This window comes from Adiantum capillus-veneris, chromosome 27 (genome assembly GCF_014529385.1).
Source record: "Adiantum capillus-veneris isolate H3 chromosome 27, ASM1452938v2, whole genome shotgun sequence".
Classification (NCBI taxonomy): domain Eukaryota; kingdom Viridiplantae; phylum Streptophyta; class Polypodiopsida; order Polypodiales; family Pteridaceae; genus Adiantum; species Adiantum capillus-veneris.
In genome coordinates, this window is record NC_140957.1 from 137,274,377 (window position 1) to 137,346,465 (window position 72,089).

The 72,089-nt window shown below is 42.4% G+C and overlaps 1 protein-coding gene across 1 annotated transcript; it reads left to right on the forward strand.

Annotated features, from left to right (window-relative positions):
- The first annotated feature begins 21,821 nt into the window (after positions 1–21,821).
- Positions 21,822–48,676, forward strand: LOC147422815 (UDP-N-acetylglucosamine transporter UGNT1-like). Its single transcript, XM_086503256.1, has 11 exons — positions 21,822–22,178; positions 22,628–22,704; positions 22,784–22,939; positions 23,030–23,163; positions 45,004–45,134; positions 45,212–45,256; positions 45,345–45,442; positions 45,539–45,646; positions 45,862–45,918; positions 45,992–46,074; positions 48,124–48,676. Exons 1-10 carry the CDS (start codon positions 22,061–22,063, stop codon positions 46,064–46,066), a joined length of 999 nt encoding a protein of 332 aa, XP_086359382.1. The 5' UTR covers positions 21,822–22,060; the 3' UTR covers positions 46,067–46,074; positions 48,124–48,676.
- Positions 48,677–72,089: the final 23,413 nt, after the last annotated feature.

A 72,089-nucleotide genomic window follows, 5' to 3' on the forward strand; every position in this document is an offset into this window, starting at 1 on the left:
ATATGGAGTAATAGACTGCAAAGCTTTCGTAGGACACCTGTTAAGTACATAAGTGGCACACATGATGGCCTCAAGCCAAAAAGAATGCGGCAAAGCTTGACTTTTGACCATACATCGTGCCATTTCCGTTAGTGACCTGTTTTTCCTCTCAGCAACACCATTTTGCTGAGGTGTATAAGGCACTGTACATTGGTGTTTTATCCCACGACTAGCCAGAAATGCATTAAATTCATGAGACATATACTCCCCCCCTCGATCGGAACGGAGGGTGCCCATAGTACATTTTGAGACATTTTCAGCCATAGCCAAAAATTGTTTGAAGCACATAAAAACTTCGGACTTCGCTTTAAGCGGAAATACCCACGCATGCCTGGAGTAATCATCAATGAAAGTCACGAAGTACAGGTAATTGCCCAAGGACGGAGTTTGCATGGGCCCACAAACGTCACTATGCACAAGCTGCAACCTGCATGTGGCCCTAACTGAACCATCCTTTGGAAACTTAGAACGCTGCATTTTACCCAGAATACAGCCTTCACAAACATGTTTGATAGGTGCTTCAAGAGGCGGCAAAGAAGCAACCATATCAGATTTCTGCAAACGCAGCAAACTGGCAAAATTCAGATGACCAAAACGTGCATGCCAAAGTTTTGCATCTGAAATAGCCCTTGAATCTGCAACAGCATTTGCAAAATTTTGTCCACACTTGTCATACAAAGTGAGCTTATACAGCCCACGGCACAAAAGCCCAGATGCAACAATTTCATCACCAAAACTGAGATCATGAACTGTACATCTGTCATCCACAAATTTGACTACAAGTCCAAGTCTAGCAAGTGCGGATACAGACAAGAGATTCTTCTTGATCCCAGGTACATAAAGTGCATCAACAAGTGTGAAGGAACTGCCATTAGCAGCAGTGAGCACAATCTTTCCAACTCCCTGAACTGGATAAGAGGCGTTGTTGGCACAAGTGACTGAATTCCCATGAGGGACAGACTCGAGAGAGGTAAACGATTCACGATGTGAGGTAATGTGCTTTGTAGCACCACTGTCGAAATACCACACATGTGAATCTGCAGCAACTGACAAGCATGCATCATGGACAACAGGATTGTAAGTGCACTCTGCGCTAAAAGCCCATTCTGCATCAACATCAGCATCACAATCTCCTTTCACAGAAGACTCAACAATGGCTGCATTTGTAGTGGAACCAGCATTTGCAGTGGAACCACCCTCTTTCTTCTTAGCCTCTTTGGCCTTCAACTTAGGACACGACTTGATCAAGTGATCATTGGCTTTACAATAATGGCAACGCATCTTCTTTTTGCCCTTATCACCAGAATTGCCAGACGAAGTGCTGCCAGCAGAAAGCATTAGGAACAGAATTTTTGCCACTCGCAGCAGAACCATAAGAAGTGGCTGCATTACTGTTACCACCCTTTCTTTGAGAAGCAATAAAAGCCTGTTCAACTGCACGCTGCCTAGTCCTGCTTTTTCTAGAAAGTGACTCTTGCAACAGCAATGTGCATAATGCATCAAACTTGACAACTTCAGGATTTCCTTGGGTCATCAGTCTCCAAGTACTAGCAAAAGTCTGGTAGGAATCTGGTAAGGCATCAAGAACAGTCTGCACAAGGGAACTGTCAGAAATGACTTCACCTGCAGAAATGAGTTGCTCATTGATATCCTTGACACTAGCAAGGAAAGTGTCCATATCATCTTCCTCATGCATAATCTTCGACTCTAGCTCTTTACGCAGCAAAGCAATTTTAGCCTCATTGCGGCTTGCATAAAGACCTGCTAGAATATCCCAAGCCTGTTTTGCAGATTTTGCTGAACGGATGTGAGGAATAATGGTGCGCTTCACAGACAACGCAATCAATGCATGAGCCTGCGCATCCTTAACATCCCAACGAGCTTGTTCTGCTGTAGGCAAAACAACTCTAACAGCTGCAATCCTTGCAGCAAGACCTGCAACATCCTCAATATCGCCTACATCTTCAGAACCAGGACGTACATTAATGCCCTGCACAATGTTCCAGACACCTTTTGACACAAGAACGTGTTGCATCATATAAGCCCACATAGGGTAGTTGTCCCCATCCAACCTGTCCTCAGCAGCAAACATCTTGAACACATCTGTGTTGTTGTTGTCAGCCATGGTAAATGCTGCACCTGATGTGAAAACTGCCCGAAAATAGGAGAAATGGAGCGGGAACAACTTGTGCTATATAGCACAAACCGTAGAAGACTATAAGGCACCTGTTATGCAGAAAACGGCACTGACAGAAAATCTGCACAAAATGACGAAATAACCTGTGCAGTACTGCCCGTAGTGGAAACGGAGGCCGAAATGAGCCCAAATCAAAATTCTGAGCAGACCGAGCTCTTCCAGCTCTCCCAAAATATTTGTCGACCTGCGAACGCTTGCCAAAGCTCACTGAAATCGGAGAAAGTGAGCAGGCGTGTGCTGGAGCAGCTGGCGACTAAGCCCGGGAGGACGTGACCTGCTCTGATACCAATTGTTGGAATTAGGGTTGCAGAGAAACACACACAGCTTGGAGAAGACGAAGGAAGCTCAAGGTACACAATAGAGAGTGTATTCCTTAGTGTGCAATGGAAAGATAGATAGCCCTAGAGTGATGGGCGTATATACAATGCACGGGGGAAAAAACCTCCTAAAGAGGGAAAAAATGCCCCGGCGGTCCTAGTGTGTTCACACACATCACTACCACATGTATATGGTAACACCAAGCATGAGGAAACTGCTTCAACCCATACAAGGCTTTTTTATGTTTGCACACTTTATCCTCTTGTCCTTTCTTGACAAAACCGTGAGGCTGCGTTACATAAACTTCTCAAATATGTCACCATTCAAGAAAGCAATAACAATGTTTGATTAATGTACATCATAACCAAAATGAGCTACCAATGCACATAGAAAACAAAAAATAGTCATATGACAAGTGGGAGCAAAAGTCTCTTCTTAATCTATGCCTTTTGATTGTGCATAGCCTTTTGCAACAACAAGTCGAGCCTTATAGCGATCAATCTCACCATCCAGCTTGCATTTCAACTCGTAAACCCACTTTGTACCAATGGCCTTTTTGCCAGGAGGCAAATCACATAAAGTCCATGTGTCATTTTCTATAAGTGCATCATATTCTGATTACATGGTAGCCATCCAATTTTTAGAATTTTGTGCTTCATCAAAAGATAGAAGTTACTCTACATCACATAAGCTAGAAACATCCAAAGCATAACAATCTGATGCATAAGACGCATGGCGAGAACCTGAATGAGTACGACTAGACAAAGGTGCATCCAAGTTATTGTCATGCAAAGTATGCACTAGCCATTTTGGCATACCTCTAGCCTGCTCATTCTCAACCCTTTCCACATCAAGTACATAATGTATATTTGCATCAGTAATGGGCTAATTCATAGAATTTTTTGAAACCCCCATAGGTTGTACATTTGCCTCATTTGAATTCACATATGAACTTCCACCACTAAAAAGAGGCAAAATTGTCATAAATGTCTTATGAGCTTACATTATTGTTTGATGCTCACTAAAGCTCACTGAAATCTGAGAAAGTGAGCAAGCGTGTGTTGGCGATGGTGACGACTAAGCCCGGAGGAAGCAACCTGCTTTGATACCAATTGCTGGAAATAGGGTTGCAGGGAAACACACAGCTTGGAGAAAAGGAAGATCAAGGCACACAACAGAATGTAGTATTACTTAGTGTGCAATGAAAGATAAGTTAACCCTAGAATGTGTTAAGTATGGAGCCTGATTTACCCTTGTAATTTTCTGTGGTAAAAGCGCACATTTGTAAGGCCCCCATTATGAGAAGAAGCCATCGTGCGTGAAGGAAAATCACTCATCGGAAACCAAAATTTTCACGGACAAGAATCAGGGGCAACTTTAGAGGCCTCGGGGGCGGAGGCCCTCTGAGACTTTTTTTTTCTGCCGGAATATTATGGCCGGACGGCGGCCGGAAAGTGGACGGAAAACAACCGGTCGGTTGGCCGGTGGCCGGTAGTCAATGGCCGATGGCCGGTGGTCGGAAGTCAATGGCCGGTGGCCGGTGGTCGGAAGTCAATGGCCGGTGGCCGGTGGCTAAATTCAATGGCCGGTGGCCGAATTCAAAAGCGGACTTGTCTTCTCAAGGGCGGCCACACATGGGCGGATTGGAGGGTCCAATTTGGACTTATTCGCACAAGGGCGGCTACACATGGCTGTCTCTCATAAGAGAGGGCAGCCCTTTTGGCCTATCAAGGAAAGGATTCCTTGAATTGAGTGGGAGTTATGGCGGAGGAAGGGAAGCTCAAGATTGAGAAGTTCAATGGCAAAAACTACCAACATTGGAAGATGCAGATTGAAAACTATCTCTACCAGAAGGACCTCTATTTTCCACTAGGCGGTCTTGCGAAGAAGCCCGCAACAATGGCAGATGAACCATGGATTGTCCTTGATCGAAAGGCACTGGGAACAATCCGGTTAAGCTTGGCGTAAACGGTGGCCTTCAATGTTTCGGAGACGAAGACCACGGAGGACTTGATGAAGTCACTTGACGACTTCTACGAGAAACCATCAGCATCCAATAAGGTATTTCTTATGAAGCGCTTGTTCAATCTAAAGATGGCAGAGAATGGTTCAGTTGCAGAACACCTAAATGACTTTAACACAAACATAAGTCAACTTCAATCAGTGAAAATCAATTTCGATGACGAAGTGCGAGCTCTCCTTATACTATCATCTCTACCGGATAGTTGGGACAGCCTTGTGATGGCTGTAAGTAATTCTATCTCTGGCACAAATACTCTTAAGTTTGATGATGTTGTGGGTGTTCTCCTAAGCGAGGAAATGCGAAGGAGAAGCACAGGAGAATCATCAAGTGCTGCACTATCAGTGGAAACAAAAGGAAGGCCTAAGGAGAGGTTCAAAAACCAAAAGGGTCGTGATCGCTCAAGGCGGAGCAAGTCACCCACAAAGTCAGTTCTTGAATGTTGGAACTGCGGCAAGAAGGTCCACGTCAAGAAGGATTGCTGGTCCAAGAAGAACAAGGAGACAGAGTCTCAAGACAACAAGCCAACATCGGAGGCCAATGTGGCAGGTAAAGTAGAGCAAGATGCTCTAATTCTCTCATTAGACAATGTGTCTAATTCTTGGATAGTAGATTCCGGGGCTTCATTCCATGCGACACCACACAAGCAACATTTCCAAGACTACACCAAAGGTAATTTTGGGTATGTATACTTGGGAGATGATGAAGCTTGTGAGATTGTCGGCAAAGGTACAGTTTCTGTCAAAACTGCTAACAAAAATGAATGGAAGCTTAAAGATGTTAGGCATGTTCCTTCTCTTCGCAAAAATTTGATCTCTACAGGACAATTGGACGATGAAGGTCACAACATTGCATTCGGAAACAAACGGTGGAAGATCTCAAAGGGATCTTTGGTGGTTGCCAAGGGAGAAAAAGTCGGTACACTTTACTTGTGTACTGTTAGCACGCAACCTTCAGCTTGTGTAGCAACTACAGAAGTTGACAGTGCGGTGTGGCACTACCGACTTGGGCATATGAGTGCCAAAGGAATGCAAATCCTTCAAACAAAGAAGCTTCTACCAGGTTTGAAAGAAGTGGACTTAGAGTTCTGTGAAGATTGTGTTTATGGTAAACAAAAGAGGGTAAAATTTCAAAAATCAAGAAATGAAAGAAAAAATAAAAAACTTGAGTTGGTTCATTCTGATGTTTGGGGTCCTGCAAGTACACCATCACTTGGTGGCTCATTGTATTATGTAACATTCATAGACGATGCGACTAGAAAAACATCGGTTTATGTCATGAAGAATAAATCCGATGTATTTTCCATATTTCAAAGGTGGAAAGCCTTTGTGGAGAATGAAACAGGTACCAAGGTTAAATGCCTCAGATCCACAATGGAGGCAAGATTTTGAAAGCTTTTGTGCTAGCAATGGCATTCAGAGGAAAAGGACAACCCCAAGGACACCTCAACAAAATGGGATTTCGGAAAGGATGAACAGGACAATCATGGAACGAGCACGAAGCATGCGGCTACATGCAGGCCTACCGCTTGAGCTTTGGACGGAAGTTGTAAGTACGTCTGTGTACTTAATCAATCGGTCACCCTCAACGGCATTGGATGGGGGAGTTCCAGAAGAGGCATGGACGGGTAAACCGGTGAATTATGCATTTCTCAAAGTGTTTGGGTGTGAGGCTTTCATGCACATAGATAGAAGCCTAAGATCAAAGCTAGATGCAAAGTCCAAAAAGTGTTTCTTCATTGGCTATGGAGAAGGAGACTTTGGGTATCGCCTATGGAATCCTGAAGATGGTAAAATCTTAAGGAGTAGGGATGTAATTTTTAACGAACAACATATGTACAAAGATTACTTGGAAAGAAAACAAACAAAAGAAATAGGTGATGAGTACATGGAGCTTGAGGACGGTGAAGACTCAAGGACTGCAAACGGTGACAATGTGCAACAACGTCAACCAAATGAGGAGCCTCAACCAATTCCCCGAAGATCTACAAGAGCAAGTAGACCTCAAGAAAGGTTTGTTCCTTCCTTCAACCATCTCTTGATCTCGGATTCTGGAGAGCCGGAATCATACGAAGAAGCTATGCAACATGAATCCAAAGAAGAATGGACGAAGAGCATGCAAGTGGAGATGGACTCACTACATTGCAACCAAACATGGGAGTTGGTTGAGTTGCCTAAAGGTAAGCGGGCACTTCAAAACAAATGGGTGTACAAGCTGAAGGAAGAAGAAGGTGGGAAGAAAAGGTACAAGTCTAGGCTTGTGGTAAAAGGTTTTTCTCAAAAGAAAGGTATTGACTTCAATGAATATTTTCTCCTGTTGTAAAAATGAACTCAATTAGGCTTGTCTTAAGCCTTGTGGCTGCTCATGATCTAAATCTCGAGCAAATGGATGTAAATACGGCATTCCCTCACGGTGACTTAGAGGAGGAAATCTGCATGCTTCAGCCAAAGGGGTATGAAGTAAAAGGTAAGGAGAAAATGGTTTGCAGATTAAAGAAGAGCTTGTATGGTTTAAAGCAAGCATCAAGACAATGGTACTTGAAGTTTGATCGATGGATGTTGGATCATGGATTCACAAGATGCAAATCGGATCACTGCGTCTACATGAAGAATTTGGAAGATGGGAAATTCATCATCCTAATGTTGTATGTTGATGACATGTTGATTGCAAGTGCTAACATGCAGGACATCAAAGACCTCAAAGAGGAGCTGTCCAAATCTTTTTCAATGAAAGATTTAGGTGCTGCAAAGAGGATACTTGGTATGAAAATATCAAGGGACGGAACGAAGAAGACAATAAAGCTATCTCAAGAAGATTACATCAAGAAGGTACTAGAAAGGTTTGCAATGCAAAATGCAAAACCAGTTTCTACACCTTTGGCTGGTCATTTTAAACTAACGAAGGATATGTGTCCAAAGACACAAGAGGAGATACTCTATATGTCTAAAGTTCCATATGTTGCAGCGGTAGGTTCTCTAATGTATGCTATGGTCTGGACAAGGCCAGACATTGCACATGCAGTGGGAGTTGTGAGTAGGTTCATGGAAAACCCAGGTAAAGAGCATTGGCAAGCTGTGAAGTGGATACTTAGGTATCTAAAAGGTACAACAACAAATGCTTTGTATTTTGGAGGAACTAATATTTTTCTAGAAGGGTGTGCTGATGCAGATATGGCAGGTGACAAAGATACTCGAAGGAGCACTACTGGCTATGTGTTCACGGTTGGAGGCACAGCAGTAAGCTGGGCTTCAAAGCTGCAGAAAGTGGTTTCACTTTCTACCACGGAAGCAGAGTATGTAGCAATGACGGAGGCAAGCAAAGAAATTATGTGGCTTCACAGATTCTTAGAAGAGCTTGGATTCAAACAAGACAATTGTGTCTTGTACAGTGATAGCCAAAGCGCTATGCATCTTGCGAAGAACTCAGCCTTTCATTCAAGGACAAAGCACATTGAGGTGAGATATCACTTCATACGCACTCTTTTGGAAGAGAGACAACTAAAGCTAGGAAAGGTGCATACAAGTGAAAATCCTGCAGACATGTTTACAAAGGTGGTCAACAAGGAGAAGTTGAGCTTTTGCTCATCTTCAATCGGCATTCAAGGATAAGAAGCCAGAATGGAAAGCAGTCACAGGTTTGGTTTGGAGATCGTCTCCAAGTGGGAGATTGTTAAGTATGGAGCCTGATTTACCCTTGTAATTTTCTGTGGTAAAAGCGCACATTTGTAAGGCCCCCATTATGAGGAGAAGCCATCGTGCGTGAAGGAAAATCACTCACCGGAAACCAAAATTTTCACGGACAAGAATCAGGGGCAACTTTAGAGGCCTCGGGGGCGGAGGCCCCCGAGACTTTTTTTTTCGCCGGAATATTATGGCCGGACGGCGGCCGGAAAGTGGTCGGAAAACAACCAGTCGGTTGGCCGGTGGCCGGTAGTCAATGGCCGGTGGCCGGTGGCCGAATTCAAAAGCGGACTTGTCTTCTCAAGGGCGGCCACACATGGGCGGATTGGAGGGTCCGATTTGGACTTATTCGCACAAGGGCGGCTACACATGGCTGTCTCTCATAAGAGAGGGCAGCCCTTTTGGCCTATAAAAGGAGGCCATTTCTACACACATTTCATAGTGTGAAGTTGATGCAACAAGGTGAGTGTGAGGTGGTGAGAGTGAAGCAAGGCGGGAGCTCTATCAAGGGTTTAATCCCTTTGTAAACTACTTCTTCTTTTGAAGTGCTAAAGCCATTGAGTGGCTGCTTTCCCGTGGACGTAGCCCACATTGGGTGAACCACGTATATCGTGTGTACTCTCTCTCTCTCTCTCTACTCTATAATCTCTTGTGTGTGAAATCTATCTCTCTCCATTAAGTAATCTACTCAAAAATCTATTTAGCTACGTCTTATTTTCTAACAGAATGATGGGCGTATATACGATGCATGGGGGAAAATACCTCCTAGTGAGGGAAAAAATGCCCCGACGGTCACACATCACTACCACATATGTATGGTAACAACATAGACACTGGGTGCAATCTCACCTCGTGCAAGATTGAGCATTTCCCTCTTGCACATATTTTATCCGCATGGACATAAAGTGACCATAGCTCATAAAGAGAACTTTAATATTTAAATATCCATACTCTTGCTATCCCTTATCGTCCATAGATTTTGCCACTTGTCATTGTAATAAATAAATATATTTCCATTTCCATTGCTCTCTCTCTCTCTCTCTCTCTCTCTCTCTCTCTCTCTCTCTCTCTCTCTCTCTCTCTCTCTCTCTCTCTCCATGGCCCACCTACTTGCGTGGGAAGAGTGCGGCAAGGTTTGCCATTGCCTCAAGCCAGTTTAAATTCAAATCGGAAAATTTCAAATGGCATAGAGATGTTAAATAATACAAGGAAACAGCTCAAACATTTTGCAAATGAAAAAACTCTTTCATTACTTTCAATTTATAGCTTACGTGGAGAAACAATGGCTGATTATGAATGAGGACTTTCTTGCACATTTTGCTTGGCCGCCACTATCACAATAGCCCCATGTGTCCCCATTGTTTACAGCTCACCTACTGCAAACAAAAGCATATGCAATGTGCTACCAGATAAAAATTTCCACTTTAGTCATATTTTTAAGAGAGGAAATGAAGGAAGAATTTCACAAAATTTCAATATTAAAGCAAATTGGGAAAATTTTCCCACAACACCATTCCAAAGAAGTTGTCCAAAAGGGGAACACCCTCGACAAGACATGTACAAAAGTAAATAAGAGATGTCATTCCACTCACTAAGATTGCTTGACCTTGTAGCCATTGAGAGCACAACCTTAGTCCCATAAGTTTGAATTACTTGAGGATGAGTTGAGAGAGCTTACATACACATGCAAAGCTACAACCTCATAAATTACTATGCAAGCATGCCTAGCCAAGTCTCTAGAATATGACATCCCTCTGAAGACTTTGACATGCCATTTTGGCATAGGCTCTATTGTTACACACGATCATATATGTTGAAAACAGACGGAAAGCTGGAGTGAGAGTCCACCTTGCATCATGTTGACCTGCATAGATGATTGATAACAAAGACTATATGGGAAGCTTGCATTCATCTTCAAGGTTATGAGAAGCAATCAATCCGCATATTTTTATTTGGATTTTGGATTAAACACCATGTTCAAGGCAAAGCTATCCCGATCTTGGATTTTTGGACAAGCTAGTGGGAGGTACGCATGTACAAGAAAGTGGCAAGATACTATCTCAATCTACACCCACCACTGGCTTGCTCAATTGATCTAGATGCAATCGTATCAGCTCTAGTGATAGGCGAGCATGCAAATCCACGCTAAATTATGTATACAAAACCCGCAGACATCTCGACATGGTCTACATAAATCATGCTAGTGTCGGTCATCATACAATTGGCAATACCTACTGCAAATGCTGATGAAATCTATGCAATCCTAGTTGTACTAGTCTTCTCAATGCTATCTGCATACATTGCATCATCAAGACTACTCATCACATATATCATTGAAACCGGGGTGTCCAAGTCCCTGTCATCCATAGGTGGAACCATGTGACCTTGCATCACCTCATCAGCCTTTAGCATGAGCATATCAAAGAACTCCATGTTGTGTCTCTAGGGAGTAGACTCGCTCTACCTCTGTCTTGACAAGAGCTGTTGTGTTTCACTGGAGCAATCTTGGTCCAGCTCTGCCTCTGTAAATTCCACTCACATGCCTTGCACAGCTACATGCTATGTCTCTTGAGTATATTGGAGCTCACTCGCGACGAGACACGTCTCATCTCTCGCATATCATATGTCTTGCACAGCTACATGCTATGTCTCTTGAGTATATTGGAGCTCACTCGTGATGAGATACGTATCATCTCTTGCATACCACATGTCTTGCACAGCTACATGCTATGTCTCTTGAGTATATTGGATCTCACTCATGATGAGACATGTCTCGCCTCTTGCATACCACATGTCAATGATGCAATCAAGGCAAAACCATCTCAAATCTCATATACATCCAATGGAGCAAAAAGGCCATATCTAGATCCTCTCGCAATCATAAGCGATGTGAAATGCATCTAGAAAGACTACTCTCCAAGCAATACATTGTTACCATCATACATGTGGTAGTGATGTGTGTGAACACACTTAGGACCTCTAAGGCATTTTTTTCTCTCACTATGAGGTTTTTTCCCCGTGCATTGTATATACACCCATCACTCTAGGGCTAACTTATCTTTCCATTGCACACTAAGTAATACTAATCCTTGTTGTGTGCATTGAGCTTCCTTCAACTTCTCCAAGCTGTGTCCGTTCCCCTACAACCCTATTTCCAACAATTGATATCAGAGCAGGTTGTGTCCTCCTGGGCATATTTGCCAGGATCGCCAGCACATGCCTGCTCACTTTCTCTGATTTCAATGAACTTTGGTGAGCGCCAGTAGGATCAAAAATACTTCAGGAAAGCTCTAAGAGCTTGGTCTACTCAAAATTTCCATTTGGGCTCATTTCGGCCTCCATTTTCACTATGACAATATTAAGCAGACAATTTTGTCCTTTTGTGCAAAATTTTTGTCAGTGTTGTTTCCTACACAATAGGTCCCTTACAATCTTCTTTGGGTTGTGCTATATAGCATGTGTTAGTCCCACTTCATTTCTCCTCTTTCCGGGCAATTTTCACATCAGGTGCATACATTCGCCATGGCTGACAAACACAAAAAGTGTTCAAGATGTTTGCTGATGAGGATAGATTGGATGGGGAAAATTACCCAATGTGGGCTTACATGATGCAACATGTTCTTGTGTCAAAGGGTGTCTTGAAATCTTGTAAAGGGCCTTGATGTATGTCGTGGTTCTATGGATACAGGCGATGTTGAGGATGTTGCAGGTTTTGGTGGCAGAATTGTTGTTTCTAGAGTTGTTTTTCCTATGACTGAGTAGGCTTGTTGGGATGTAAGAGATGCACAGGCTTATGCATCGATTGTATTATCTATGAATCGCCTATTACTCCTCACATTTGTTTAGCTAAGTCTGCAAAATAGGCTTGGGATATTCTGGTTGGTCTTTATGCGTTGCAATGAGGCTAAAATTGCATTGCTACATAAAGAGTTGGAGTCAAAGATTAATGGAGACTTTCCTTGTTGGTGTTAAGGATATCAATGAGAAACTTATTTTTGCAGTTGAAGTCATTTTTGACAGTTCCCTTGTGCATACTATTCTTGATGCTTTGCCACATTCTTACCAGACTTTTGCTAGTACTTGGAGACTTATGACCCAAGGAAATCCTGAAGTTGTCAAGTTTGATGCATTATGCACATTGATGTTGCAAGAGTCACTTTCAAGAAAAGACAAGGCTAAATATCATGCAGTTGAATAGGCTTTTGTTGTTGCTCAAAGAAAAAGTGGTATCAACAATGTAGCCACTTCTCATGGTTCTTCTACAAGTGGTAAATCACCTCTTTCTAATGCTTCTATTGGTAGCACTTTGTCTGAGTATTCTGGCAAAAAGGGCAAGAAGAAGATCCGTTGCCATTATTGTAAAGCTAATGATCATTTGATCAAGCAGTGTCTGAAATTGAAGGCAAAAGAGGCTAAGAACAAAGTGGCTCGTTCCACTACAAGTGTAGCTATTGTAAAGTCTTCAGTGAAAGGTGATTGTGATGTTGATGTAGATGCAGAATGGGCTTTTAGTGTAGAGTGTACTTATGATCCTTCTATCTATGATGCATGTACGTCAGTTGCTGCAAGTGCTCATGCGTGGTACTTTGATAGTGGTGCTACAAAGCACATTAGCTCTCATTGTGACTTGTTTACCTCTCTCTCAAGGATGTCCCTCATGGAAATACAATCATTTGTACCAACAATGCCTCTTATCCAGTCAAGGGAGTTGGAAAGATTGTGTTGACTGCTACAAATGGTAGTTCTTTCACACTTGTTGATGCAATGCATGTACCTCGGATAAAAAAGAACCTTTTGTATGTATCTGCACTTTCTAGACTTGGTCTTGTTGTCAAATTTGTGGATGACAAATGTACAGTTCATGATCTCAGTTTTGGTGATGAAATTGTTGCATCTGGCATTTTATGCCATTGGCTATATAAGCTCACTTTGCATGACAAGTGTGGACAGAATTTTGCAAATGCAATAGTGGATTCAAAGACTGTTTCAAATGCAAAACTTTGGCATGCATGTTTTGCGCATTTGAATTTTGCTAGTTTGATGCGTTTGCAGAAGTCTGATATGGTTGCTTCTTTGCCGCCTCTTGAAGCACCTGTGAAGCATGTTTGTGAAGGTTGTATTTTGGGTAAGATGTGACGATTGAAGTTTCCAAAGGATTGTTCAGTTAGGGCGACATGGAGATTGCAGCTTATGCATAGTGATGTTTGTGGGCCCATGCAAACCATGTCCTTGGGCAATTACCTTTACTTCGTGAATTTCTTTGATGGTTACTCCAGGCATGCATGGATGTATCCGCTTAAAGAAAAGTCCAAAGTGTTTATGTGCTTCAAGAAATTTATGGCTATGGCTGAAAATGTCTCTACATGTGCTATGGGCACCCTCCGTTCAGATCAAGGGGGGGAGTATATGTCTCATGAATTTAATGCATTTTTGGCTAGTCTTGGGATTAAACACCAATGTATAGTGTCGTATACACGTCAAAAAAATGGTGTTGCTGAGAGGAAAAGCAGGCCACTTACAGAAATGGCACAATGTATGGTCAAAAGTCAACCTTTGCCACATGTTTTTTTGGCTTGAGGCCATCTTGTGTGCCACTTATGTACTTAACAGGTGTCCTACAAAAGCTTTGTAGTCTATGACTCCCTATGAAGCATGGGATGATAGAAAGCCTTCTATTGATCACATGTACACTTTTGGCTATTTGGCTTATGCTTTGGTCCCACAAACGCAACGCAAAAAATTTGATGATAAGGCTATGAAATGCATTATGATGGTAACAAATCCCCCTTGAGCATGATGCGGTGAACGAGATTTGGCACATAGAGTATAGGGAACTTCCGCGCCCTAAGGACATGATCAGTTCACAAAAGGGAGTAAGCCCAAATCTTTGTAGAAAGCTTCGAACTTCTCACGAGATAATGCCTTTGTGAAAAGATCTGCAAGGTTGTACTGTGCTGGCACATAAGCCAAACTGATCTCTCCTGCTGAGAGTCTCTCCCTGACATAGTGGTAATGCACCTTAATGTGCTTTGTGTGAGCATGAAAAATTGGGTTCCTCGCAACTGCCTGACTGGTAGTGTAGATGATGTTGGTAGTGTCCTGCCCAACGCCCAAATCAACCATAAGGTGTATGAGCCATACACACTCAATCATAGCTGCTGTGAAGACTACCGAGTACTCATCCTCACAACTGGAAGTGGCCACAACAGGTTTCTTCTTGCTCAACCATGATATGCATGAATTGCCAAGCATGAAACAAAAACTACTTATGGACACTTGCGTGTCAAAACAACCAGCAAAAATTGAGCCCGAAAAAGCATGTAAATCTGGTGGCAATGATTCTCCCCTTGGATAAAACAACGCAAGATGTAAAGTGCCACTCAAGTAACGAAAGATTCACTTGACAACCTACCAATGCTTAGACCCTGGGATATGTGTAAATCTGCTGACTTGTGAGATTGCAAACTGAATATCCGGCCTCGTATTGCATACATAAATAAGGCATCCAACAACAATTTGGTAAAGAGTGACATCGACAGGATCACCATCATCATGAAGACTCAATTCAAATCTGTTTCCATGGGAGTGGAAATAGGTTTGCAATCCTCAAGTCTAAACTTACATAGTGTGTCTCTATGTAACTTGTTCGACACAAGGCAATACCACCATTACACTACTTAAACTATATGCCCAAGTAATGATGCAATAGCCCTCATGCTTTACATACAAAGTGCTTTCTGTTGGATTGCTACAAAAGCCTCATTTGACCAAATGACTGTCAGCTCTTTCATACCAAGCACGAGAAGGCTACTTCACCCATACAAAGCTTTCTTACATTTGCACACTTTATCCTCTTGTCCTTTCTTGACAAAATTATGAGGCTGCGTTACATAAACTTCCTCAAATATGTCAATATTCAAGAAAGCAGTAATAATTTATGATTGATGTACATCCCATCCAAAATGAGCTGCCAATGCACATAGAAAATGCACATTAGTCATACGACAAGTGGGAGCTAAAGTCTCTTCATAATCTATGCATTTTTTTTGGGCATAACCCTTTGCACTTATAGAGATCAATCTCATCATCCGGCTTACGTTTCAACTTGTAAGCCCACTTTGTACCAATGGCCTTTTTTCCAGGAGGCAAATCACATAAAGTCCATGTGTCATTCTCCATAAGTGCATCACATTCCAATTGCATGACAGCCATCCAATTTTTTGTGGTAGTGATGTGTGTGAACACATTTAGGACCACAGAGGCATTTTTCCCCTCACTAAGAGGTTTTTTCTCTTGTGCATTGTATATACGCCTATCACTCTAGGGCTAACTTATCTTTCCATTGCACACTAAAATACTACCCTCTGTGTTGTGTGCCTTGATCTTCCTCCGTCTTCTCCAAGCTGTGTGCGTTCCCCTGCAACCCTATTTTCAACATACATGACAACCACAATCTGCTATCTATCTCATCGAGATCAAACTTTGCATGATCTCGGGAACGTAACGTACATGTCGTAGAGTAAAAGATGCACCACTAGGTAATGACAAGCATATATCTTTTGCTCCTGCATTGTTAAACACCGAACCATCAACTAACTGCACACTACCAAGATTCCCACTAGAGAAAGTGCTAAACCACCCACGACATGGTGTGATGTGAAGACTGCATCCTCATATAGCAACTTATGGGAAGAAATGTCACCTATGCCAAACATATAAGCAAGAGAAATACTAGAGGTAAACGTGACATCACTGCTACTTACATATTGAGCCACCTCTAAAGCATGTGTCAAAACCATTTCTACATCTCATATACATCATTGTTGCTACCTCATACGTTGAAAGAAATGACACCTAATGTGCCTAGTATGATCACAAGGTCAACGTCGCATATATTGCCAACTACGAGACCGTCATCTCCATGGCAAGAAATCTTGGGAGGAATCCGGTAAAGTCTTCCTTGCAAACTAAGAGAAATTTCAAGAAAAATCTTAACCATAAATTGCATCAAAGATGCCAAAGTGGGAGATCACCTCGGCCACTGCACACTCATAACTATGATCAATGCATTATATGCAACCTATAGCTCAACGTAGCTCTACCAAAGAAACCTGTAGAACCTGTCACTTGTGACTACTTGTAACCTATAAAATATCACTTGTGATTACCTATAACTTGTAGAGCATGTCAGTTGTGACTACTTGTAACCTGTAAGAAATAGACTCACGATCAAAATATCCATCGATCAGAAACAATATATAACCTAGAACCTGTAGTCACTATGAGTATACATTATAACTCATTCCTGCGAGAGTCAGTACAAGAACACTAAATCCATGTCCAAACTGACAAATATGTCAAAGTGAGAGTCAAACTCAATAATTGTCAACGCGAGAGTCACATTGGACTACTATAGCATCAGAGAGTAAATTGCAAAAATATAGAGACTAAGGTGAGAATCTTGGAGAAAATTTGACCGAGTTTCCCCTGGAATTTGAGCAGAATCCTAAAAAATCTCACCAAAAACCAACATACACAAAACCTGTGAAGCCGAGTAAGCTATGTACATCAACAAAGACTCAATCTCTCATCCACAAGTTGTCATACACCTGGCCAAACTTGACCATAAGGGTCTCCGAGACCTATGAACAAAGCAAGAAAGAACCTGTGGGTTAAAGAAAAACACATAAACCTATTCAAAACAAATTGTCTCATATGAAAATCCACATATAGCCATACATAAACCGCCAAAACTATGGCAACAAAGCTCATTCTTGCATGAGTAGCTCTCCAAAAAACTCCACCTATCTGTAACCTAAAATCTATATCATCTGTGAGATGTAACTAGCTCAATCTGTATCCACATATACATACATAACTGAGAAGCACTAAAATAAGTATTTCAACCTCTTTGAAATCCCACACAGTCTCAATGCATACAAAACTGCATCTAGATGTGTATCAATCTGAAAGCCACATCCCAAACCAAATAAGTGAATACAAAAATTGTAAATCATCTCTCAAATAGCACCACGGTGTAACATACATATCCAGAGATGCAAACTACATAATGCTCTATAGTGTAGGAGTCCAACTATCAAAGCGTATATACATAAAAGTTGATGCATAAAATTCAACATTCAAAATTTCAAAATTTTGAGATCATCGATGCATTCGAAAAATTGAGAAACCCTGGGGTAGACTCTTAGGTCAAGTAGATCCGAGTACGAGTGTGAGAAAATACACCAAAACCAACATTTTTTAGCCCAAAAGTGCATAACAAACTTGCTACTATTGCGCTTGCTATAACTTCAAATATATCTATTCGACTTTATGTGACAGGAATATGCCAAAAATTATGTTTCAAAGGCTGAAAATGGTAAAAATGAGCATCAAAAAGTCTTGTTCCTCCTTTTGCTATGCTCCTTGTGAGGCAATGTCAAGGTTGCCATTGCCTCTCCACTTGTTCTCTAATACTAGCTAAAGAGCATGCCAATGTGAAAGCTGTGGTGTGTGGGTGCACGTATGGTGAGTGTAGAGTGATACCACTTATTCTTTTATGTAGAAAGAATAAGGTCAATGAAGTCAGTGGGTGGTTGGACACCGGACGTCTAGCCCTGGAGCAAGGCACATGCCACCTTTACCCCAACACTTAATTTGTCAACACTACTCAATAGGGGGACACAGAGCAACGAAGATTATATGGAGGAGGAAAAAGACAATGAGGCATTGTGGGAAATTTAATGCACCTCGATCGACAACAAGGTAATATGTAGCGACACAAATAACAGGAAAAGAAGGTGTGACAAAGTCATGGCGATGAGAGTACACGAGTTGACTTTTTGTACCTTCCTTTTAGGGCTACCATGAGCATCCCAATGGCTCTTCAAATTGATATATATTGCATTATGCAATTTTTTAGACTTCTAAGGTAATTTCAAATCTTTAAAAGTATTTTAATAATAAAAATATTTAGCCTACAAAAAACAACTTACCTAGAGTGAAAAAGTGCCTCCTAGAAAATTCTCTCCTAAAGACAACCCCCCTCGTATTCCTCTTAAATACTTTGAATTATAATTTAAATACTAATTTAAAGTATTGAATTTATACAAGCAACATGAAGAGGCAAATATTAGGCACAAACAACTGAGCGTCTAATCTGATCTTAAACAACACGTGACTAGTACAACATAGTAGGTGCCACAATCACTCCCCTTTTGTAGAGTTAATAAGTGTTGGAAAGTTGCTAGTTATAGAAAGCTTTTTAGATCAGTTGCTACTAACACTTCCCCACTTGTTACTAGCTCCACTATTGCAATGTTACTATGGCTTCTTCTCATTGCATTGCTTGGTAATTGTTTATAGAGATTTAAGTTGGCTCTTCTCAATGCAATGTCAACTCAAATGACTATAATAAGTACTGAGCAATGCTTTCTAGCTTCCCATCTTGTGCCCATAGAAGCAAGTTGAAAAATCACATTGGATTACATAGAGCGAAGGAAGAATGTGTGACCCACTATTCAAAGAACTATCTCTAACATGGCCAACATAAACATCAGATGGTGCTTAGATAATGATCCTCTTACTAGAAAAGAAAGGAAAGAGATTTTCCATCATTAGCTTGCCATGTGGCACAAATGGGCAAGCTTTATCCAATGATCCACAATCGCTCCCAAGAATCCATGGTTTACTAAGCCCTTATGTAGTCCAAAAAGCCCACTTTGATTCAGAATAATTATGAGCCCTTTCTATCTGGGCCTTACAATCCTACCACATGCTTCATAATCGAAGCCATACATAGATAGCTTAATTTCTCCTTTCTTAATATCTTGCATCTAACTTACATCCTTTTCTACCCTCTTGAAAAATGCTTTTGCCAGTATCTATTCCTCTATTACACGAAGAAAGCAACATCCAATTGGTACCCATCCACCTCTCAAAAACCTTCAAGACAACCACAAACAATTTTTAGTAGTCCTCATCATTGGGCACTCAAATCATAAGGGAAGAATAGGGCAATACCTCTGTAAACAATAGTTTTTTCAACATACAACAAGAGCAAACCCTCAATTTTTTGATCTTCCCGGGACCACCACAATTGTAGATACCTAATCAATGTGCTTGACTTAAAGTGTTTTTAACAATGTGGGATTGTAGAAAACCACTTGTGCTTTTTCATGAAGTCTAACTCGATTTTTTTTTTTGTAGATGATGAGCCTTGGTGTAGTAATTAGTAGAAGCTCTTAGTGCCAGGTGTCTAAAGTATACAAAGCTGAACTCAAACCTAGGTTCTTTGAATCTTTTTTTAGTTTTGTGGAGGTTACGTGCTCCAACATCAAAGTAGAGAGTGAGAGAGCGCCTTTGCTAGCCAACTCTTGAAGTTATTCCAATCCGTAGACACTTAGAGAAGTCATTTCCAATACTGTGAAGGTTGTTTTGCTGTAATCTTCTTTTTATGTCGAGAAACACAAAAACCAAGGCACTTATAATTTTTTTGATTTCAATGTTTTTTGAAGTGTTTTTGACTACTAGTTATTTAAAGAATGGTAGGCTGGTTTAGGACATTCTAGTTTTGAGATGTTTATTTTGCCAAATGCCAAAATGTAAATTTTGGTACTCTCTATATCATAACTCTTATCATGGTTGATGGCTTGTTAGATTATTGCTAATACTTATTTCATCCACCAATTTTCATCCAATTTGGTAAGTGCGATCACAAAACGCATGTAGATGGTTGTAGACAAGTACAATGCTTTGTGTCATCTTTTAGGTTTGAGTAGGGACAATGCTAAACGTAGATTCTTTGGTTGCTTGATTATGCTCTTTCTAGAATCTGTAGTGCATGGCAAGCCTATATATGCTTTTATGCCCTTGCTGGGTGAACTCCCTTGTATTGACATGGTTGTGTTAGGTCTAGATAACTATGTTTCATTGAGCATTCCAATGACCCGATAACTCAAGTAAGCTAATGGAAAACACCACCTCCATTTCTTGCTTTATGATTATAACTTCACATAGTAATGCAAAGTCAACCTAGCAATAAGACATTCACATTGTCTCTTGGAGGTGTCAAGTTCAAGCTTGGGGATTCAAATATTGCACCTTTTGTTTACCATTTTCCACAACATATGATCAATGCATCTTCATAGGAGGAAGAGACTCCTTTGTAGCTACTGATCCCACACTCCATTTTCACATTCTAGAGGCACATGCTTTGATCATGTTGTTCACGCTGATGGATACGCATTCATGTTGGCTTTTGGTGTGCAAACATGATTTTGGGTACTCGAGATTACTGTAGTGTAAAATTAATTTGGGGTATTAGACAGCTAAGATTACCTCCCATGGCTAGATTGTTGTTGGCACCCAAGATTGATACGAGCCCTTGATTCCACACGCTCACGATATTGTTAATAATTAGGCAGCTATCACACAATGCATAATTATCAATTATTTTGAAATAATTGTGCCTCATGCATGGTCACATGTGCACCGATTATTTGACTTATATGATACTATGCCAATTTTGGCATAGTTGTATCAATAACATCTTACAGAGAGTAAGGGCCGGATTGCACCACGGGCTAGTGGGGCCAAGGTGGGCAAAGCTATGCATAAGGTCGCACCCTTATTATTACCAAAAAGAGAAAAGGTAAAGTATTATTTTCAAGGGAAACATGGGAGAGATGTGATAGGAGAGGAGAGGCCTAAAAGTGAGGAGACCCTTTCACTTCCAAAAAAAAGAAAGCTTAAACCCTTCATTTTTTTAATTTTTTATTTAGGGAGTACAAGAACTTTGAAACACATGCACACACCCTATGTACACACCCTATTTAGGGAGTACAAGAACTTTGAAACACATGCACACACCCTATGTACAACGGCTTCACAGGTAGGGAGAGAGGCATCCCATCACACGCACACACCCGCATATGGGAACAGTCCCTAAGGACTTGGAACATGTCTTCAGGTCGCCAAGGGGGGATTGAACCTAAGACCTTAGGCACAGAGGCTATGACTCTACCAACTGAGCTAGCACCCGTTGACTAACCCTTCAATTTTCAAAGTGATAGTAGAGCTAAGAATTAGCTTCGACGTTCTAAGAGAGAACCATGGATCACCTTCATTTTAGTAAATACTATCCTTACTAACCCATGGTGCGACTAAGCTCTAACTAACTAAAGCGTGACCACATCCTTGTAGCCCAAACTGCTCCTTGATTGTCAAAATAAGGTCGTCACTAACATGCCGACAACGGCATTGCCCTGTTTAGGGGGGGGGCGGGGGGAGAGAGTTGTAGCAGCACACCTTGCCGTATTTGCTTGAGGCTCTTAGCGTGGCTCCAAAGGGACGTCGAAAAGCAACATCTTATAATAGCTTCAAAAAGCTAAAAAGTTGTGTACAACATTTCATAGGCACCACGCCTATATCACTTCCCGCAAGCAAGGAGGCAGTGCCAACAATGTACGCGTACTACCTAGTATTATTTATTTCCGTCGTGATGTTAAAAATAGTAGACTTTTAAGTTTGAACCATCTACAAACTGATCTTAAAACTTGAAAGTATCGTCTTGTTTGAAAAATATAGTAGGCGCTGACGCTTCTCTGCCGTATCTCTTTTTATCTCACACAGCCCCTGCGCGAGCTCAACCTCTTCTTTGTCCCCATTCCCGATCTAATACATACCTCTCCCTTCTTCGTTGGTCCATTCCTTGTCTGAGTTGTCTTGAGCTGTTCTTAATTCTTCGTGATGGCTAGCTGATCCAGCTATTGGACATATGCTAAACGAAATTCCACAGAGGAAAACATGGAGAAAACAAACGGAACACTCCCCACTACGAGCTTCACAAAAGATGATTTACACCGGAAAGCTGCCATGTCAAGGAAAGGAATCATTGCTGCATTGGCGTATATGGGTTGTGCAGGTCTATTCTCTATCTGTTGCAGTAAATTTGGTGCCGCTGAAGCATCAATCTGTTGTATCTACTTGGAAAATGAATTTTTGGTATGTGTGTTGTGTATGTAAGGCACCATCGCTTGGTTACCCTATTGGTGCGCCTGCACGCATGAACTTAGACAATGTCTTGTTGTGAGCTCTCATCCTTTGGTGCCACATAAGCAGGTCGATTTAGCTTGTGTCATCATGAAATGATGACTGATCATCTGTTCTTATTTTTGGCTGCTATTACAGAGGCCAAACTAGAAACTTTTAAAAATTTTAATGGGTTTCATGCATGAAATATGTATAGGAAGACACTCTAGTTACAATGCTGTCTTTTTATTTGGAAAGTTCCTTTCAAACATAAAAAATTAGTTCTCTTGCTTCTTTAATGGTGTGTTCTCTTCCTAAATCACTTTGAAATATGGATTTCAGTAATGTTGGTGATGTTTAACAAGGCAGCACTTTCATCATATGGCTTTCCATGTGCAAATGTCATTACCTTGCTTCAGGTATGTTAGTTAGTTCCTTGCCGTGATAATTTTAAAAATCAATGACACAGAGGTTTAACATCAGTTTATCTCTTTGCAGATCCTCTGCTCAAACGTTCTGCTATATTGTTTAAGATCTTGGAATCTGATCAACTTTGGAAAGGATCCACGGACAGATCTTTTGTTGAAGGGCCTTGTGCCTTATCAGATGCTATTGAAGACATCTCCGCTTTCTATCGCGTATTTATTCTACATGGTAATTGTTTTGCTTAGTAATATCAATGTTATAGATAGGTTACCTTTTTTTAAAGTTTTGAACAGAACTATACCTTGCCTGGTTTTTCAGATTGTCGGTATGGCTTCAATTAGAGGAGTAAATGTGCCAATGTACACAACATTGCGTAGAACAACAGTCTTTTTTACATTGGTTATCGAATACTTGTTATTAGGGCAGAAATATTCAAGATATGTTGTCAGCAGGTGTGTTTTTCATCTAAAACCTTGGGTATTGAATGCTTAAGCATGAGTTTTGGTTGGGACTCGTGCACTACATGAATCATACATGTTTCTGTAACATGAAAGCTGAAAAATGGAATTCTTCTACATGTGCATGTGCGTGTGCAAAGGTTCCTGAGTAGATTGGTGATAATTTTTACTTTGTGGCTTCTTGTTATTTGAAGTAGAAGCATTATTAATCTTATGTTTATCAATAAACAGACTCCTTCACAACATGATATCCAATATTTGCATGGTCCACCTATCGTTATATGTTAGCAACTTTCTTCCGAAGCAATAGTTGAGAGAAATCTTGTCCAATAAAATGAATTGACTATTGGAAGATGGGTGTGCCAAAATTTGTGGGTGGAATCACTCAAGGTTAACATCCCCAATCTTGGAGCAAATTTAGGTCAAAGGAATCAATAAGAAAAGTGGTTTAAAACAGTGCTTTTGGGCATACCTTGTATTGTTTATAAGTGTCCTTTGGGCTGCTACTCTGCGGAGCGTCTGGATGTAGAGTCTTGGAGAGAGTTGGACCCTTGGGCGTTGTATTTTATGGGCATAATAATAAATAAATACTGAAAGGGGCGTCAGTCTTTGGGGCTAGTGCGTCTTGGCTCGGAGCTCCGTCGTACCGTGTGTTCTTTGTGTGTGTGTATGTGTGCGCCCTAATCACACTAAATCATCTATAGCATGTATATTGGGCATGCAATCGAGGATGTTTGGGATTTCAAGAGGGGGTATGTCACGAGGCTGTGGCAACCACTAACCTTAGCTGTTGGTTTCTTTCCCTTGATTCTTATTTGAATTTTGGGACCCTCTTTTTGAAGTCACAAATGGTCGAACATTGTGTGGCCATTGTGAAACGGCCGATGGCCGAGAGTTTCACCCATAGTGAGGAAGGCCAGGTCGGCACGAGATGGTCGGGCGAGTTGGCACTGAAATCCGAGCAGTAAAAGGATGTGTGGGCTCAGTTCAAAGTCATTTAGGCTCCACACTACAATTTATAAGCTGGTGGGTACTAGGAATTTAAACCCAAACAGGCTAAGTGGACACATGCAGACGCTAGATGAATTTGCCAGTCTTGCATGAAGAGGGGGCGCCCAAATTGAGAGAAGGGGCTGATTTTTGTTCACAAGTGAACTACTGTGTGTGTGAGTAGTGGGTGCAGGTGATCACAGCTTTAATGGAAAGCTTGCCTTCTTTCTTGTCTTATGTAGCACGATGATTCCGCTCTCGTGCACCTCTCTCCCCCTTTGAATACAGAATCATAATGCCCAGCTCAAGGGCTTTCCATCTGTATGTATAGTTGTGTGGGTTCATGCGCATATGCCGAGGCAAGAGCCTCTTGTCTAGGTACTGGATTAGCTAATTGCTAATCCCCGCAGGTTTAGGTGAACTCGGAGAGATTTCACCCGAGAAGTCTCGTCCGATTCAAAGGGCAAGTACCCCTACAGGCGTGGGAGCTCGAGGGCTTGCTACGGATGCGATTGGTACGTGAAACGGAGCCTGAAATAGTAAATCACAGCCCGCTGTGTATTTTTGTAGGTTTAGTGTTTTGTCCCTAATTGATCCTAATACCCCCCAGGAACTTCAGGGAAGCTAGGGGATTAGTGTACAGGTGTTCTGGTGCATTTTTGGGGCAGAAAAGAGAGAATTCAGCGTGCTGCAGATTCTTGCCAGGTTTGGGAAAGTGGTCGGATGTGTCGGGAAAGTCACATTTTGCACGGGGGTTTCGTCTGTGAAGCCTCCTACTGCGGTTATGCTGCCGAAATCGGGCTAGAGTAGATCATTTTCAGCCCTGCAAAAGCGGGACAGCTCGTAGGAATTTGTAGGTTTTCTCCCAAGTTCAATAGGGATAAAGAAATACCGAAAGAGGCGTCAATCTTTGGGGCCTACAAGGTGTCGTTTGCTTGTAAGCACTCTAGTTGCCAAGCTGTCACAAACTGATGACGTGGCATGCCAAAGAGACTAAACCCAAGCTTATAAGTTGTCCCAACTTATGGGTACCTGCCGAGAGGGCCCTAGGGACACTAGGAATTTACAAGGATGACTAGTGGGCAGGCAGTACGGATCACCACGAATTGCGTTGGCTGGTTGTACGGATGCCCGGGATTTGTGTTGACAGTGTTGACGTGGCATCGTACGGATTTTCGTGAATTGCACTGGCTGAAAACCAGCGCCAGCTTTTGGGAAGATTGCTTTTGAGTTTGAAGGCTTTCATGTAAGTGCTTTTCCATGACCAAGGGCCTTTAAATAAGACATCACGCTGCTCTTTGGCTCAGTTGTGTTGACGAGCCTTTGAGCAGAGAGGACCCGTGGGCCATTGTACTTTGCTCAAGCATTAATATAAAAAGAAAATACCGAAAGGGGCGCCAGTCTTTGGGGCCAATCTCTTTGGGCACGGAACTACGCCGGGCCGTGTCGACTCAATTGAACTGTGAAGTATTTTAAAGTGATTTTCTCTTGTGTGTTGTGCCAGATTCTCGACTTGGGGTGCCCAAGTCTATTACAATGGTATTACAGCGAGGACGATTTCTCTTTTACCGGAAAATCCGATCCTGTTTTTCCGCGACACACATGGATTCTAGCAATGATTCTTGCAAGAATGAGACGACCCTCCTGACACTTTTGGAACGGGAGGAAGCATTGGAAATTCAAATGGATCAGCAGATAAAGAATATGGGCCACCTCGGCCTACGGCATATCAACTAATGGAGATGCAACGTCAGCAACAGGCTGATGATTGCGCAAAGTAGATGCCCTAGTTTGTGAAGGATCCATAGTATGCCAAATTTTTGATCCGGCACCCGATCAATGAAGTGCGTACTCAGTGGTAGAAAGCCATTGATTCCCCACTAAAGTCAACCCTCAAGAAACCTCCTGTCCCAAGGATGTTTATTGAAGATGAACTTGTCACAAGACGGGCACCACGTGCCAATAGGAAAAGAAAAGACTGAATTGACTTTTAGCACTTCAATAACAATTGAATTGAGAGAGAGACGACACAGCGACACGGAGTGGCGGAATTCCACCCCAGAGAGTATTGGCCTCAAACCTTGGCGTCCCTTTTTGTATTTCTTTATATTGCATGAATGAACTGCCGGTAATAAGAACATAAGCCCAAGAAGCTTCTAACTTCATGAACATTCTTCAAATCTGGCCAGTCACGTATAGTCTCAATCTTGGCCGGGTCCATCTGTACTCCTGCTGCTGAGACGATGTGTCCCAAAAAGTGTATCTCCGGCAAGAAAAATTCACTCGTTTTGGCATGATAACTAATTTGTGATCGCGCAATGCCTGAAAGATCTGTAGCAGATGGTGTCGATGTTCTGCTTCATCCTTGAAGAAAACTATAATGTCATCAAAGAAAGTGCCAACAAAAGATCGATACTCTCGGAAAATCCTATCCATCATTCGGTTGAAAGTCGTTGGAGCATTGGTAAGGCCAAAAGGCATCACCAAAAATTCATAAAAACCGAAACTTGATCGAAAGGCTGTCTTGTAGACATCTCCCGGAACGAATCTGATTTGATGATATCCGCTTTTCAAATCAATCCTGTTGAAACAAGAGGATCCCTGAAGTCGGTCACAAATTTTATCGATCCTTGAAATCTGAAATTTATTTTTGATAGTGATTTTATTGAGAGCTCTGTAATCAATGCACATTCTCCAAGATCCGTCTTTCTTTAACACCAACAACACCGGAGAGCAGTAGGGTGAAGTACTCGGCTGGATAAGACCCTTTTCAAGAAGGTCTTTCACTTGGTTCATGATCTCTTCATTCTGGGCTCGACTAACACAATAAGGTGGCCGGTTCGGTGGTGTGCTTCTAGGAATCAGATCAATAGTGTGATCCTTAGGACGAGATGGGGGCAACTCGCTTGGTAGGCCCTCAGAGAAACAATCAACATGTGTGTGGAGAAAATCTTGGCGTTCTTTGTCAAGCTCAGACATGTTCGTTCTGTGTTCATCATTTAACTCTTTCAAATAGATCGAGTAAACAAAGAGACTGGATTTCATTAATTTGGAAATGGCCGAAGTTGATACAATGGGGACGGACTGACCCTTCAGCTTAACATCAAGTACAATTTTTTCAGCCCTTTTCATTAGTCAAAGTCGCTTTTTTAGCCCGATAGTCGACCATGGCGTTGTTCTTATGGGACCAAGGGACTCCTAGGAAGACGTCGCACCCTTCCAAAGGCATGATGTAAAAGTTCTCGTGCCCTAAATACCCCCGACAATGCAAACGAAGTTTGCCAATGATAAGTGTAATGGCTATGTCCCATCCGGGCGCCGCTAGAACTGCCTCTGTTGGATGAGGACTTCTTGATCTTTCACTTTTCCCCAAGCTCGACAAAGTTCTGTACTTTCATCTATCTGGCTTGGGTCAATATCCATGTAATCTGGTACTAGTTTTACTTTCATCTTGCCTTTTCTGCCACGTTCCTCTGTTGCTCTCGAACTCTCTGGCCTGTCTTCAGTCTGTCTTTGCTGTGCCTTTTTGGGGCACTTTGCGGAGATGTGCCCTTGTTCCCCGCAACCAAAACTGTCACAAAGTGATGACGTGGCTACGGACAGCAGAAACCCTAATTTCTGCCAAAAACCTTAAAATTCCTGTAAACCCTAATTTTTGCAGAAAACCCTAATTTCCGAAAATCGCGAAGGCTTTGTTTTTTTTTTTTTTGTGGGAAATTTTGAGCGACATAAATCTCTGCTTTTTGCTATAATTTGCGAGGAAGAGAGAGAAAAAGAGAACTTGCTTTTTACTAGCTCTCATTGAGAGAGAGAGAGAGAGAATCTGCTTTTGCTTTCAAGCTTTTGGGGCTCTGCTTTTGGGCATCCCTTCTAACCTTTAAATAAGTGGTAAGGGTCTCACTTCTCAAAGCATCTGGACGTAGAGTCTGAGAGTGAAACCCTAGCCACTCTCTTGTACTTTGATGTGATTAATATAAAAAGAAATACCGAAAGGGGCGCCAGTCTTTGGGGCCAATATCTCTAGGCACTGAACTCCGCCGAGCCAGTGTACATCTATTGTGATCTGTGACTTGTTTTGAAGTGGTTATTTGGTGCTGTCACGGTTGATTCTTGACTTGGAGTGTCCAAGTCTGTTATAGTGGTATCAGAGCACGGCCGATTTCTCTTCTACAGGAAATCCGATCCCCAAATTTTTTTCCGCGGCACCTATGGCTTCAGGCAATGATCAGTCGACTCCCTCTGCATCTGGAGATGCGGGCAGGGATCACAAAGAAGATTCCGGCACGGAGTATAGCCCGCCTAGGCCTACTCAGGTGGAGCAGCAAGAGATGGAGCGTCGTCAATTGATTGGCGATGCAACAAAGATGATGCTCAATTTTGCCAAGGACCCGAAGATGGCAAAATATATGAACCAGACCTCTTTGGAAGAGGTACAGACGGAGTGGCAGAGAACCACAACACCACTCCCGAAACCCGCTCTCAAGAAACCTTCTGCCTCCAAGAAATATACGGAGAAGGAACTGGAGAACGTGGTTGATGCACGGATTGCTCAGCTTTTCGACGTGCAAAAGAAAGACAAAAAGCACGACAATAAGCGGAAGAAAGGCATTGACTCCTGGGATATTTGGGTCGTCGGTCGACATTCGACAAGGCAAAGAAGGCTACATCTCGCCCAGAGACTGACAGTTCTACTGAGGACTCGTCTACAGACAGCTTAGATTTCGATGACGGAAACTTTTATGCGAACAAGAAGAATTTTTTTTACAAAGCTAACCAGTATGACTTTCTCAAAGATAAAAGCAAGAAAGTCCGAGAGTTTAAGGAAGGTGGCCACTCGATCAAGTTTGATACTTTTTCAGGATACTTAGGTGCTTCGAAGGCTTTGTCTTTTATATAGCAGTTTGACATTGCTTTCGCGGGAGGATGCTATTCAGAGTACTCCAAGATTCGGAGAGCTGCCTCTTATTTTAAGGGGAATGCTCGTACTTGGTGGTCCACGCTTCTTTTAAACAAGATTGCGCCAGTTAAATGGCTGAAATTTAAGAAGCATTTTATTTCTTCTTGGTTGACGCAAGAATATGAACGTGATGTACGAGTTGCTTGGAACCATCTTCGGATGACCAAGAAAGATACAATCAATGCTTATTGTGAAAGATTCTGGAGCTCTTCTCTACCCGCCTCTTCATTCAAGAAGATCTCGTTCAGAGAACAGATTGAGCGGTTTACCTTGGGTCTACCTACAGAGATCCGAGATCACTGCTTGGAACAGAAGTCAGCTTCTATTCAGGAGTTGATGAGTCATGCGAAGCGGGGCTTTGCCATTCCCTCTGGCAGTCTGACCTACCCCACAGATGAGGCCATGACACAACGAGCCGAACAGACTTCTAGGAATGAAAGTAGAAAGAAAAAGAGCAACATAGAGAAAAAGGATGCACGACCCAAGCTTACTCCTGAGGAGAGAGCTCGCTTCATTAGAGAGCGGAAGTGCTTTGGATGCGGGGAACATGGACATATCTCCGCGAAGTGCCCTAAAAAGGCACAGAAAGAACAGAATGATAAAGATGACGATAGGCTTGAGAGTTCGAGAGCAGCTGAGGAACGTGGCAGAAAAGGCAGATAGAAAAGCAGAACTGGTACCACATGGCGTGGGACCTGCACCGAATCTAATGAATGAAAGTACAAACTTTGCCGCTTTTGGGGCAAAGTGAAGGATCAGGAAGCTCTTTTGAAGGAGCTAAGGCCAACTTCCTTTCACTTGGAATTGGCGGCTCGATTTGGAATTGCGTCCGACAGACTGACGCCACAGGCGGAGGTAGTTCGACTGGCACCCGGATGGGATGTTGCCATTACACCGAGCATTGGCAAACTTCGTTTGCAATGACAGGGGTGTTCAGGGCACGCGAATGACGTTCTACTCGGAATCCCTTGGTACCACCAGAACTACGCCGTGGTTGACTACCGGGCCGAGAAAGCGACTTTGATAAATGAAGGGCTTAGAGATTGTACTTCATGAACTTCAGTTTCTTACTCATTCTTTTGGGAGAGAACTGAACGATGGATAAAGGTTGAATATGTTTTGACCCGATCAAAAGAACGCCAAGATTTTTCTCCACACTCATGCCGATTGCTTTTCAGAGGGCGTGAAGATCATACCATTGATCTGATTCTTGGAAGCACGCCACCGAACCGGCCACCTTACCGTGTGAGCCGAGTACAAAATGAAAAGATTATGAACCCAGTGAAAGACCTCTTGGAAAAGGGTCTTGTCCAGCATAGTACTTCACCGTATTGCTCTCCACTGTTGTTGGATTTAAAGAAAGATGGATCTTGGAGAATGTGCATCGATTATAGCATTCTCAACAAAATCACCATCAAGAATAGATTTCCGATTCCTAGGATCGATGATATACTTGACAGGTTACAGGGATCCTCGTGCTTTAGCAGGATTGATCTGAAGATTGGATATCATCAGATCCGAATCGCGACGGGAGACGTCTACAAGACAGACTTTCGGACTACTTTTGGATTATTTGAGTTTTTTTGGTGATGCCTTTTGGCTTAACCAATGCTCTGTGACAGTTAACCGGATGATGGACGGGATTTTTCGAGAGTACAGGCTATTTGTTGGCACTTTCTTTGATGATATCATTGGTTTCTCCAAGAATGAAGCAGAACACAGAGATCATATGCTTCAGAGATACATTTTTTTTTGGGACACTTTGTCTCAGCAACAAGAGTGCAAATGGATCCGGCCAAGATAGACACTATCCGTGATTGGCCCGATTTGAAGAATGTCCATGAAGTTGAAAGCTTCTTAGGACTGTGTTCGTACTACAGACGGTTCATTTAAAAGTTTACAAAGGTTGTTTCCCCTTTGCATATCTTGATACAGAAAGGAGTCCCTTTCTCGTGGGGATCCACAGAGGTGACTGCCTTTCACACATTGAAAGAGAAATTGACTACAAGACCAGATTTGACTTTGCCGGACTTGCAGAAGTCATTTGAAGTATTTTGTGATGCTTATGGTCGTAGTCTGGGTGCGGTCTTGATGCAAGAAGGCCATGTCATTGCTTACGAGAGCCGATTGTTCTCTAGGCCGGAGATGACAGCACAGATTTATGAGAAAGAGCTTTGGTGGTTATCCATGCTCTTACTCGGTGGCGGCATTACGTACTCGGAGCGGATTTTACTGCCTTTACAGACCATCAGAGTTTGCGCTACTTCTTGTCCTCACAGAAGCAGCTTTCGGAAAAGCAGATGCGATGGGCGAACATCTTGTCACAGTTTCACTTCCAGATTGTCCATGTGCAGGGACAAAAGAATGTGGTGGCAGATGCTTTGTCTCGGAAACCGTTGGTTCTGGCTATTTCCACGATACATCATAGGAGCTTCGAGGATATGGTCGATCAATATGCCACAGATACAGATTTTGCAGATATTTTCACACGGATACGGGATGGGGAGACAATAGCTGGATACTCCCTTCGGGAAGGCTACTTGATGAAAAAGACTATGTTGTGTGTTACACAACCGTTGAGGGAAAAGGTTATGACTGAATGCCACTGTCCACCTTTTACGGGTCACTGCGGCATTGCTACCACCATGAAGGGGGTAGAGAGATACTTCTTTGGGCCGAGACTCAAAAAGAATGTGGAAGAGTTTGTGCACAGTTGCTTAGTATGCCAGAAGGTCAATTTTGACAGGCATAAGGCACAGGGATTGTTAAAGCCTTTACCCATACCCACCCGCCCCTGGAAAAGTATTGAAATGGATTTCATTTTTGATCTCCCGAGAACACAGAATGATCACGATGATTTTCCGATTACATGGCACGTTTGAGACGATTGTCTTCGACAGAGACCACAGATTTATGAGTTTGTTTTGGAAGGCAATTTGGGAGAACATTGGCACGCGGTTGCAGTTCTCGTCATTGTTTCACTTGCAGACTGACGGGCAATCTGAGATTGCCAATTCAGTGGTTTTAGATTTATTGAAGTCTTGTATCTCGGATCAGAAGACTCAATGGGAAAAGAACTCACCTTTGGTGGAATTTACCTACAATAACACGATACACTCTTCGACGGGGAAGACGCCATGTGAGATTGTTGAAAGTGCTGCGAAGGTTCCATCCTTCCTGAGCACGAAAGATTAGATATTTGAAGTGGACGAATATTCGCGAGATTTGGATACGGCTTTTGCCAAGGTTCGCGAGACTTTGCAGGAGTCTCAAGAACGACAGAAAAAGGCAGGGGATCGCCATCGTCGCGACTTGAAATTGAAGGAGGATGATTGGGTGCTCTTATGTTTTGAGAAGGCACACCTACGAAAGAAAAAGGGAAAGGAGAGGCTTTTTTCAAAGCTTAGTATGCGATACTACGGACCTTTCCAGATCACTGACAAGATAAATCATGTCTTCTTCCATTTGAAATTGCTAGATACTTGGAGGATTCACAATGCATTGCATGTGAGTCTCTTGAAACCTGTTAAGGGTGATGTGCCTGATGACGGGGAGCCTGATGAGCAACCCGAAGTGGAAGAAAACGAGGAGATCCTTCAACCTTGTTCCTGAACAGATTTTGGCACATTACGATATGAAGAAAGGTAAAGTCCGAAGGCGGTTCTTGGTCAAGTTCAAGAACTTTCCTGCATTTGATGCGAAGTGGATGGAGGAGGAGGACCTAGCAGATACTCCTCGGATTGTGAAACTTTACCTCGATGCTTTGGTTTAGCATAGTCTACTCCAAACGGAACCCAGAATTCAGCTTGGCCGGAGATCTGGTGTAGTGGGATGCACAAGAGGGGAGTTACTCCACTCCTTTGTCAACAGATGCCTTGATTTTGATACGAAAGTCACTGATGTCTCTTTGAGCTTCAGGGATACTGAGAGCTGACAATATTCTACTGGATGACTTTATGAAATGGAATTCCTGATAATGATACTAATTTGTTCTTGAATTCTTTTGAGTGCAGGAACTGATAGACGAAATGACTGCAGCATTTTGGTCTGATTGATCTCGAATAGACATGGTTGCAATAGGGGTTAGTCAATCGGACATCGATGAGTTCCCGATTGGACCTAGATGTGATTGCTAGCTACATTGCTGATAAATCATGCTCTAAGATCCGAAGGAATGTTGAATGTCCTGTGATGTCTGGTGATGTCCTGTGATGTCGTGTGATGTGACTGTCGATTTTGTACATGTGCTAGAAGTGTGTTCCTAGTACGTAGGTACTAACAGTCAGTGTCTACTAAGGCGGTTTATGGATTTTGTCGGTTTTGCAGGCGTAATCACGGTCGATTACAATGCTTTCAAGAGAGGGGTATGTCACAAAGTGATGACGTGGCTACGGACAACAAAAACCTTTTTTTTTTTTTGGGAAATTTTGAGCGACGCAAATCTCTGCTTTTTGCTATGATTTGGGAGAAAGAGAGAGAAAAAGAGAACTTACTTTTTACTGGCTCTCATTGAGAGAGAGAGAGAATCTGCTTTTGCTTTCAAGCTTTTGGGGCTCTGCTTTTGGGCATCCCTTGTAACCTTTAAATAAGTGGTAAGGGTCTCACTTCTCAGAGCATCTGGACACAGAGTCTGAGAGTGAAACCCTAGCCACTCTCTTGTACTTTGATCTGATTAATATAAAAAGAAATACCGAAAGGGGCGCCAGTCTTTGGGGCCATTATCTCTAGGCACGGAACTCCGCCGGGCCAGTGTACGTCTATTGTGATCTGTGACTTGTTTTGAAGTGGTTATTTGGTGCTGTCGCGGTTGATTCTTGACTTGGAGTGTCCAAGTCTGTTACAAAACACTTCCCCTCTTTGATGTAGTTAGCCCTTTCTCGAAGAGTCAGTCGGGGTCGTGTATCCTTCTTTTCTTGGGAACTCTTTTTCTTTCGACTTTCATTGTTAGAGGTTTGTCTGGTTCTCTGAGTCAAGATCTCATCAGTGGGGTAAGTCAAATTCCCCGAGTGTATAAAGGATCCCCATTCGCATGACCCATTAATTCTTGGATAGAATTCGACTTTTGTTCAAGGCAGTAGTCTCGGATCTCTATAGGGAGTCCGCAGCAAAACCGCTCAATCTGTTCCTTAATAGTGACCTTAAATGAAGAGGTTGGTAGAAAAGAGTCCCAAAACCTCTCGCAATAAGCGTCCAAAGAATCTCCCTTGGTCATCCGAAGATGGTTTCAAGGGGTTCTTACATCCTGTTCGTAATCCCGGGTCAACCAAGAAGAAATAAAGAGCCTTTTGAATTTCAACCACTTAACTGGAGCTTCTTTCCTTAGAAGAAGAGTGGACCACCATGTTCGAGCATTTCCTTTGAGAAAAGATGCAGCCCTCCTAATCTTGGAGTGCTCTGAGTAGTGCCCTCCTGAGAAGGCTATGTCAAACTGCTGGATGAAGGCCAAAGCCCTCGGAGCATCTCGGAATCCAGAAAAGGATTTTGTCGACTGCCCACCTTCTTTAAATTCTTTTGCTTTCTTGCTTTTGTCTTCGAGGAAGTCATATTGGTTGGCTTTGTAGAAGTGCTTCTTCTTTGCATAAAACATATGGTCATCGGAGTCCGAATTGTCAGAGAATGACTCCTCTGTAGAGCAATCAGAAACTGGTTGAAATCTGAGTTTCTTTGCCTTTTTCTTGCTCTTTCCGAAGCTTTGCTTTTTGCTTTGCTTTTTGCCCTTTCTGTCCTCTTCCCTCGAGTCAGAAGAGCTAGAAGAACTGTCAGAAGAAGAGGAGGAAGAAGAACTCGGATGTCCTTCAAAGCATATACGCTTCTTCTACTTTCTTGCAGATGCAAAAGAAGGTTGACGACCCAAATAACCAATGTAGCGCGCTTTTTCAATTGCTTTTTGGGTTGATTCCTCGTGTCCAAAAGTTGATTGATCTGAGTCTGAACCACCTCTTGAAGTTCTTGCTCTGTAAACATCTTCGGAGGAGGTTGTTTCTTGATTGCCAGTTTGATTGGTGGTTTGGTGGCTTTCTGCCACTGAGTATGCACTTCAACGATGGATTGCTGAGACAAAAATTTTGCAAACTGAGGGTCTTTCGCAAATAATCATCTGCTTTGTGCACTCGTCAACCTGCTGTCAACGCTACATCTCTTGAAGTTCATACTGAATAGGCCGAGGTGGCCCGTACTCTTCCTCCGTTAATTCGTTTAAATCTTCTACGTGGTCTCCTCCCGCCTCAGTGGATGCAAAAGAAGTCTACTGATTCTTTTCGGAATCCATAGGTGTCGCGAAATAAGGGATCGGATTTCCTGATAGAAGAGAAATTGGCCATCCTCTGATACCACTGTAACAAACTTGGACACCCCAAGTCAAGATTCTACTGTGATACAATAGAGATTCACTTCAAATTAGTTCACAAGAGAGTTGACACGGCTTGGCGTAGTTCCGTGCCAAGAGATATTGGCCCCAAAGACTGGCGCACCTCTCAGTATTTATTTTTATATTAATATTTGAGCAAAGTACAACTGAGCTTGCGGGTGCTCGCTCTCAGACTCGGCGTCCAGATGCTCTGCAGAGTGAGCCCCTAGGGTCCTTATAACGAGTTATAAGTGTTGCTAAAAGCAGAGCCCCAAAAGCTTTTAAAAATAAAAGCCATAATCTCCAAAAGCAATTGGTCAAAAGCCGTCAGCGTAATTTGCAGGAAATCCATACACTGTCAGTGCAGAAAGCGGCAAGTCCGTAAGCTGCTGTCACGTGAGCACAATCAGCGCGTATCGCGGAAATCCGTACAGCCACGTCAGCCTATTGGTGCATTTCCCGTGTGTGTCCGGGTGGTTGTGCCCCGTCACTAGTTTGTGACAATGAGATGGCTGAATAGTGATCTAGGCGCATTAGGTGTCCTGGACAGAATGAGATTGCTAGATTGAATGATTGAAAATACGGTGTTTAGTGTGAACTAAGTGTGTGATTTTATGAACTGCATGCTATGTGGATGTACTAACTTGTGGGATGGTCATGGGCATGGTTTGCTTGGTGGAAATGTGGAATGAAAGGATATGAATCTGATAGCAATAAGATTTAGTAGATTAAGACATCCGTGAAAAGATCAGCATGGTCTGGATGTGATTGCTGATTGGTTACAATGATCAGGATTTGTATCTGAGACCCTCGACAGAATTGTGATTGATCAGTGATTGATGTCTATGTAGAAGTGCTGGATTGGTGGAGTCTGGTGCATGAGTACATAGAGTTAGTGTCTATTGAAGAAAGTTTCTGTCTTTTGGCTGTTTTTGCAGGCGTAATTGAGGGCGATTACAATTCTTTGAAGAGGGGGGAATGTAACAAAGTGATGATGTGGCATGCCCAACTGGAAGAGAAATGGCCTAGTAGACAAGAGAGATTGAACCAACCAACTTAAAGAACTTCTGACCACCGGCCGAGTGTCACAAACTACTAACATGTCAAGCGAGTGAAGAAGAGAGCCAACCTGCAGATCCCGACCGAGGGGCCTAAACCCTAAGAAGAAGCAGTAGAAGAAGAAGAAGCAAAAGTAGTTCCCATCAATTTATGGGACCCCGTCCGATGGGGCCCAAGTGACCTACAGATAAAGCAACCCCACACACACACACACACACACCACTCAATTGCATGGAGGATTGATGATGTGGCAGCAGCTGTACGGAATTGCGTTGACATGGTGATGTGGCAGATGTATGGAATTCCGTGTTTTATGCTGGTTGTGCCGACGTGGTACCTGTACGGATTTTCGTAATTTACGTTGGCTGATTTTCAGTGCCAGCTTTTGGGCTAGATGCTTTTAGAGTTCGATGCTTTTCATGTAACTGCTTTTGAGAGGCCAAGGGCCTTTAAATATGAGCGAAGGGCTCATTCTTTGGTATGCCCCTGTGTAGAGGTGCAGAGGATAGAGTACCGGTGTTGTACTGAGTTCAAGCAATATAAAGAAATGCCGGAAGGGGCACCAAGATTTGGGGCCAGTGCTCTCTTCGGGGAATTCCACCACTCCTCGTCTCGTGTGTTGTCTATCTGTTTGAGTTTAGTTGTTATTGTTGTTCAATCTGTTCTTTCCCACTGTCACGTGGTGCTTGTCCCCGCTACAACGAGGGGCCTAACCCAAAAAGAATCCCAAAGCTTGAACTCTGAGGAGGATTTTCGTAAAATGCATTGACATGCTGACATGGCAGTCAATACGGATGATGATGTGGCACGACATTATGGAGCTTCTGCGTTTTGTGTTGTTGGTGCCACATGGTAGGCTATACGGATTTCTGCAAATTACGCTGGCGGCTTTTGGGAGATTCTATCATTCTAGTGCTAGCTTTTGAGAGCAGATGCTTTTGGGAAGAAGTGCTTTGAATTGATTGCTTTTGGGGCTCTGCTTTTAGGCAACCCTTGGGGCCTCACTGTACAGAGCATTTAGATGCAGAGTCTGAGAGCAGAGGACCCTCGGGAGTTGTACTTTGATGTGAGCAATAACAAAGAAATACCGAAAGGGGCGCTAGTCTTTGGGGCCAATGCTTCTGGGCGCGGAACTCCGCCGCATCGTGTCCATGTGCCGTGCGCACATGGACTGGCCATCTTGAATGGCCTCCAGAGATTTCCATCGTCGAGTGGGTTCACTTTTTTTCCTCATAGACATGGGGCCAACACAGTGGATTATGTTTTGGCTCAAACCAGTTTCGTAGCCTCTATTAAGGACTTTACAGTTGGGCCCATGCCTATTGGGGTAGCAGTAGATCATCCCCTCCTCACGTTTACTATCTCAGTCTGGTTCAGCACAGCTCGACTAGCACAGACATCTACACATACCCGATACACTTTTACTTCGGAGACTGATTCTGTCTACATAGGTGGCATCTACAGACGCTTATGTATAGAGGATCCGGGGAGACCTCTAGGGGAGCTCACATATATATTGACAAAGACACTACATGATGCAGCAGCAAAGGCATACCCATACACTGAGCTTGGGCAGCGACGACGTTCTGGGAGTATACCCCAAAATAGATGGTATGACAAGGAGTGCAGAGAGACTAGAGCCCAACTTCAGAGGGAGGTACTTCTAGGAATCATTACTCATAGGCAGTCACGGATTGCTTCTCGGCGTTTGGTGCAACAGAAGAAGAGGGCGTTTGTAGCTCGATTAGAGGACTTATATCAAGGCGAGGCATGGCGACTCTTCCATGAGCACTCTCCCCCACCAGTCATCACTTCTATGGAGGTATGGAATCAATATGCATCATCTCTCTACATTTTTTCAAGGCAGCCACCTCTTCCAGATCTGCTTGAGCCATGCCCACACATGTGCTTTTTTTACTGCCGAGATGGTAAAGAAAGCCATTGACAGGATGAAGTCTAGGAGAGCATATGATCATGATGGCCTGGTAAAAGAGCATTTTATACATACGAAGAGCTGCTTGCAGATCTTCTAGAAGTGATGTTCAACCGTGCCATGTGCGAGGGCCTACATGATACTTGGAGTTTGTCCACTATTGTACCTAACTTCAAGTCAGGGGACCCTATGGAGCCTGGGAATTACCGCACTATCATGATTGGACACACATTGGCACGGTTGTACGCATCCATCCTTGAGCAGTTATTGAGTAGATGGGCAGAGAGAGAGGGTGTATGGGTAGCAGGACAGGTGGGTTTCAAGAGAGGTTTCTCTACTCTTGATCAAATTCTGACACTCAGAGCCATTATTGAGGAGGGGAGATCACGTGGGAGACGGCTCTATTGTTGCTTTGTGGACTTCTGCAAAGCTTTCGATACAGTGCCCAGAGCTAGATTGATGCGCAGATTGCAGGAGATGGGGATACCCAAAGAGTTGATCTGGGGAATCAATGCTCTATACAAGTCAGTAGTGGGGCATGTATGCACTCCAGAGGAGATTTTTGATTTGGTTCACTCCACTATTGGGGTGAAACAGGGTTGCACGCTATCTCCTACACTATTTGGCATGTATGTGGATGAGATTGCTCACTACATTGAGAGGGATGGTGATAGAGGAGCACAGTTGGCAGGGACATGGATCCCTTTATTGTTATATGCTATTGTCTGTTAACCTGGGGAAAACCAAGGTTATTGTGTTTTAACACCACACCACAGTGGGCCAGGACATTTGCACCCACTTTTACATATGGCCAGGAGACGGTGGAGTGTACAGATGCATACACGTGGGGTAGTCTTCAAGGACCGGTGTTTTCATTGAGGAGAGTAGCAGAGACTAGATTGACGAGAGCTTATGCAGCCTTGGGAGGCTTGGAGAAGATGTGTTCACAGGTTCAGTTTCAGGATCCTCAAACAAAGCTATGGCTTTGTGACACTCTAGTGGCTTCAGCTATGCTTTATGGGGCTCAGATTTGGGGACCCTCAGTAGACCACCATGGAAGATCTGGTAGCATTGATGGATGGAGATCTATGGAGATGCCTTTAGTCTCTATGATCTCTCGGCTGATTCGGGCTAAGGCCTAAGTGCCACATGAGATTATTCAAGCCGAGCTAGCTGCCCCCCCTCTCGGAGTTGAGGCCCTTACTAGATCAGCTTCCTTCATGCATCATTTATGGGACCTCTATGCTCGGCTAGCCCTTGAGTCATCCCGACAACTAGCGCTACAGGGGGACACAGCATGCTGGTGTGGGCAGATGACATCATGATTTCAGTCACATGGCTTTAGCATATATAGACTACTCCCATTCCAATACTCCTTGGATGCACCCTCCCTTTCTCTTACACGGACAGAGATCATTAGACTTACCCGTCAGGATTTGTTTCAGCTAGATACCAGAAGCACATGGATACAGCCGGTACAAGAGTTGGGCACGAAGATGGCTTTCTATAGAGAGCATCTTCTCCAACTAACAGAAGATGTATACTAGGCCTCTTTCAGTGTCTGTTCGGAGAGGGCTTTGGACCGTTGGCCAGAGTCATGAGATGGTAGGATCAGAGATGCCTCAGATTGTTTTTGCTAGAGCTGCGCAAACACAGGGAGAGTCTCTTGAGAAGACCAGGCAGTGGGAGACATTTACTTGTTTAGAGTAGGGACTCAACAGCCAGATGAACATACCTCACAGTAGACTTCAGAGCCCACTTATACCAAAGGTATATTAGTGGATAGAACCATTGAGCTCGGGAGAGCTAGGCGCCCACGTCTACGAGGCCATGACATTGACGGAGGCTTCACCAGAGGATCAAGACTATTCTAGCACGATATGGGAGACGCCCAGTATGACTATTTACAAAGGCAGACATTGACAAAGCTCTTCAGCGACTGATGCAATACTTTCTTGGACAACGCCCAATGCCAGGCATCATCGGGCATTGACAATGATGCTGATGATTTTAGTCTTTTAGTTTTAGTCTTTAGTCTTTCACTTTACTTCATTTTTGTACCCAGACATTGGATTAGATCCACAAGGATTGTATTAGTTTGGTCTCATAGGTCATTTTGACCTTTTGAAGACGTTTAATATGACATTTCATTTCATTTCATCTCTCTCTCTCTCTCTCTCTCTCTCTCTCTCTATCTATCTATCTATCTTATCCAGCTTGATAGCAAGAGGACTTGGATAGAGCCATTACGGGAGTTGGGTACGAAGAGGGCTTTCTATAGAGAGCATCTTCTCCAACTCACGACAGACGGATTTGTCACACGGCCCAGCTACATGGACACACATCTATCTCATGGGTTACGATGTGCCATAGGCCAGATTCGCACATCTTCACACCAGCTTGGGATTGAGACAGGTAGATTCAGAGGCATACCGGCAGACAGTAGGATATGTCAGTTATGCCATTCTGAGCCAAAGACAGAGTTTCACTCCATATGTCTCTGCACAGTCTACTATGAGATACGGGGACGCTTTCATTGTTTATTCAGAGATGGTTTTGACTCGTTAGATAGAGTCATGAGATATCAGGATCAGAGATGTCTCGGATTATTTCTACTTGAGATACAGAGACATAGAAACTCTCTATTGAGAGGGCAAAGACAGAGATAGCCCCAGAGACGCATCTCAGATTTCTTGAGTCTGAGTACCACAGAGGCAGAGGGGACACCACCATCACAGAGCTCGGTTCCCACCCATACACACACCAACGGTACTCTCATTGACCGAGCTATAGAGTTGGGGAGATCGAGACGACCGCGACTGAGGAGGGGAGCCACGTAGCACCGGCGGAGATTGCGGCAGAGGATCCACAGGATTCTAGCACGACACCCAGAGTGTCAATCAGAATAGGCTTCATGCTACTGCTATATTATATCATGGTGACACTTATCCGCACTTTGTACCTTTGTGGCATGATACCATTGCTCAGCCTACCAGCCACCCATAGGAGTTGGTAGCACTCCTATCTCAGTTCTTAGTTTGTAGTTTTCTTTGTTTGTACCCAGACTTGGTACTAGACTCATCATTGTAATCAGTTGGTCTCATAGGTCATTTTGGCCTTTTGTAGACGTTAATATATCATTTCATTTCATTTCTCTCTCTCTGTGCACACCCTCATTGATGGGGCAAAGGTGCAGAAGAAGAGGCTTTAGTGCTGCTTTGTGGATTTCCGCAAAGCGTTTGACAGTCTCCCACAGGAGAGGTTCTTTCGACGACTCCAGAGTTTGGGGATACCTCCGGAGATGATATGGGCCATCTACGCTCTCTATGAGAGAGTGACTGGGAGAGTTCGCTACCCAGGCAGTATGTTAGAGTCTATTGCTAGCACTATTGGTGTTAAACAAGGATGCCCCCTCTCCCCAACCCTCTTCGGACTCTACATCGACGAGATCTCCGACTACATCCTACGAGCAAGAGGGGCAGGAGCGGACCTCGTGCGTACCATGGTCCACATTATGCTATATGCTGATGACATTTTACTGATTTCAGAGTCACCAGAGGGCCTATAGAGCCATCTGAGAGCTTTGGATGAGTTTTGTACAAACAGGGGACTCACAGTGAACCTTGGGGAAACCAAGATCATGATCTTCCACACATCCAGAGCAGTTCGACGAGCCGCCACATTCACAGCAGCAGGAGGACCGCCAGAGGTGGTCACCTCTTACATCTACCTAGGAGTCACATTCACCAGCAGACAGGGGTCCTTCTCCATGGCACAGGCCGCCACTGACAGACTCACCAGAGGATATACAGCACTGGCCATGCTAGAGCGAAGATGCCATCAGACACACTTTCACGAGCCCCGCACAAAGGGGTGGCTATTCGACACATTAGTCACTCCAGCCCTAATGTATGCAGCAGCAGTGTGGGCAGCCGGATTGATAGATAGCCAATGGGCACGGATTGAGAGACCATAGATCTATATGATGTCTCGTGTTTTTCGAGGCAAGCACACAGTGCCACCGGACATCATCAGGGTAGAGCTTGCCACCCCCCATGGTAGTGGAGGCACTCTTCCAGACGGTCTACTTCATCCAGAGAGTGCGAGAGCTTCCGACCAATAGACTCACACGATGAGCATTTGAGTCAGCTATACAGATATCAGAGACCGGATACGACAGAGCATGGTACACACAGATTAGAGCATGGTTTAGAGCACACGGCCTTAAACTGGAGAGTTAGCCACCTTTTCAGTACGACCCCGACTCGCCCCAACTTCAGCTCTCATGTAGTGAGAGAAACATAGTGATCTGCCGACAGGATCTCTGGTAGCTCTATATCAAAAAGACTTGGATCACATCCCCCCTTCGGCGGAAGATGTCATACTACAGAGACCATTTTCTTATCAGACTGGAGGATGGGTTCATAGAGCGACCATGCTATATGGACAACTACACGCCACACAGCTCACGGGTGGCAATTGGTCAGCTTAGAGTGTCATTACACAGACTAGAGATCGAGGTGGTGCGAGCTCATGACATTCCCATGGAGGAGAGAGTGTGTAGAGTATGCAAAGAGGAAGTGGAGAGCGAAGAGTATTTTGTTTGCAGATGCAGAGCTTATGCGGTTATTAGAGGCCGATACGAGCCCCTATTCAGAGAGCAGCCTACCTTCTGAGATATCATGCACTCTTGAGATCAGAGACAATTGGGGTGCTACTTGCTAGAGATACAGAGGCACAGGGACACACTTCTACAGCCACCTACAGAGACCCCGGAGGGGGGGGGGGGGGGGAACAGCTTACAGATTTCTTTCAGAGAGCTACACCCCTTCCACTCCCAGACCCACCGAGGGGAGTGACTCTTCAACAAGCTGAGGCGAGCCAGGCCCGATGACGCCTGTGGGCTACGAGAGGCCAGCCCCACGACTCCACCGCAGACAAATCTAGGAGATCCGGACTCGAGCACATCGAGCGGTCGAGGAGAGACCAGGCTAGATGATGGCTCATCCAGAGGCGTTCATCAGGGCCGCCCTTGCTCCCGACCCTCCCATGTACTACATTTTACACCCCCCTATTAGCACAGGATGGAGCTAGCTAGATTGATGCATTTGCATGGTTGTACTACCCTCAGCATATAGACATGTACATATCCCTAGTACTAGTGCCCACCCATCCCCATAGATTTCATCACCCACCAAACATCCTTCTCTCTTTTATTTTGTACCAGTCTGAACTATTTTGTCTTTTCAGATAGACAGAAGACATACACATGTATACTTGATTTGTCTCATAGGCCGGGGACTTCGGCCTCACATAGACGTTAAAAAGCTCTCTCTCTCTCTCTCTCTCTCTCTCTCTCTCTCTCTCTCTCTCTCTCTCTCTCTCTCTCTCTCTCTCTCTCTCTCTTTGGTAGAGTTTAGTGATTTCGAAGGTTCTGATCGTGTGTTGCTATTGATTTCTCGCTTGGAATGTCCAAGCCTGTAGCAGGTGCCATCATGCCATGTCGTCACTTTGTGACATCACCATCCCCCCCCCCCTCCCCCCCCCCTCCCCCCCCCCCCCCCCCCCCCCCCCCCCCCCCTCATGCAAAATTGACATAAAACTAATTCTTGAGTAGATAGTGACTCCTTGCAGACATGCAAATGACCATACTCGATTCCCACCAGACAACACATTCACAAAGGATGCATCCGAACATATCCTAATTCTTAGTGGATTTCGGATAACAGCCTACATATAGATAGTTCACATAGAACTTTCAAGATGCAAACAGTCCATCTAGTCATCATATCCAAGCCGGAACTCTTGTTGCACTAGAATCACAGTCATCTCATCTAGATGGAACTCTTAATCACTTGAATCTGTAGAGCCACAATACTGCAGTATACTCACATACTCAAGTAAACATGCAAATTTAAAAGAGCAAACATATAAGTTCATACAATTCATAGTAGTCCCTAGGCAGAATATTGTAAGCCACTGTACTCATGATTATGGTTAAAGACAAACTGCCCTTTCCAATTCCTGTTTATCTGTTTATGGAGAGTGGAGTGGCTCCTCTTATGCAGCAGGCTGTGGGTCTCCTCCCACCATTGCAGACTTCAAGTTTAATGAGCGAGTAAGAGTAGAACAATTTAGCTGGAACGCTCCTTTATGTAGCTGTAGCATCATCTCCATGAATGTGGATGTGTGTGTTAACGTGCATGCGCTGTGTATACGGGTGGCTGGAGAGTGAGCAGTGCTAGAGGGCAGCAGGCTGCAGTAGCACGTGGGAGATGGGCTGACAAGGGGAGGGTGGGGGGACTGGCAGGCTGAGGGGCATGAGAGCTGGTGGGCTGAGATGGCGCAAGGGGGTCGGTTGTAGTACCGTGGGGGAGCAGGGCTGAAGGGCGCAGAAAGGGGGGGGGGGGGGGAGACTGGTTGGCTGAGAGTAGGTGGGTGGCTGTGTGGTGGGGGCCTGGGGGCTGGGTGTGCGTTCGACTCGTTTTCTCTTCTCTTGTTTGTGTGGCATTGTGGAACTGATGACTGATTTCTTAATGTTTTGGACAGTGTTGGAATCATAGTACTAGGTGCTCTTGTGGCTGGGTCAAGGGACCTTTCTTTCAATATGCAGGGCTACCTGATAGTGATACTATCAAATGTGACAACGGCTATTTACCTTACAACTATTGCCCATTTTGGTAAGACAGGTTTTTTCTGACTAATTATGGTTTGTTGGAAACTAACACTATGAGTGCATAACAATGGGTTTTTGTAGGAAAGACTAGTGGGCTAAACAGCTTCGGTCTTATGTGGTGCAATGGTACTGATATTTTCTAGAATCTTTACTGCTGTTGTTATGGGTTTCTACTTGTTTGACAGACAATATGAACAACCGAGGATTTTCTTAGGTATGATCTGCGGTCCTGTCCTTTTTGTGTGGACACTGCTGAGTGGAGAACTTGGCATTGCGTTGAATTTTCCTCAGTTACAAGCAGCTCAATTTCAAGTGAGCAAAGCTCACCTTTACAAGATTGTCTTTGTCATTTTCTTTGTAGAGTTCTTTTTTTTTGGGTAACAGCCAACTAATTGCCTGGTTCAATAGCTGGTAGTGATTGCTTCCTGCACCTTGGCTTTCTTCCTCAACTATACAATTTTTCTGAACACAACTCTCAACTCACCCCTCACGCAAACCATATGCGGCAACCTTAAGGTATTGCATGTTTGATATTTTCAATGTTCATGCAGGGTTTGAACATTGATCTATTTGTGTCTAGAATAATTCTTGCATGCATGTCCACTCATTAATTCTGCCGAGCTAAAAAAGGAATGGTCAAACGGGTTGGCCCTGAGATATCCTTTTGTTCAAGTGTATCTATTCATGTGCATGGTGAAGCTTGTAAAGACAGTTTATTGCTGCATTTACAGGACTTGGCGACAGTAGTGCTAGGTTGGGTATGGTTTGGAGGATTGCCCTTTGACTTGGTAAGATCTGAAACCATTCTGGTGAAGATAGGTGTAACCTTTTATCTGAAGTTTCTTTTTTGGGTTGCTGAAGGTGAATGTCTTGGGGCAATCCTTGGGTTTCTTGGGATCAGGCATATATGCGTACTGCAAATTGAAAGGAAAGTAGTTGCCAAGGTACTGATGCATCTCACATTCATAGCCCATGACTTGTAGTTAAAGATTTTTGTTGTACAATTCTTCAATTTTTAAATTTTACTCAACTGAGCTGCCTTGCTTGGCAAGTCTGTGGTGCGAGTATTTGACCATGTGGTTTACACACTTATTTCAAAGGTCAATAGGTAGAATATTACTGTATGGAAAGGTAGTAGTGTTTATGGTACAGGACATAGTGAAGGAATTAAATTAACAGTTTTTGAAGAGGGCTAACAAGTTGCAAATGAAGGTTTTCTTTTGAGGTCAAGTGGAGACATTGAGATGCATTACAAGATTGAAGGAACAAAGCATGTTTACCTGGCAGGATAAGTAGTGTTCTCTGCCTCTTGTAATCGTGCGTCTGTGCATGCACGAAAAGAAGTGAGAAAAAGTCAGTATTATCTATGGCCCTACGGTCCTTGCATTCCTGCATTAATCAAGCGACCATTCAATGTGGAGATTCTTTTAAAGCACTCACTATTTTCATGAGTCTATGCATGTACATACACACCTATTGTCAAAGATGTGGAATCCCGGGTGGCATAGAGGACGTTTTCCTTGGTGTATTGCTGCGGGTTACAGCCTTTACCCCTTGTCTCTACATATATTCGGGGGTGCATATGTCCTATGAAGTACTTTTGTTTTAGTTCTAGTTTTATTAGAGCTGAGTCTACCTTGCATCCCTAGACCTGTGTCTAAAATCATAATGCGTATGTGTGTCTTCTGCTCATACGTGTACGTGTTGGAGCATATATTTACACTTAGCTCTACATTGGCTGTTGGGCAACGAAGACATTAGTGGTGATGTCATATTATTTTAGCGAGAGCTTTGCATGATGGAGCGCATGGTTACATTGTGGTATTTGTAGATTTCAGAGCGTGAACTTTTCGTCTGAGTAATGACGTATTTGATATTGTGTTAGATCTGTGTATGCCCTATCAACTACCTTTTTGTTTTACCGATCCTTGGTATATAATATTATAATGCTTATTTCTAGCTTGGGTTTTTACTATCCCTTTTTTCCTTCTTTGAGAAGTCCTCCCTTTCTTCGGGCGTGTTTTGCTTTTCAGTCTTGTGTTGTTTTCAATCTTCTCAGTCAGATTTCTGGCCTACGGCTTTAGTAAAGCATGGAATCAGTGCCACATGGCAAGTTAATGGTGGCAAACCTTTTTTCTTCCGTTTTCTTGTAAGACCTGGGGCATTAACGAAGCATCGACTTCTTATGGGAGAATTGGTAGTCATGTTCCTATTTCTATGAAGAAGGACATGAAGTATCACACTCACTCTTTCTCATCTGATGTCACATGAAAACCTGTTTCGTCCCCTAGAAATGAACGAAACAAAACTTGATACACCTGAAATGTTTCTAAATAAGGACGAAACAAGGTGACGAAACAACTTTGTAAGGTTTTACTGAAGACTTTTGGTTCTAGTTTAGGATGTCGTAATCTCTAAGAAGGGACATTGTGTTCCTTTCCTCACATGTGAGATCTACAACACAAAGGCATCAAGACTCCCCGGGAACTCCTCTTTCGCTTACAGCTAGAGTAAACTATCGAACTTACCCTCTTACGCATATTTAAAGCTGACAAGAACTTGTGACTTGTTACAGCTTAGTTCATTGCACATTCACTGCCTGCTACCAATGGCTTGCCATTAACCTGTATGGTTCTAAAGTTGAAAGATTTTATAATGCAATGGCCTTTAAAGCTAATTTAATTAACATGTATGTAACTCCTATCAAAATGCTCATCTCTAGTCATTATGTATCCTACAAGTCCACAAAACCTATTTGTTTCTTCTTAACATCTCGGAAACGAAACAAATGGAACACGTTGAAACAACGAAATGACAAAACGCATGCATTGTTTCTTGTAACACTGATTCTCATCTTCTCGTGTAGGCCATTGTGACTTTCCACCTTATCTTTGTGCCTGGTGAAACTTTTGATATGTGACTGCTGCAGATTTAGTGGTCTTCTTAGCTTGTTCTGTAGTGTTACAGGGAGTAACTTTTTATCTTATTTGCAGCCTGCTAAATTTGTGAGACAGAGTGGAGGGCATCAGGCAGAGGACACCTGAGGTTGAGCGTGGGAACAGCACGAACAGCAGAGGGTTTTTCTTGGTGAAGCTATAAGGGTTTAGGCGCAGGGTTCCGAGCATGTGCGTGCGCACACATTTTTGTTCTGTGACCAGGCTATGCAGCAGTGGCTCACATGAGAGCCACTTCTGAGCTAGCAAATTGTGGGCATTTTGATTAATGGGTGTTTGTAAAACCATATGGTGGCACATTGATCACCCCTAGAAAATAAAGGGGAAGTGCCAATGATCCATGGTGGGCATTGTTTATTACCCAAAAAGAGTCTTTAGGATTGATTGTAAACAAGGAAGCTGAAAGCTTCCACGGACATAGCGATGCCTGCATTGTACGTGAACAAGGTGCATCAAAGCACACATCTATTTTAGAATTTATTAGTCTATGGAAAAGGGCCTTGTATTAAGGTGCCTGTGGTGATTTCTCATCAAATTTGTACCAGTAACAACAGTATTAGCAATGCAACTAAGTAGCTCATTTCCAATTCAAGTGGACTAAGGCAATTGTATATAATGTGTTACAAATTCAGTACAAAGTTGGACATATGGTAGATTCATTTCTCTTCATAGCCATTAAATGCTGTTGCATGGTATTAACTGCTTCATAAAATTAGCATTACAAAGTTGCTACGAGTTCTCTCTGTCGTTCACAGCACATGTGCATCAATTAGGTGGCCATGGTGATGCCTATGCGTGGCTCTTGCCCGATGGTACGGGTAAGCGTTCCATGCATGCTTCACTATATGTCACATTGTGTTGCAGTTGACATCAAACACGCTTTGTGACAATCTCGCTGTCCTTAAGTAGGGGGTTTTACCCTAGGGTTTGTGGACAAACGAAACTTGACTAACTAGGACATGTACAACAATTGTATAAGTTTGAAATAGAAGGCACAAGCATAGGTTCTTTTTTGACGTGTTGAAAAGCCTTAGTATCATTTGGCCAATGTTTGTTTGAATGGTCTGTAACAGTAGGCTATACTTTCCATAGACGGTCACTATGTGCTAATGGAGTGACATAAGAAGTGTCATTAACGTTGAACTTTAAGGTATCCTCTTGCCAATATGGAATTGCTTTGTAAGTCTGCATCCAGGGAACACGTAGGATGGCAGCTTCATTAAGATATGTATTTACCATGACATGAAATTGATGTAGACATTGATGTTTGTCAATTTCGATTGATAAATTGGCTTGACCTAAGTTGCCATCATGTCTCAATTTGTAGATTTAATCTCTATTTGATTTGTTATTAAAGGTACATCTATCATCTCATCGGCTCCATTTATTTTGTTTTATATTGGCCCTTCACATGGTATTTCTTTAGGCACTCTCGTTAAAATCCAGCTTCCTTGCAATTGATTTATGCTCACCTCTTTTTGTATTGGTTGGGTGTGCTCCTTTAGAAAAAATAAATAAAAAATTGGATGACTACTAAAAGAAATGTACATGGTTGAACAATTCCTCAACTATATACAAAGGCTAGAAGTCTGCTGTTGGACATGGACATCAAAAGCCCATAACCAAGATTGCAAAGCAATCATGCTAGATGATTGAGCAATCTATGTGGACACCAAGATGCCATCCTTTCAGACCTGTGCATTTTCCACTTAAATGATCTCAAAAGTGGTGAGCAAAGAAACATTCCAAAGATGCCACCTTTCAGACCTGTGCATTTGCCACATAAAAGACCCCAAAAGTGGTGAGCAAAGAAACATTCCAAATCAAAATACCTCTCAATCGAAATCCATGTTGCTCAACACGACTTCCATTATATATCTCTCTCTCAACTACTTGTTGGCAAGCTATTGTGAGATTTTACATGTTGATAGTCAAAATTCCCTAAATTTCAATACTTGCTTTTACTATTGACTCATTAAAAACGACGTCGATCCTCAAAAGTGATTGGTCTTTTTGCTTGTGCCTAAGCTAGCTTTGCAAAAAAGAGAGGATCTTGCAAGCTAGTGAGTGATCATGCCATAGTTGCTTGTGAGATGACTTGTTGCTACACATTGTTGACTTGTGATCCTTGAGGGTGGTACTTAGATTTGCATACTTGGAGAGGAACTCAGTAACATGGAAGCAACCGGAGGTGCACATCTACGAGGGTTTTTTTTCGTGGCTTTCTTGGAAGGATTCATCGACTATGTAAAGTTATTGATACTACTTATAATATAGTCACAAAAATAGGGTAGTGTTAAGTGAGCATAAAGAGCTTATTGTGTCGCGCCTTGCAACAATAGCAACAACCTTGGTGCAAATTGTGGCAAGCAATAGTTGGCCAGGGTGTCATCGATAAGAACCACACTAGTGGTGGTAGCAATATGTTAAAGACTAATTGTTGGGTAATGTAACTTGGGGAAGGGTTCAAAGAGCAAAGGATTAAGACATTAGTGAAGGTATTGTTATATTTAGGATCATTAGCATTTTCACTTTATTGCATACCTTAAGTTGGTGGTGGGGTCATATAGCAAATCATGCTTAGGATACTCATTCTTTAAATTGTGTATCTTAAGAGCATGCAACCGAGGGACTAGGGCATGGAAGCCTCTCACAAATGTGAGAGAGCTCTTTGGTTAGAATGGGAAAATTGGATGTCTCTCACCTACACAATTTTCTTGCTAATTTTGCTATCTATTCACACACACACACACACACACACACACACACACACACACACACACACACACACACACACACACACACACATGTATTGCTACTGGCTATAATTGGTTAAACCCATGACCTCACACTCTCTCCCACAAAAACACTATCTGTGACAACTTAGGGTTTTCCCTCCACCAAGTTCATGCTATAGCTACTGGTATAAACACACTCACAGTTACAACAACTTTGATTTGAACCATGCTTCTATACACATCTATGACTTTAAGAGTTAGTACCTTGAACCTTGACCATATTTTTAGTCTTTAATAACCCTATATTCCAAACCCTCTTGACCACTTCAAAAAGGGAAAATTATAAGGGATCCCCCTCCCCCCAAGGATAATATATTTCTCTCTAGCATGGAACGATCCACATGGTTGCGTATCATTGCTTATCTCCTATGGCCCTCGTGGGAGGATACCCTTAATGGGTGCATGGTAAATCATACACTCTGTCTTGATCATTGTACGTGGCATTTAAATGCTTTATGACTTCAACTCGTCGTTCTTACGAGGGCCATTCATGCCCCTGCAACCTCCCCTCTCTCTCTTCCCCTGTCGCAAAAATCCCGTCTATCACACACAGGCGACTCTGCTCACCTGTGCAAAATATACCCTATCCTTGCCTCTCTCATTGCTTAGCTTCTACTGTACAACCCGTGGCGGCTGCATTGGGTAACCTTCTGCCTAGAAACTGGCACTTGCATCATGGTGAACATACAGATCGTGGGGGGGGATTCACCACCCTGTGCAATTCAAGAGGCCTCGCCCTTGTGGTTATGTTATAAAAAGAGGTGAGGGTTGCTTTGGTCCCTCACTTAGCCTTGTTTGTGTTAGTCTGTGTATGTGAAAGAGAGAAGAGAGCGCATTGCTGCTTACGGAGTTGCTATGGAGTTAATGAAGCAACTATCTCGGGTTGGTGCTTACCTATCTGGTTCTGGTTTGCAGCTTTTACTTGGGTTTTGTTAGCATACTACTGCACTTTGCATATGCTTTGATGGTTTTTACTATCGATCGACTGTCGGTACTGGTCCTTTCTGGTTATTTAAACGGTGCCTTACCTAAGGTCGTTTCACTTATATAACCACACTCTGTTCTCACGCGGAATGGTTTTTTAATACATGTTTAGGCTGACACTTATTGGTTTATGTATCCTACTTGCATGAGAAGTGTGGTGATGGCTTGTCCTAGCTTTCGGTTTATCACATCCTGCACTAAGCCTACTGGTTTTTTCTATCACAAACCTCGAAATTAGTTTCGACCCACTATTGAGCACGTGCGTTTTTTTAAAAAGATAAAAGAAAATGGGAGAGGCATCCTACTGGTTATGTCGTTGATGATTGATCTGCTTAATAGTTCTTTTTTTAAAAGTGAGAAGGCATAAAATATGCCTATGTGTATATATTCTTTCTAAAAAAATGTGGTAAATGGTATACAGCTGGAGATTGATTGAGCAAACTTAAGCTCCTTCTCCATGCATGGTCGCACTATGACAGTTTAATACTTAGGATTTTTTGTTTAAAATATATAACGAGTTGGGTTGAATGAGCAAATTAATGCTCTATCCCTAAGCAGGTTTTTTCCTTACACAATTAGGATTTTACACGTGTTCAATTAAATGTGGCAATGGCATGGCTAATCTCTTTTGATCAAGGCATGATTTCTTTGACATAAACAATACTAATTTGACACTGGTTTTCTAAATAATCTTAGGCTATCTAGGAACGGCTATATTCATTTCAATCCTATATTTCGGCAGAGTAGCACATGTCATAAAAATTTCTCTTAAAGGTTCACAAGGATGAATTCTGCAATAACATTTATGACACCATCGATTCAAGTGTGCAAAGAGTGATTGGCATATGTAAACAAGATAAACAAAGACCTTTGGGAAAATATGGGTTTCAAAAAAACACTTGGATAAGAAGGGGTAGTGGCCTTCTCATCATAATCTTAACTATATAATTAGATATTAAAATTCTTAAAAACCGCGGTAAATAATAACCTTATCTATAACTTATAAAAAAACCTAACTTGAAGCTTAAAGGAGTGGTGACCTTTTTTATACAAGTTAAAACAAACTTAAAATGGAGCAAAAAAGAACAACAAACCTTATACTTAAAGCTAAAAACAAAAAGATTACTTTGGACAGTTGCTTTCAAGTTAAAAAAAGGTTGTAAGATGGACATGGATAACAACTGATAAAGTCCATGGACACCTGTAATACATATTCAAGGCTAACATGTATGTTGTCTTGTTTGCATGGATGCAGGTGAGGACTCCTTTTCTTTCTTAGAACACTAGAATGAGACCTCATTCTCATATCTATGCACAAAAATAATTCAAAGACTGAGTTGTTTTTGTGCTACTCTTGTCCATTGTTTAAAAACTGTCTTTTGAACTATTATGTTCTTTTGTGTTTAACTATGAATTTAAAATAGCAACACACACAATCATTTTACTTGGCTATGATGGCTTCAACCTGCTACTATCTTTTCGCAGCCATTGCATGTTTTCTTTCAAAGAACATGCATTCTTTTATCATTTTACTTTGACTAATAGCTTCTCCGGCTTGCTAACCTTTAGATGTGTATGGTTGGTGGCTTATACTATGCATGATGGAGCTGACTTTCCATGAAACTCTCTTGGGTTTACCATAGTTCATTTATTTAGTCTACACGTGTCGTGGTCTTACCTCACAAACCATGGTATGTAGTGCAATGATGAGGCTTAATGTTGTTGCTAAACCACTACTCCTCAATGTTCTCTCTCTCTCTCTCTCTCTCTCTCTCTCTCTCTCTCTCTCTCTCTCTCTCTCTCTCTCTATTATATATATATATCTCCCTTTTTCATCTCTCTCCTATTTCCCAGTTTCTCCCTCCTCCTTTGCCTGGCAAGCTCATAACCTTTAAAAACCTTGCTTTGAAATTTTCTACCTGGTGGGAACTAGCCCCTGCACTACCTACCAAAATCGGGTACCACCCCCGCTATGTAGTATGCGCCCTTCTTAAATTTGTTCTTGCAGATATCCATACCTCTCCTCCTAGGCTAAAACAATGACGGGTTCATCTATACTAATCCTTTGATTTTGCCACTTAATACTCATCACTCCTACCATAGTCTCTATACCCTATATTGGTGCATACTAAGAATACCTGGTTCTAAGTGCGCGAAAGCAGTGCATGTGCGGAGAATGAGAAGGGGAGAGAGAGCACGACACAGGGATGTGGGTGAAGCTCCCAAATCTCATTGTATGAGCACAATGGGAGAATGAGTGAGAGCTCCTTATTCGTTGTATGTATAAAGAAATAAGGAGATAAATGTGGGTGGTCCTACACTAGCCGATAGACATAGGCAAAGCACGGTGAGGCACACCGCCTTTACCTAACATTCTCCCACTAAAGGCTGTGTGCCACTAAATGGTGAGAAGACTAGCCTACAACTAGTATATACAAGAGGTGAGAGAAGATGGCTCTCAACCTCTGCCCACTGGCTCACTTTGTAACCACTCTAGTGTAGATGCAACATGCATACCACTAGGGCTAGAGCTACGATGACACTCCTGATGCAGGTATCAAGAGACGACCTGCATGGCTCCACAATGCACAATGCCAGTGTCAGTCGTCGCACAACTGACAACTCCCACTGCAAATGCACCAACCGCATAAGCAAGATCAGGTCTCAAGACCAAAATGTTAGACATGAGAGACCCGAGAGCCGACGAAACATGCACTATGTGTGCCAACCTATCCCTGTCAGCAACCTCAGTGCCATATGCATCCTCATCAGGAACCACCTGACTATGCATCACCGTGTGAGCATCGTCTGGCAAAGGCATATTTGCTGAGAGTGATTGCAAAACCAAAAAATCAGTACCATTGCAATCACACACAGGTGATTGAAGGACACTGTCGCCCTCAAACGTATCAGATGCATCGATCTCTGGCTCAACGGATGTCACCTCAACTGATGACTAACCAAGCTGTACATCCCTAGAGATACCATTGTCTGCGTGAACGTCACCACAAGAAAAATGCACAACCTGCTCTCTATGCAGCACATCCGCAAAAGAGACATGCCTCATCTCTTGCTCCAAACATGGCTGCAAATATACAGAGACTACACCGCCTCTTGTATCAAAAATATGTAAAGGGTATACCAGACCACTCCTAGCACCTCTGACTATCACCTGTGATCCCCTATGCATGTGAAATGACCGCTCTCCAAGTAGTACACAACATCCACTACTCTGCAATTGATGCATTGAAATAAGACTCTGCTTGAGTCCTGGTACATAATGTACATCTCGTAGCGTAAGCAATACACCGCTAGGTAAAGACATGCATATATCTCTAGCACCCTCTATGTTATATGTTGAACCATTAGTAAATTGCACACAACCAAGTCTCCCACTAGAGAAAGAGAAAAACAAATCAGGACGTGATGTCACGTGAAAAACTACATGCTCATCTAGTAGTAAACGTGTAGACAATGTGCTATCCCAAGACACAAAGTAGTTTGAAGGCAAGTTAAACTCAAAATTGACATGCCCATCACATGCATACTCTCTAGCATATGTCCTCATAGTAGCACCATGCATCTGCCTCTTTCGCTACCTCATACGTGTAAAGCAACGATGCATAATATGCCCATTGTGGCCGCAGTGCCAACATGTTAGTCGCGAGCAAGAGCGAGAACCGCCTCTAACCTGAAGCATCTCCATATCCATGCCAAAACTATGGCACACAATGCTCGAGATCACAAGACTCTCCAACCCCAGAGTAAACCACTGTCTCAAGCAAATAAGGTGAGTAAACGGTCAAGCTCACTAGCCTCTGCAATAGGCATACATATCTGGCAAAATTGCGGTAGAGTCTTCCTTGAACTAGAGCAAAAAACTCAACAGTAAATCGCAATGGAGAGAACAACAAATGACCAAATGGCCAATCCGAAAATGTACTCGTCCGGAAGGATCACCTCACAAAGTCATACACAGAGCCAAACCGCTCTAGCCGGAGTATCACTCAACGGCGCCACAAGTGACATACATATGTGAGTAAAAAACTGCTGTCAAAATGTGTCAATGGATGAACAAAGTGCCAGAAAACTGTAGCATACACTAGCATACACAAATCCTCACTCCTACGAGAGTGGGTAAAAGAACACCAAACCATGTCCAAACTGACAAAACCTGTCAAAAGTGAGAGTAAACACTCGATCATTGTCAAAAAGTGGGAATATATCTACCACTGTACAAGATGGCATAACACCGACCACTAAACCATCAGAGAGCAAATTGCGAATACGCATAAACCATGGCAAGAAATCTTGGGAAAAATCGGGCTAAGTTTCCCCCGAAAACTGAGAAAAAATTCAAAAAATCTCACCAAATACGCATGACAATAGACACTGTCTCAGTAGCAAAATCCACAAATGGTCTACATGCAATGCCAAAAGCCTGGCAAACTGGCTCACTCCTGATCGAGTAGCTCTATGGACGTGTACCTGTCCAAAAAACACTGCAAAACCTGTAAACGTGCTACCTGCAATCTATGGCTAGCTTAAATTGTATCCGCATAATGCATACATAGCATGAAACTGCACAAAACTGTGCTAAAAAAGCTCTCTAAAATGTCCCACACAGTCAAACAATGCGCATGAAACCGTATCCGGATGTGTAACAATCCGAAAGTCACATCCTAAAGTATCACTTGCATACGCAAAAACAAGGTTAATTCTCTCTCAAATAGCACCATAGTGTGCCTTACATAGCCAAAGATGCAAACTGCATCACTCTCTACACTGTAGGAAATAAACTGCAAAATCTCGATATATCGAGATTGTTGACAGGCTGCTGCAAAAAATTTAGCGCTCAAAATTTCAAAATTATGATATAACCAGCACGTTTAGAACGTGCCAAAACCATAGGGTAGACTCTTGGATCACATGTATCCGAGTTCAGGTGTAAGAGATATGCCAAAAACCTCCGTCTTCTACCCAAAACGCAGCATAAACTTGTTGCGTTGCACCTGCTATAATTCAGAGTATAATTTCAAAAAATGGACATCACCATCGCGTTTGGAATGTGTCAAAACCCCAACTTAGACTCCTGGATCATATCCATCCGACTTCGTGTGACGAAGATATGCAAAAAACACTGTTTCAAGAGCCAAAAACAGCAAAAACGAGCTGCAACACTTCTTGTTTCTGCTTTGTTTCTGTAAAATTCAGGAATGTCTTGCTACACAAGCTCTACACAAGCTGAATATACATGCTTAAGCTGAGATCTGACACCATCAAGCCGTATCCACCTCTGTCGAGCTCAAGCCGCCATAGCCGAGCTCCGTCGCTTCTCTCTCGCCGAAAAGTTGTCGCACGCGTCGCCCACACTCTGATACCAATTGTGAGTGCGCGAATGCGGTGTGTGTGTGGAGAGTGAGAAGGGGAGAGAGAGCATGACACAGGGATGTGGGTGGAGCTCCCAAATCTCACTGTATGAGCACAATGGGAGAATGTGTGAGAGCTCCTTATTCTTTGTATGCATAATAAGGAGATAAATGTGGGCAGTCGGACACTGGCCGGCAAGCATGGGTAAAGCACGGTGAGGCACACCTCCTTTACCTAACATTGGGCCTACTTTTGGATTCCATAGCTGACTTGCAGGTTCTTGTGCTAATACCGAGGCTACTTAGAGTTTGACACCCATCCGAAATCCACTCACCATCTGCTATCGACATTTATAAAACTGGTGAGGGACCCCTTTTTCCCTCACTTAGCCTTGCAATAATTATTGAGAGAGTGAGTGTGAGGGAGGTTGTACATCCTTGCTGCCCAATGCTTTCTGCTATAACATGGAACTAGAAAAAAGTACTACTCCTTCAAAAGGTTTTTCAAACATGCTGGTTATATTCTGTTACAGTTGTTGTTGTTTGGATATTAGTGACTCTCATAATGGTTTTAAAATTATATCACCTATGCTGCTAATAGGGTGTACTTATCGCGTTGATAATACAAATTATCTGGAATTAATATTCGCTTTACTATTGGCTTACTGTAATACTTGCTTGACTAGTTAAATCGGGAATAGAGCTAACAAAACTCCCATTTTCATTAGAATGTTATTGATTTTACTTACCGACGACCTAATTTTTGAAAAGTAATTAGTATATGAAGCAGTAGTAGCTGATGTCTGGTCTCTCAGGTTACTGATGCGATTGACCTTTTCAGCTAGATTGTGTTGTATGTATGACACTTGCTACAATTTGAACTTCCTGCTATGCTAATTCGGATTTGCTCTACTGATCTTAAAAGTAGTTTTTACCCGACTGAGATTTAGTCTACCAAAGGTTGAGTACATCAAAACTCTAGCTGCTGGCTCTGATTTGGTCCACCTAAAGTTATGCTCATGTGGTATGATGAAGCATTTATCATGAAATTTTTGCCGACTTTGAAAAGGATGTTGACTTGTAGACTTATGAAGTATGGAGAAGCCTTACTGAAAATTTTGGCCATGATAGCAGCATTTTCAAGCTAATAACATGGTTTTAGGAGTTGCTGACCTCGATACTCTTCAAGATTTGTCGTTGCCTATATCTTTATCTTTTTTGGACTTAGGAAACCACTACTCCGTTACTCTATTTGAATATGTTTACTCTGATTCGCTACTAGTACTAAAGAATGCAAGCACAACAAGGATGCTCAACACACCAAGAATGCATGCACACGTGCGCGCGCACACACACACACACACACACACACACACACACACACACACACACACACACACACACACACACACACACACACACACACCTAAGTACTTATATAGCTAGCATTTAACCAAGCACAAAAGCCGACTTTTTTTTGGGATACCTATAAACCATGACCAAACTTTCAGCACTAACTGGTTTCACAAGCACTACAGAATTGCTATTGAAAATATCACAACCTATGATAATTAACAGTAATTGAGCGTGTTTAAAAGAAACTCGTAAGTATTACATTTAAATACCCCAAAATAAACCCCCTAGGCTTGATCTAACTATCGTATGGCTCGGCATTATAAAAAAAAAAAAAGAAGAGAAAACTCTTTCCTTTCTTCCCCCTATGGGTACCCACCCATAGTATTGAGCTTGAAGAACGTGGCATTCATGCCTCTTAAAATATATCCGACCTTTCACGCCCTCTCCCCCTTGTCCCTACTACAACACACCCTCGTGCTCAGAGAAACCCCGCGCTAAATCTTACTTTCTCTCTCCCTCTCAACCCCCACTATAGGAGCAGGGGCAGGCTAAGATGATTGGATTTAGTAGGTTTTCTTCTTATTTGGCATACAAACTGAGGTATGATGGATTCCGTATGCCCAAATGGGCATGTGAAATTTGGTTTTTCTTGATAATAAATCCGAGTTTTATACCTTTAACTATCAATGGAATTTTTTGTTGTTGAGAGATATCTGAAGCCATTGATTTGGACACTTTATGGCTTCATGGTACTTAAAAAAGATAGAGGAGTTGGAGCTTGACAAATCTCGCAAAGTAATTTTGATATTGAAAGACTGATTTATGGGATGATATGATGATTAAGCACTTGGATTAGAAGGGGTGGTGGCCTTCTGATAAGAATGATATGTATGCTAATATCTATTTAAGGTCTAATAAAAAATGGGCCTATATAGAAACCATACTTATAAGTACTTTTATAAATCTTGGGGATAAAAAGCTTTTTTAACCAAAGAACTCGAATACATGAACACTTTGGATAGTGGTTTTAAGTTAAAAAAGTTGTAAGCTGGACATGGATAACAACTGATATATTCCATTGACACATGTACAACACATCCAAGGCTAGCATGTTTGTTGTCTTGTTTGGATGGATGCAGGTGAGGACTCTATCCTTTCTTGGATTTTTTTTGGCTTAAAGCAAATGTCTATCCATGATTACACTTGCTCCTACTACGTGGGAAGTACTTCTTTAATGAGTCATTATCATTGTATACTAGAATGAGGCTTCATTCTCATAAGCCATGTACAAAGATAATTCTGAGACTGAGTTGTTGTTGTACTAATGCTTGCCTTTTTTGTGAAGCCAGTTGTTTTCTTTTGAATGTTAAAGTTCATTTATGTCTTATTATCTAAGTAAAAACAGTCACACACACACACACACACACACACACACACAAATCATGAAAGCAAATAAAGTGTACTTAGACATAACAAAAAATGTAGACAAGGACTTATAGAATGTTAGGAGAGAAGAGAGTGAGAAAGAAGATGAAGGAGACTGCATCGCTAAGCTCTCAAGGTCCTTAGCTCCTCTTAACCTCACAAAAGGTGAGTTCACATTCTACAAAAATTCTTTAGACTCAAGTTACAATATGCATTGTTTGAGTGGGGAAAGCTACCGAGCACCTTGATCACTTTGCTAATTACTTAAACTTTCTAATTGTGATTTAAGGGAGTCTGTAGGGGAGAGGATAAGAGAGTGCTGTGTGGGTGGAGCAGGCCTCAAAGTGAGGAGCTCTTTAGTAGTGTATATATGTACAACTAATAACGGGGTATGGTCAGTGGATGGCTGGGCACTATATGTCCGACCCCATGCAAAAGCCTTGCTAAGTAAACCTTCATACCCCAACAATGTCCCACTTGAAGGTGAATGTACCAATGAGTGAGAACTACTAGCTAAACCATTAGTCCGTACAAGAAAACACGTGAGAGACTCTCTCAACCTATGCTCACTGGCGTGCTCAGTCGATCTACATATAACTATATTGGTTCTAGTGATAGTTAGGCGAGCATGTGTATCCATGCTAGAGCCTGCATGTAAATCTTGCAGACAACTCTTTATGGTCTGCGTAGCTCCATAATGCATCATGTTAGTGTTAGTCACTGTACATCTAACTCCTTGCTACAAATTCTTGCAATGCAGTTGCTAGGTTAGGCCTCGACACTAGTAGGTTGTACATGAGACGTTCAAACATTGACAAAATTTGTGCAAACCTGGCTGTCCTAGCCTCTTCACTGCTATTTGCATGCACTACATCATCAAGACTACTCATCACACTGAGATGGCTACGTTCCTCACATCCATAGGCAAAATTATGTGTCTTGGCACCAACTCATTAGCCTCTAGCATAATCATATCAAAGAACTCTATGTGTGTCATCTTTATTTGTGTCTCTAGGGAGCAGACGTGCTTTACTTTTATCTACACACACTTTGACAACACCTACGTGTCTCATTGGAGCACAACCACTCTACCAACACACATGCATAGCGTACAGGATGCACCAGTGACAAGCAAACATCTATTGCACCTGTGATGTCAAACGTCGAACCATCGGCCAAGTGTACACAACCAAATCTCCCACTAGAGAAAGTCCTAAACCACTCACAATGTGGTGTGATGTGGAAAACTACATCCTCTAGCAACCAAAGGGGAGAGGTGTCACCTCTGGAAGACATCTAAGCAGGAGGATCGCTAAAGGTAAATGTGACATCACTATCACTGACATACAAAGCCACTCCTCTAGCATGTGTCAAAACCGTTTTTGCATCTTGCATACATCTCCGTTGTTGCTCATACAACTGAAATAGCGGCGCCTTATGTGCCCTGTGTAACCACAATGCCCACAACACAAGTATCGGCACTAACGGATCTGTGTTTGTCGTGAGTTGTCTCTTAACTGTCACACATGTCAACTGCCATAAGTGAATGTCAAAATGGGAGTGTAAGACTGTGGGTGATTGGACCAAGCAATCCTCCATCGAACCTTGTTAATATAGGCTTCTAGCCATCCAAACATGGCACCCCTTGACTGCGTGTCTTCCCTGGCTCTTGGCTTGCCCAGTTTTACCCTAGGCATGACATTACTCACCCCTTGGAGAAACTTTTTGGTCCTTGAAAACAAAAGTAGTGTGCTTTTTATAAAAACACTAATGGTTTTTGCAGTGGCATCCTTCATGGATCCATTTGTCCATTTGATTGGAGTACGGTTCAGTAGGAGGTTTAATGGAATCAAGATGAGCATCTTGATCTTCCACATTGTTGTCCCTTTGCAACCGTCTTGTTTAACCTAGCCTATAGACTCCATTTAGAACTCACGTGAGTATGCTAGAGTTATCACAAACAAGATGTATCCAAATGAATACCTCTTCTCACTTTACATGAAAGTAACTGTCTGATATAAATCATCATTAAAGAATAAGTCCTAAACTTGTTATCATTCTTCATAAGATAGAAAATCCCACCATAACAGGTGTTCAAGGTCGAGAGCCTAATTGAACCATGAAGAGGCTAAACTTAGTCTCGCATTGCCTATCCTCTTGGGATAACTGAGAGTACTAAGGTGTGTTTCCCCACCATTTGGCAGATAGTCCTCCAAAATGACTGGTAAATAGGGATCAAAATTTCTTGTATTATTGCTCATTAATCAATAATTGTAGAAGCAACCATCTTGGTCGACTGCAATGAGCTGATCTACAAGCACCCAAACCAAGCCATGACCTCTATTGGTGATTGATAGATCTACAATTAACCTCATAGAGATAGTGCACATAGAGTGTGAAATGCTTTAGAAGCTACGAATGTCATGTATGTGCATGCCGCTCCAAATCAGTTGTTGCTAAACAATAGGGCCCATAACACGTGGTGTGCATGTATTTAGAAAAAAATAGATCCAAACGTGCATATCCATAATTGTACGTGTGAATGCTTATGGCTAATGTTATGCTCACGAGTCACGCAAAAAGTATTAAATATTGTCAACGTGAAAACCATGGCAACATATTTGGACGATAATGTGAAAATGCATTACATCTAGGTACCAAATGAACTAGTTCAATAACAAAATCTAACTTTGCTACTTGTATAAACAACCATCCGTTAAAGTTTCTTAGCAATACTTGTAACCTTAACAAGTCTTACGAAGTATTCGACAATTTATGGCCGCTAAAGTTGCTCTTGATACAATGTGCTCAAATGGTCTAATAAACAGATTTGACCGGCACCTAGGTACTTGTCGTGACACATAATTGAAATAACGGGCATCAGTGTTAGTCCTAGAGACTCATATTTTCCTCCTCTACAATATGTCTCAGATAAGGATGTCTGAAGGATGACCATCCTTCAAGTACGAGATGTACTTGTGTGTGGAGGTAACTGTGAACACTCTGTGACATGAGTGAGAGGAACCCTCATTATCCTTACTCCACACTGGCTAAACTGAACTCCTTGAGTTCCTAGACCATGTTGTGTCCCATGTGACAACATGTGCCAAAACAAATCCTACACGTAGGTCCATAACTACATAATGTAGAAATGTATTTTGATCACTACCGCCCAAAATATTTTGCTCCTACTTGACCTTGTCATGTCTCTTGAAGAGCAAAATGGATGAAAGCATAGAAGCTTAGACATCCTAATCGGAAAAACCAATCAAAACATATTCAAAAATGAAATAAAACCAAATCAGATGCGGACTAGGAGGTTGAACATAGTGCTCACTTATCCGTAGTCAAATGCACATGCCAAATTTTCCACATGCAAAGGCTTAGGAACACTAATTGAAAGATTAGTAAAATCATGCGGTATTGTATTGGTAATCCTGGGTGTTGTCTTTGCAATCCAAACCCCTTTGTTAAAATTGAGAATGTCAAACCCCTTGGTTAGACTCTCTAGGAGAACTGCTTAACCTAGCAACCGACAGTGACCAACGCAGTCTACGTGTGTACTAGTGATTGAAATAAGCTTTGAAAGTTGAACTTTTCCACTACCCCTTGGCATATTGTGGACTTCTTTCCTTGAAAGAACAAGTGATTGTGTATTAGTTGTGTCATACCCCTGAAAATACCAATCCTAGAGACATGATCAATGCTAGAACTAAGCAAAATCTCTTCTGAAGTTGGAATCTTATTCACAATTGAATCTCAACATAATCATTTCTCTTCATGGAAAGAAGAGAATGATTCGTAACAACCCAAAGAAAGTGGTTAGAATAGATTTTCTTGGGTTTACAACAAGATTGGGAGGCTCTCATAATCCATTCATGTCGTCCATGAATTATGTGCGCGATAGCGAGGCCATGCCTACTTGCTCCAAATAGAAATTGTCATATGTGTTGCTTAGCACCTTCTGCACATAAATTTATCGTTGTTGTAATCATATACAACGATCACAAGAAACTATATGAGCGTCAAGTATTTTTGAAGAGAGTAGCTGATATTGTAACAGAAGCGTAAATCATGAAGTATGACAATGTCATAAGATGCAATCACGCGAGAAAGGCTCCACATAAAGATACTCAAGCAATTGTTGTTGCATAGCATCGGCTAGTATCTCTTTCATGTATCCTCTTTGTGCTATACAGCGGGGGGGGGGGGGGGGGGGGGGGGGGGGGGGGAAGCAAGGCTTTTAGGAGCATGGCTCCCTACCTCTATTTATGCATTGGGGTATGGCTACTCCAAAGCAATTACAATGTTCCAGAGTGCATGCAAAATATGTATACAAAGTACATTGAAAGCACATTCATGCCACAGGATTGCTCCAACCTCTAATGCTAGGGGTGGTGGTTACAAAAATTGATAAGTACCTTAAATATAAGTTTCAATTTTGAAATTATTCCATTTTGTAGGATTGTCTACAATGCAAGCTTGCCAAGCAAATGTTGCTTTGGTTAAGCAAAGTTTGGCACTTGAGATAAAATTTCATAGCTCATTCTCATGATTCTCAATAAAATGCATGATTCGGCAAGGTCAATTCTCTATGAAAGTTTGACAAGGTCTCTTTTGCTTTGACATTTTTGTGTCAACCAGAGTACATGTTAGCTAAGAGCACGTAGGTTTCGTTCTTTTCATTTTCTAGATGCACTTATGTGAAGCTAGGCTTCACTTTTGGACATTTGGTCAGCTTCCAAAGTTTGGAATATGCTAGTAGCATGGGGAAACTTGGCAACATGTCTATCTGTTTCTTATTGGAGGTCGGTATGCAATAAGCCTTGAGGGCACATAAGGTACATTTGACAACTCTATATTTATCAGCATACATGGCTATGAACCACATTCAAGCAAAGGAAACTACTCTCAGAGGGGCGACAAGGTTAGACCATTTTGAGTTCTATTTGTATTTTTGTCTTTCAATTTTCATTTAAATAAGATTTATTTGTTTTGTAAAGCAAAGTGCTTTGACAAACTTACAGCGAAGCAAGGCTTTTATTTCATGCCACAATATTATCCATTGACTTAGGATCAAAGATAGTGCACACCGGTTTGTTAATACAAGGATATAAGCTTACAATTATGGTTGGCAATAACCAACCGTGATGTATCCATGCCAGTACACATCGTGCAAGGCACGTATGACATATGCTCACATTATGGAGACTGTCATGGAAGCCAAGGGCTTATCACACTATTTTTGTGATATGCATGCATGGCATGCCAGTATTATGGAGTCATTCCACTCAAGTTGAGATAAGTAAAAGAAAATTAACCTAGGGTTGCCCAATGCTGTCAGCATTTACCCTTGAAATCCCGTTGGATTTGTCTGGCCGACAATGGGATTGGCATAGTTGTTTCTGACTGCATCCGATTTAGTATCAACAACCTTGCACATAGCCATGCTCATTGCATGTTGTGGAGGTTATGTCCAATTAGAGCCATTTGGCCCCAAAGTTTTAAGTCGTGTTCCCAACTGAAAATCACGGTGTCCTCCCTTTTCCTGAGAGGAGCTTTGAAAGTGGTTGAATTTCCTTGAAATGCACAACCAAAATCCATGCAGATAAATAGAATTGGCTTAGTTCAATAACAACATTGTTGTAATGACAATCAAGCCATGCTTGATAAACTCCAACATACCCCTTGGGTGGAAATTGTTGCACAAGTTGGAAATCACAACCCTAAACAACATGCAGATGATTACATAATCAATGCAAAACTAAAATATAACTTGAAAGTGAGTACCAAGTATTGTGGTGTATGTAGGTAAATTTTGTTAGAATTAGGGTTGCAGGAAAACACAAACAGTTTGGAGAAGACGAAGGAAGCTCAGCACACAACAAAGAGTGTATAACTTAGTGTGCAATGGAAAGATAAGATAGCCCTAAAGTGATGGACATATAGAATGCACTCGAGGGAAAAAACCTCCTAGTGAGGGAAAAAATGCCTCGGTAATCCTAAGTGTGTTCAGACACATCACTACCACTTGTATATGGTAACAAATCCCCCCTAAGAGTGATGCGTTGAATGAGAGCAGGCACATAGAGTAAAGGGAAGTGCCATGCCATGAGGACATGATCAGTCCAAAAGGGGAGTAAGCCCAAAGCTTTGCGGAAAGCTTTGAACTTCTCATGAGACAATGCCTTTGTGAAAAGATCTGCAAGGTTGTCCTGTGTTGGCACATAAGCCAAGTTGATCTCTCCTAGCTGAGAGCCTCTCTCGACATAGTGGCAATGCATGCACCTCAATGTGTTTTGTACGAGCACAAAAATCTGGGTTCCTCGTAACTGCCAATGCACTCTGACTGTCAATGTAGATAGTGTTGGTAGTGTCCTATCCAACACCCAAATCAGCCATAAGACGTGTGAGACATACACACTTGACCGTAGTTGTGAATACTGCCCTGTAATCATCCTCACAACTAGAAGTGGACATTGTAGGCTGCTTCTTTGTCAGCCTATGTGATACATGAACTACCAAGCATGAAACAAAAACCACGTGGACACTCGCGTGTTAAAACAACCAGCCCAATTAGAGTCCTAAAAATCATGTAAATTTGGTGGCAATGATCCCCCCTTGGGATAAAACAAGCCAAGATGTAAAGTGACATCTAGGTATCAAAAAATCCTCTTGACAACTTGCTAATGCTTAGACCCTAGGCTATGCATGAATCTGCTAACCTGTGAGACTGCAAATTGAATATTAGGCCTCGTGTTGCATACATACTTGAGGCAGTTTATAGCAGTTTGGTAAACAGTGACATCGGTAGGATCACCAACATTATGAAGACTCAATTTTAAACCTATTTCCATGGGAATGGCAATAGGTTTGAAATCGTCAAGTCCAAACTTACATAGCAATGTCTCTATGTAACTTGTCTGACACAAGGCAATACCACCATCACATTGCTTAAGCTGTATACCCAAGTAATGATGCAACAACCCCAAATCTTTCATCTTGAAATTAGAATTAAAATCAACCTTAAATTCAGCAATATGTCTCTCATTTGGTCTAGTGCTCAACAAATCATCCACATAGAGAACCACAATGAGAAGTACATCACCCTCACGCTTTACATACAATGTGCTTTTTATTGGATTGTTACGAATTGACCAAATATCAACTTTCTCATACCAAGAACGAGGATATTGCTTCAACCCATACAAAGCTTTCTTACATTTGCACACTTTATCCTCTTGTCCTTTCTTGACAAAACCGCGAGGCTGCGTTTCATAAACTTCCTCAAATATGTCACCATTCAAGAAAGCAGTAATGATGTCTAACTGATGTACATCCCAACCAAAATAAGCTGCCAATGCACATAGAAAATGCACAATAGCGATCAATCTCACCATCCAGCTTGCGTTTCAACTTGTAAACTTATCGCGTACTAATGGATTTTTTGCCAAGAGGCAAATCACATAAAGTCCATGTGTCATTTTCTATAAGTGCATTATATTCAGATTGCATGGCAGCTATCCAATTTTTTGAATTTTATGCTTCATCAAAAGACAAAGGTTCCTCAACATCACATAGCTAGACACAACCAAAGCATAACAATCTGATGCATAAGATTCATGGCAAGAACCTGAACGAGTACGACTAGACAAAGGTGCATCCAATTTACAGTCACGCAAAGTATGCACCAGCCATTTAGGCATACCTCTAGCTTGCTCATTCTTAGCCCTTTCCTCATCAAGTACATCATGTACATCTGCATCAGTAATAGGTTGATCTGTAACATTTTTAGAAACCCCCATAGGTTGTACATTTGCCTCATTGGAATTTACATTCAAACTTCCACCGTTGTAAGAGGCAACAAAGTGTCATAAATGTCCTGTGAGCTTACATTATTGTCTCTAGTACATGATAGCAAGGACTGAACAGAATCTTCCACAAACAAAACATCTCATGAGACCAAGATACACTTTCTTTGTAGATGATACAACCTGTAATCTTTGCTTTCAACACTATAACGAACAAAAGTACATTTGAGAGCCTTATCATTCAATTTTTTGCGCTACGTGTGTGGCATCAAAGCATATGCCAAACAACCAAAAACACGTATATGCTCAATAGAAGGATTTCTATCATGCCATGATTCCTAAGGAGTGATAGATGTAGGACACATGTTAAGTACATAAGTGGCACACATGATGGCTTCAAGCCCTGTGAAAAAGCTTGACTTTTGACCATACACCGTGCCATTTTTGTAAGTGACTTGTTTTTCCTCTCAGCAGCACCATTTTGATGAGGTGTATAAGGAACTGTACATGGTGTTTTATCCCACGACTAGCAAGAGGTGCATTAAATTCACACGATATATACTCCCCCCCTTGATCTGAACAAAGGGTGCCTATAGTACATTTTGAGACGTTTTTAGCCATAGCCAGAAATTGTCTAAAGCACATAACTACTTCGAACTTCGCTTTAAGCGGATATACCCATGCATGCCTAGAGTAATCATCAATGAAAGTCACGAAGTAAAGGTAGTTGCCCAAGCACGGAGTTTGCATGGGCCGGCAAACATCACTATGCACAAGTTGCAACCTGCATGTGGCCCTAGCTAAACCATCCTTTAAAAACTTCGAACGCTGCATCTTACCCAAAATATAGCAAACTAACAAAATTCAGATGCCTACAACATGCATGCCAAAGTTTTGCATTTGATATAGCCTTTGAATCCACAATAGCATTTGCAAAATTCTACCCACACTTGTGATACAAAGTGAGCTTATACAACCCACGATATAAAATGTTAGATGCAACAATTTCCTTATCGAAACTGAGATCATGAACTGTATATCTGTCATCCACAAATTTGACAACAAGACCAAGTCTAGTAAGTGCAGATACAAACAAAAGATTATTTTTTATCCCAAGTACATATCATTGCATCAACAAGTGTGAAAGAATTGCCATTTGCAGTAGTAAGCACAATCTTTCCAACTCTCTTGACCGGATAAGAGGCATTGTTAGCGACTAAATTCCCATGAGGGACATACTCAAGAGAGGTAAACAAGTCACGATGAGAGGTAATGTGCTTTGTAGCACCACTGTCAAATTACCACACTTGAGCATCTGCAGCAATTGACAAACATGCATCATGGACAAAAGGATCATAAGTGCACTCTACACTAAAGCCCATTCTACATCAACATCAGCATCACATTCTCCTTTTACAAAAGACTCAACAATAGCTGCATTTGTAGTGGAACCAACATTAGTAGTGAAACCAACCTCTTTTTTCTTAGCCTCTTTGCCCTTCAACTTAGGACATTGCTTGATCACGTGATCATTATCTTTACAATAATGTCAACACGTCTTCTTTTTGCCCTTGTCACCAGAATTCCCAAACGAATTGCTGCCAGCAAAGCATTAGGAACATGTGATTTACCACTTGCAGAAGAACCATGAGAAGTGGCTCATTGCTGTTACCACCTTTTCTTTGAGCAACAATAAAGGCATGTTCAATCGCATGCTGTCTAATCCTATTTTTTATGGAAAGAGACTCTTGCAACAGCAATGTGCATAATGCATCAAACTTGACAACTTTAGGATTTCCTTGGGTCATAAGTCTCCAAGTACTAGCAAAAGTCTGGTAAGAATCTGGCAAGACATCAAGAATAGTTTGCACAAGGGAACTGTCTGAAATGACTTTACCTGCAGAAATAAGTTGCTCATTGATATCCTTGACACTAGCAAGGAAAGTGTCTATATCATCTGCCTCATACATAATCTTGGATTCCAACTCTTTACACAACAATGCAATTTTTGCCTCATTGTGTGACTTGCATAAAGACCACCCAGAATATCCCAAGCCTGTTTTGTAGATTTTGTTGAACAAATGTGGGAAGTGATAGTGTACTTCACAAAAAATGCAATCAATGCATGAGCCTATGCATCTTTCACATCCCAACGAGCTTGCTCAACCATAGGCATAACAACTCTGGAAGCAGCAATCCTGCCCCCAAAACCTACAACATCCTCAACATTGGCTACATCGTCAAAACCGGGAGGTACATCAATGTCCTGCACAATGTTCCAAACGCCCTTTGACACAAGGACATGTTGCATCATGTAATCCCACATAGGGTAATTGTCCTCATCGATGCTGTCCTCAATAGCAAACATCTTGAACACATATGTGCTATTGTCAGCCATGGCAAATGCTACACCTGACATGAAAACTGCCCAAAAAGAGGAGAAACAAGGCAAGAACAACACGTGTTGTATAGCACAAACCGTAGAAGATTGTAAGGGACCTATTATGCAAAAATGGCACTAACGAAATTTCTGCACAAAATGACAAAATAGTATGCGCAATACTGCATGTAGTGGGAACGAAGGCCGAAATGAGCCCGAATAAAAAATCTGACCTGACAAAGCTCTACAAGCTCTCTCAAAATATTTGTCAACCTGCAAACACTCACCAAAGCTCACAAAAATTGGAGAAAGTGAGCAGGCACGTGCTGGAGCTGCTGGTGACTAAGAACGGGAGGACGCAACCTGCTCGAATACCAATTGTTGGAATTAGGGTTGCATGAAAACACACACAGCTTGGATAAGATGAAGGAAGCTCAAGGCACACAACAGAGTGTGTATAACATACTATGCAATGGAAAGATAAGATAGCCCTAGAGTGATGGGTTTATATATAATGCATGGGGGAAAAAACCTCCTAGTGAGGGAAAAAATGCCCTGTCAGTTCTAAGCGTGTTCACACACATCACTACCACATGTATATGGTAACAAATTTCACCAATTCATGGAAAGATCTCCATGCTAAGATAATTGTTGAGAACCTTGTCAGCCTACTCCTTGACATTGCTAAATAATTTTGCCTACCATGTATGTCGAGGGATTGGCTGTCCTTAACACCTATTGTTGGAGATTCGTCTTGACGGCCCTCGATCTCATATATCTGCACCTTATCTTTGGCCATGCCGTCACTTAGACACCTTGTCCTCGGGGTTCGATGATTGTGGATACCCTTTGTGTGGCGTTCATGCTTGTGCGATTAGCATGGATACCAAGAAAATCTTGATGGCAAAACTTTCTCTGCTCAAAAAATTCTTGTAGCTTCCATAGCCCGCTAGTGGGGATAGGGTTGACAACGATTACTCCACCTATCGTTTCCACCCACATGACAAGGGACGGGGTGTGCCCGAGGCGAGCATGCTCCCTTGAAGCAATTCGAGGGGGGGTACCAACCCCAACGGGCGCTTCATGTGAAAAAGGAAAAAAAAAACAATTTTAGAGGCCCGAAGAGAGGAAGAGAGATGGCAACCACCACAAGCTTGGGAGAGACCATTGAAAAAACAAAAACAATGTTGGAGCCGACATGAACGCGTAGAGAGAACCACCTCAAGTTTTTGTGCAGGTCGCCCTGCTTCCCCTCCATGGCCAAGGGACCTTCCCCATACGTCTGCATCGGAGACCTTCCTCCTTCTCTCCATGGCTTTGCCTGCATGCAAGAACGCTTTCCATCTCCATGACCTTGCTTGGTCCGTTGTTGTATAGCTCACTAGAGAGAGAGAGAGAGAGAGAGAGAGAGAGAGAGAGAGAGAGAGAGAGAGAGAGAGAGAGAGAGAGAGAGAGAGAGAGAGAGAGAGAGAGAGAGGGAGAGAGAGAGAGAGAGAGAGAGAGAGAGAGAGAGAGATAGATTGATTGATTGAATTATCGTCCACGGAGGTTAGATATGGCCCATGGGACCGAAAATCAAAACATTACAAAGGGGTTCTTCTAAACAGGGGGGTCATGCAATACATCTCAGTTAAGGACTGAGGGTCCAAAAGAGGTGTCAAAGGAAAAGTTAAAATGAACAAAACTAAGAAGGGGAAGGTGAGGAGGGAGCCGGCTTGGGAGTTCGAAACTCCTGGAAGAGAGAGAGAGAGAGAGAGAGAGAGAGAGAGAGAGAGAGAGAGAGAGAGAGAGAGAGAGAGAGAGAGAGAGAGAGAGAGAGAGAGAGAGAGAGAGAGAGCTCATGCAACCATGCTTCTCCTCCTCCAGTTATCCTCCTCCTCCA

Excerpts from the sequence above, each read along its gene's own strand:
- LOC147422815 (XM_086503256.1), top strand. The coding sequence starts at position 22,061 with ATGGAGAAAACAAACGGAACACTCCCCACTACGAGCTTCACAAAAGAT. Across the intron at positions 45,135-45,211 it reads TACAACTATTGCCCATTTTG|GAAAGACTAGTGGGCTAAAC; the intron begins GTAAGACAGGTT and ends GGGTTTTTGTAG. Across the intron at positions 45,919-45,991 it reads GAGGATTGCCCTTTGACTTG|GTGAATGTCTTGGGGCAATC; the intron begins GTAAGATCTGAA and ends GGGTTGCTGAAG.